A 71243-nucleotide genomic window follows, 5' to 3' on the forward strand; every position below is an offset into this window, starting at 1 on the left:
AATGGTTTTTCAAGCTCATGCCCGGGTCGAGAGATATGAAGTCTCCGACAAATTCTTCAGCTGTAAGATGGAGGAAAATAGTTCTGTCAGTGAGCACATACTCACTATGTCTGGGTCACATAACCGCTTGACTCAGCTGGGAGTTAATCTCCCGGATGACGCGGTCATTGACAGAATCCTTCAGTCGCTTCCACCGAGCTACAAGAGCTTTGTGATGAACTTCAATATGCAGGGGATGGAAAAGACCATTCCTGAAGTATTTGCTATGCTGAAATCAGCAGAGGTAGAAGTCAAGAAGGAACATCAAGTGTTGATGGTCAATAAAACCACTAAGTTCAAGAAGGGCAAGGGTAAAAAGAACTTCAAGAAGGACGGCAAGGGAGTTGCCGCGCCCGGTAAGCAAGCTGCCGGGAAGAAGCCTAAGAATGGACCCAAGCCCGAGACTGAGTGCTTTTATTGCAAGGAAAGTGGTCACTGGAAGCGGAACTGCCCCAAATACTTAGCGGACAAGAAGGCCGGCAAAACAAAAGGTATATGTGATATACATGTGATTGATGTGTACCTTACCAGTACTCGTAGTAGCTCCTGGGTATTTGATACCGGTGCAGTTGCTCACATTTATAACTCAAAGCAGGAGCTGCGGAATAAGCGGAGACTGGCGAAGGACGAGGTGACGATGCGCGTCGGGAATGGTTCCAAGGTCGATGTGATCGCCGTCGGCACGCTACCTCTACATTTACCTACAGGATTAGTTTTGAACCTCAATAATTGTTATTTAGTGCCAAGTTTGAGCATGAACATTGTGTCAGGATCTCGTTTAATACAAGATGGCTACTCATTTAAATCCGAGAATAATGGTTGTTCTATTTATATGAGAGATATGTTTTATGGTCATGCTCCGATGGTGAATGGTTTATTCTTAATGAATCTCGAGCGTAATGCTACACATATTCATAGTGTGAGTACCAAAAGATGTAAGGTTGATAATGATAGTCCCACATACTTGTGGCACTGCCGCCTTGGTCACATAGGTGTCAAACGCATGAAGAAGCTCCATGTTGATGGACTTTTAGAGTCTCTTGATTACGAATCATTTGACACGTGCGAACCATGCCTCATGGGTAAAATGACCAAGACTCCGTTCTCAGGAACAATGGAGCGAGCAACCAACTTATTGGAAATCATACATACTGATGTGTGCGGTCCAATGAGTGTTGAGGCTCGCGGTGGCTATCGTTATGTTCTCACCCTCACTGATGACTTGAGTAGATATGGGTATGTCTACTTAATGAAACACAAGTCTGAGACCTTTGAAAAGTTCAAGGAATTTCAGAGTGAGGTTGAGAATCAATGTGACAGAAAAATCAAGTTTCTACGATCAGATCGTGGAGGAGAATACTTGAGTCACGAGTTTGGCACACACTTAAGAAAATGTGGAATAGTTTCACAACTCACGCCGCCTGGAACACCTCAGCGTAATGGTGTGGCCGAACATCGTAATCGCACTCTATTGGATATGGTGCGATCTATGATGTCTCTTGCCGATTTACCGCTATCTTTTTGGGGCTATGCTTTAGAGACTGCCGCATTCACTTTAAATAGGGCTCCGTCGAAATCCGTTGAGATGACACCGTTTGAATTATGGTTTGGGAAGAAACCTAAGCTGTCGTTTCTAAAAGTTTGGGGATGCGATGCTTATGTCAGGAAACTTCAACCTGAAAAGCTCGAACCCAAGTTGGAAAAATGCGTCTTCATAGGATACCCAAAAGAAACTGTTGGGTATACCTTCTACCTCAGATCCGAAGGCAAGATCTTTGTTGCCAAGAATGGGTCCTTTCTAGAGAAAGAGTTTCTCTCGAAAGAAGTAAGTGGGAGGAAAGTAGAACTTGATGAAGTATTACCTCTTGAACCGGAAAATGGCGCAACTCAAGAAAATGTTCCTGAGGCACCTGCACCAACTAGAGAGGAAGATAATGATGATGATCAAGATACTTCTGATCAAGCTCCTACTGAAATTCGAAGGTCCACAAGGACACGTTCCGCACTAGAGTGGTACGGCAACCCTGTCTTGGAAATCATGTTGTTAGACAACGGTGAACCTTCGAACTATGAAGAAGCGATGGCGGGCCCGGATTCCGACAAATGGCTAGAAGCCATGAAATCCGAGATAGGATCCATGTATGAAAACGAAGTATGGACTTTGACTGACTTGCCCGTTGAGTAGCGAGCCATAGAAAATAAATGGATCTTTAAGAAGAAGACAGACGCGGATGGTAATGTGACCATCTATAAAGCTCGGCTTGTCGCTAAGGGTTATCGACAAGTTCAAGGGGTTGACTACGATGAGCTTTCTCACCGGTAGCGAAGCTGAAGTCCGTCCGAATCATGTTAGCAATTGCCGCATTCTATGATTATGAAATATGGCAAATGGACGTCAAAACGGCATTCCTTAATGGTTTCCTTAAGGAAGAATTGTATATGATGCAGCCGGAAGGTTTTGTCGATCCTAAGAATGCTGACAAGGTGTGCAAGCTCCAACGCTCGATTTATGGGCTGGTGCAAGCATCTCGGAGTTGGAACATTCGCTTTGATGAGATGATCAAAGCGTTTGGGTTTACGCAGACTTATGGAGAAGCCTGCGTTTACAAGAAAGTGAGTGGGAGCTCTGTAGCATTTCTCATATTATATGTAGATGACATACTTTTGATGGGAAATGATATAGAACTCTTGGACAGCATAAAGGCCTAATTGAATAAGAGTTTTTCAATGAAGGACCTTGGAGAAGCTGCTTATATATTAGGCATCAAGATCTACAGAGGTAGATCAAGACGCCTCATAGGTCTTTCACAAAGCACATACCTTGATAAGATATTGAAGAAGTTCAATATGGATCAGTCTAAGAAGGGGTTCTTGCCTGTGTTGCAAGGTGTGAAATTGAGCTCAGCTCAATGTCCGACCACGGCAGAAGATATAGAAGAGATGAGTGTCATCCCCTATGCCTCAGCCATAGGTTCTATTATGTATGCCATGCTGTGTACCAGACCTGATGTAAACCTTGCCGTAAGTTTGGTAGGAAGGTACCAAAGTAATCCCGGCAAGGAACACTGGACAGCGGTCAAGAATATCCTGAAGTACCTGAAAAGGACTAAGGAAATGTTTCTCGTTTATGGAGGTGACGAAGAGCTCGTCGTAAAGGGTTACGTCGATGCTAGCTTCGACACAGATCTGGATGACTCTAAGTCACAAACCGGATACGTGTATATTTTGAATGGTGGGGCAGTAAGCTGGTGCAGTTGCAAGCAGAGCGTCGTGGCGGGATCTACATGTGAAGCGGAGTACATGGCAGCCTCGAAGGCAGCGCATGAAGCAATTTGGGTGAAGGAGTTCATCACCGACCTAGGAGTCATACCCAATGCGTCGGGGTCGATCAAGCTCTTCTGTGACAACACTGGAGCTATTGCTCTTGCCAAGGAGCCCAGGTTTCACAAGAAGACAAGGCACATCAAGCGTCGCTTCAACTCCATTTGTGAAAATGTTCAAAATGGAGACATAGATATTTGTAAAGTACACACGGACCTGAATGTAGCAGATCCGTTGACTAAACCTCTCCCTAGAGCAAAACATGATCAACACCAGAATTCCATGGGTGTTCGATTCATCACAATGTAACTAGATTATTGACTCTAGTGCAAGTGGGAGACTGTTGGAAATATGCCCTAGAGGCAATAATAAAAGCATTATTATTATATTTCCTTGTTCATGATAATTGTCTTTATTCATGCTATAATTGTGTTATCCGAAAATCGTAATACATGTGTGAATAATAGACACCAACATGTCCCTAGTAAGCCTCTAGTTGACTAGCTCGTTGATCAACAGATAGTCATGGTTTCCTGACTATGGACATTGGATGTCATTGATAACGAGATCACATCATTAGGAGAATGATGTGATGGACAAGACCCAATCCTAAACATAGCACAAGATCGTATAGTTCGTTTGCTAGAGTTTTCCAATGTCAAGTATCCTTTCCTTAGACCATGAGATCGTGTAACTCCCGGATACCGTAGGAGTGCTTTGGGTGTGCCAAACGTCACAACGTAACTGGGTGACTATAAAGGTATACTACGGGTATCTCCGAAAGTGTCTGTTGGGTTGACACGGATCAAGACTGGGATTTGTCACTCCGTATGACGGAGAGGTATCACTGGGCCCACTCGGTAATGCATCATCATAATGAGCTCAAAGTGACCAAGTGTATGGTCACGGGATCATGCATTACGGTACGAGTAAAGTGACTTGCCGGTAACGAGATTGAACGAGGTATTGGGATACCGATAATCGAATCTCGGGCAAGTAGCATACCGATTGACAAAGGGAATTGTATACGGGGTTGCTTGAATCCTTGACATCGTGGTTCATCCGATGAGATCATCGAGGAGCATGTGGGAGCCAACATGGGTATCCAGATCCCGCTGTTGGTTATTGACCGGAGAGCGATCTCGGTCATGTCTACATGTCTCCCGAACCCGTAGGGTCTACACACTTAAGGTTCAGTGACGCTAGGGTTGTAGGGATATGTATATGCAGTAACCCGAATATTGTTCGGAGTCCCGGATGAGATCCCGGACGTCACGAGGAGTTCCGGAATGGTCCGGAGGTAAAGAATTATATATAGGAGGTGCTATTTCGGGCATCGGGACAAGTTTCGGGGTCACCGGCATTGTACCGGGACCACCGGAAGGGTCCCGGGGGTCCACCGGGTGGGGCCACCTGTCCCGGGGGGCCACATGGGCTGTAGGGGGTGCGCCTTGGCCTACATGGGCCAAGGGCACCAGCCCCAAGAGGCCCATGCGCCTAGGGTTTCAAGGAGGGAAGAGTCCTAGGAGGGGAAGGCACCTCCTAGGTGCCTTGGGGAGGAGGGATTCCTCCCCCTTGGCCGCACCCCCCTAGGAGATTAGATCTCCTAGGGCCGGCGCCCCCCCCCCTTGTCCCTCCTATATATAGTGGGGGAGATGGAGGACTTCTTACCTTTGCCTTTGGTGCCTCCCTCTCCCTCTCCAACACCTCCTCCTCCTCCATAGTGCTTGGCGAAGCCCTGCCGGAGTACTGCAGCTCCATCACCACCACGCCGCCGTGCTGCTGCTGGAGCCATCTCCCTCAACCTCTCCTTCCCCCTTGCTGGATCAAGAAGGAGGAGACGTGGCTGTTCCGTACGTGTGTTGAACGCGGAGGTGCCGTCCGTTCGGTGCTAGGATCTTCGGTGATTCGAATCACGTCGAGTACGACTCCCTCATCCCCGTTCTTTGAACGCTTCCGCTCGCGATCTACAAGGTACGTAGATGCATCTAATCACTCGTTGCTAGATGAACTCCTAGATGGATCTTGGTGAAACCGTAGGAAATTTTTTGTTTTCTGCAACGTTCCCCATCAGATTCGATCTCCCTCTTGGCACAACCCTACCTCTTTCCCTCCTCGTCTCTCGTAGTGCTTGGCGAAGCCCTGCTGCAGTTCCGCGCTCCTCCACCATCACCACGCCGTCGTGCTGCTGCTGGACGGAGTCTTCCCAACCTCTCCTTCTCCCCTTGCTGGATCAAGGCGTGGGAGGCGTCACCGGGCTGCACGTGTGTTGAACGCAGAGGCGCCGTGGTTCGGCGCTTAGATTGGAATCAACCGCGATCTGAATCGCTGCGAGTACGACTCCTTCATCCGCGTTCTTGCAACGCTTCCGCTTAGCGATCTACAAGGGTATGTAGATGCACTCTCCTTCCCCTCGTTGCTAGATTACTCCATAGATTAATCTTAGTGATGCGTAGAAAATTTTAAATTTCTGCTACGATCCCCAACAGTCGTCGTCATCGCCAACCCTTCTCCATCAACAATTCCATGATGCTCGCAATCATATGTGAGTAATTCCCTTGTAGGCATACTGGAGGTAGATTGAGATGGATGAGATTTCATATGTAATCGTGTCAATTTATTAGGGCTTGATCCCTAGTATCCACTATGTTCTGAGATTGATGTTGCTATGATTTTGCTATGCTTGATGCTTATCACTAGGACCCGAGTGTCATGATTTCAGATCTGAACATGTTGCTCGTATGCATATATTTACGTTCCTGATTTTACCTGCAAGTTGTATGCACCTGTTATTATTCTGAATCTTAGAACCCCAAGGTGACCATGACTCGGGATATCGACGGGGATGATTTTAACTTGAGGAGTTTATGTATTCACTATGTGTTAATGATTTGTTCCGGTTCTTTATTAAAATGAGCGTCTTAATTACCTTTAGTTTCCATTAGGACCCGTTTCCACGGGAGGGTAGGACAAAAAATGTTACGCAAATTCTTACTGCTTCCACTGAGACGATGACAATGATGTCGATGCCCCCAGCTATCCCCTGGCCTCGCCTTATAAAGGAGGACGAGGCCTATGATTACAAGAATACTAAACCGACCTAGGGTTCTCTTCGGTAGAAGAGTCCTTTGCTTGCGCGCCTAGACAGCAGACTTTGCTTGGGAGGCTTCCTACATTGGTCGGAGGCCCGTAGAATCCTCATGGCCCGCTAGCCCAGCGGCCGGCTTGCCTCCCGACGGACCACCCCTACCGGTATAGCACACCGTCATGTAACTTTCTTTGGGAGGTGCATGTTTTCCCTTTGTAATTCTCTTGTTAGTTGCAGTACCAGCAACAAAACTTTATGTTTCAGTTTACAACAGCTTTGTCATAGCCAATTGAAAGGACATACAGTTAGTTGGGTCACCATGACTTGCCTGTAATTTCATGGGCCAGAAATTTCCTGATTGTCAGATGTAGCTCCAAGTGTCTAGATTCTCCCGTAGGCTGCTCTTGAGCAAGCAACTCAGAAAAGCCAAAAAATTAGGCCTTCATAGGTCCAGTTTTGCCACAAAAGACTCCTAGTCCACCTTGTGATTTTGCTTTGCAAACTTTGGTTCATGCAATGAGAGATGGTCCTTTATCCCCCCTGGCATGCTTTCTCCATAAACAACCGGTGATGAATTTATTAATCTGATCAATGGCATCTGCTGGTGCACATGTAGAATGCTGGCATGGAAGAGAAAACTAAGCTAACTAGCTGCAACTTTGCCCCCACAGGATACAAGTGTGGAGCAACCAGTGAGTCTTCTCTCATTTCTTTGCACCAAAGGCAGGAAATCTGCCATTTTGTCACTAACACGGCGAGCTTAATAGAGGAACACACATAGTAAAATCTACTAACTCTCTATCACATCCTTTTGTATGCATTACAAATACAGAGCTAAACTAAACTACCTCACAAGAGTATCATCAACATCATTATGTCATATGTAACACCCCCCTTATATCACAACATACTACCACCTCACACCGGGAAAACGGCTGACACATCAACCCATTTTCACTACCGACTCCAGCTTATCTCCCACACGATCATCTGCAGCAACCTGTCGAAGCAGGTTTTGCACATCGCCGACCCAGTTCTGCTTACTCGTGCCGTCCTGACACTCGAATTCCACGATCCCTTGCGCCGTGCTCAGGCCGAAGCAGCATTTCTCATCCATGAAGGCCTTCCCCGGCTCGATCACCCACGTCGGAAGCTCACTGTATACGCCGTAAACCACGCCTGCAGACGATAATTACAGGCGGAACGCTCAGTGTTAAAATCTCACAAACTACACTGACAGAGGCAGAAATGGTAGCATATGATGTTTGTTTCGGCTGCTGCTGAACTTACTCTTGTTGTTTTTGGACAGTGCACCTCCAATGTGCTTGCTTTTCAGCTTCAGCATGACCTGTTACCATTGGCTATGCCGTCAGTAATTGAACACACATTTTATTTTATTTTTGGTAGGACAAATGGACAATAATTTGATATTGTGCAGTCAGAGTTTTTTTTTCTACCTGGGACTTCCTGTTGATGTAGACAGATACTTTTGTCCTGTGTAAATCCCCTGCATCAGGAAAAATAAAATAAAGATGTTGATCCATGACTGAATGTTCTGAATATTTCACGGCTGTGTAGTCTGTACCTTTTCTTGTGCGTTTCAGCAGCTCACCCTCCTTGCACCAGACATCAGGGCTCCACGAATGGCCCTTCTCGTAAGGAAGAACGCTCGCGTTGCTCCTCGCCGCCTCCCGCTGCACCCTCTGCTTCATCGTCGCAGCTCCTCGCAGCGCTGACACGAATTCCACACGAACTCAGCTTTGATTCTTGCACGAGATAACATACGGAAACGGGAGTGCACATTGTGATGGCAATGGCGGCACGGCCGTTCGCCGCGTCGAACCCTTACCGGTTGCCGCTGCGGCTGTGAGCGTCGTCAGATCGCCGGCGCTCCTTACGCCGACCGCGGACTGGACGGCGGAGGCCACCTGCTCATGTGTCGCCCCGGCAAGCCTTGCCGCCTCCACGCAGTGCGAGGCCAGGAGCTCCGTGGCCGGCGCCATGGCCGCGGCCATCTTGGAGGCCTGGGTGTCGGAGCTGGTGGACGCCGCCGCGACGGCGGCCACCGCGGCCGCGACGCGGACCACTGACACCATGGCGTGCACGTGGGCCCTGTCGGCGCGCAGCTTCTCCTTGCCGCTCTGCCTCGATCGGCTCGCGTCCTTGTGCTGGAACCATTTGCCGATGGACTGATGGTGGCCGGTGGCGCTGATGGAGCTCCTCCTTGCATCTGCCTGCTCGAAAATGGCCAGACAACATATGGAAACATTCAGAAACGAGAGAGCAGAGAAAGGATGGGAGTGAGTGGGTAGTGGACTGCTCGCTTACGTGGTGTCGATAGCTCGGGACGATGGCCGTGACGGCGAGCACGGCGGAGGCCTCCGGTATGCCCATCTCCTGCAGCGGCAGCCTGTTGAAGGAGCTCTTCTTGCCTCCGACGAGGATCTTGGATATCTCCGACGCGGACACGCTCCAGGACCTCGAGAGGTACTCCATGGGCTCGAGCGGCGTCTGCGGCGGCGGTATCGCCGCCGCCGCCGCATCCTCCTCCTCGACCACATCAAACCGAAACGCGCTGCCGGCCTTCCAGCCCATCTCCATGGCCATCAGTCCCACACAATCACTCTCCGCACTCGGCACCAGTGCACTATCCCCCTTGGCTCTTCTCAGTGGTTGGTTGCAGGCAGCAGGAGGCGACGGTCGCCTACTTATAGCAGAGGAGGCACGCACGGAGCACGAGGAGGGGGGCGTGGAGCCGCCATGGCCGTGGCAGAAAGAACAAGGGGGACACGAGGCTGGCTGGCGAACAGGCCCCTGGCTTTCTCTGCTACTCCTGTCTGTCTCTAACAAGTCTCCCTCCACTACCTGGGACTGAATATTTCTACTACCACTGCTGCAATATACTAGTGCCGCCGTCGCTGTTCTCTAGCCATTTGTTCCCGGCAGCTGAGCTATCCGGGACCTCGGAGGGTCTCACGACATGCCTTCAGAGGAACCAAGCCAACCATGGATTGCTACGGCGGCATTGGCTTCTGGACGTACCTACGGTTGTTGGCAACGTTTAGTCAATTGCACGAAGACTTGTTTGAACTTGCAGCAACGTTCTGTGAGGCGATGCGATGCTTCCAAGAGGAACCCCCTGTTTTCCCGGCGTATCAGCTACCGACGATGCCGGCGTTCCCGCTAATTAACACGAAGGGATAGATGTATGCGACGGCTGCGCTTGGAGGAGCTTGACGACAGGAGACCCGTCACCCGGTAAGCTGGACGCCGGTCGGTCTGCTTCATCGGTCTTGGCTGCGTGCGCCGTATCCATCCAGTGCATCAACCTTGTTTGAATTCTACTCAGGCTTGTGCGTCTCTGGCTCTCTGTTTCTGCTTCTTTTTCAATTTTCAGGTGCGGTGGGGCTTGATGCCTGGCCTATGTCTCCGTTTCCACGTACATCTGTAGGGTACGTGAGGGCGATCGATCGATCTCCTTTGTTTCGATCTTCAAACTCGGTGGAACGGTCAAGCCGCTTGATCGACCGCCAAGGCGCCAAGGCAGGAGCAGCAGCATTAGTTTTTTCGAGCAGTATAAAGCTCCCCAGGTGCTGGTGGGAGTGGGCAGTGCAGAAATGAAAACAATACTCGTACGCACCATACGTGCTGTGCTGCTACGTGTCGTGCCGTGAGGTGGTCGCCCCTGCCACCGTCGCAGGAGATGCGAGATGTTTGTCCCCTCCCTCAGCTGCTGAGCATGTCGAGCGTGCGCGCGCGAGGTGACGAGTGGCGCGCCCAATGATCAGGGCCACCGCCACCCCCACCGGACGCGCGCCTGCGTTATCGCCATCATCGGTCGATGGCCATGCCCTCTTCTACCCTCCACTAACAACGTGCCCAAAGCCCGGCCGGCCCCATGATTGGGCAGCACTTGCCTGCTGACCCAAATCATCGTGTTGCCTGCTTGATTAACAAGAGTCTGAGACTGAGACTGAGCAGGGAATCGGTCGCCGTAACCTGTTCGCAACGGCATCGACGTTTGGGTTTGTTTGGTCAGTTTAGGGAACACCCATGATGCAACTTTTCCCGCCAAAACAAGTGTGCTACCACATGCGTGAGAGGTATGCTAGTGTTGTATGGTACTATTACTAGTTAGTAGCTGATGAGCGTCTCGTCCCTTTTTCGGCTTGCGTCCGGTGGAAGCGACGGATCGGTCATGTCCCAACAAAACACTGTGTACAGTAGTACACTATGTACGTATCAACTAGTAGGAGTTTCAAGGAACGGCACGCGTTTCCTCGTCATGCGAGTATGAATGTATGATCAGCATCAGTCGCCCGGGATTTTTAACCGGCGAGGGGAGCTACTGCAGGCAGGCGACGAAAATGATGGTGTTTGCCTCGCGCCTGTTTCATGAGTGAGCGAGGCAAACAAGGCCTTCATGATGGATACAGATAGATACAGGAGGGTGGGACGGCCAGAATCGCTCGCTGGCTGCCTCTTTTCACTCGGCCGCACTTTTGCCATCACCAAAGGAGCAGATAGATAAAGAGCACCGGCGCCTGCGACGGGAGAGGGCCTCACCTCCCTCCCTCGTCCATCGGAGGCGTGGGAAAAGTGGGCAGAGACCACCAGCGCGTCTCCTCAGCCGTTGCGCACGCCGGGAATCCGTCGCGGGCGCTGCACCAGCCCACACCAAACCCAGGCTTCCATTTCGGCTGTAGAAAACCATATCATCACCATCTTAACAACAGAAATGGTACTCCTACTAGTAGAAAACAAGGCACCAAAATGTCAAGTGTGGTTGACATCTTCACACGGAGAAGAGCTACCCTGGTAAAGCCGTGAAAAGTCTGCGAAATTTCTTGCAACAGACATTGGACATCCGCAAAAGTCACAGCGCATTCAACCAAGCCAACACTCTTCTTCAGCAGCAGGCGTAGAAAGCAGAGCGGCAACAGACACACACCAGCAAAAAAAGAGAAAGGATCAGTCGAGGTAGAGCTTGACGTGGATGCCGTTGTCGATGAGCGACTGCACGACGGCCCTGATCTTGCCCTCGAACCGGTCCCGCTCCCGGGGCGTGTAGGTGCACGCGTACACGTCCGCCTCCTTGGCCCGCTCCGCCAGGAACCGCCCCACCGACAGGCACGCCGGCACGTCCGACCGCGACGTCAGCGCCGCCTTCACGTCCTTGGAGTTGGTGCCCGCCACCGCCACCTGCCGGCACGTCGACCGGTGGGTCAGCGACGCCGACACGAACCGCTTCGAGATGAACACGTCCAGGGTGAAGGGCTCCATGTGCGCGATCGTCCGCTGCTTGAACGAGATGTGCTTGTGCGGGTTCTTGGACCGCTTCTCCTTCTTGTACGTGTAGGGCTTGCTGTTGTCCTCGTCCATGAAGTCCTCCACGCCAAAGAAGCTCCTCGCCGACCTCAACACCTGAATCAATGAATGAATCAAGAGGTCAGAGCGGCGACTCAGCTACTTCTATCTACTTTAGATTTTTAGTGAGTGGAGCTGAAAGCGAAACATAGATCAACAGACTGAAGCGTCCGTTGCACTGAGTTTGAATTTGAATTGAAGGTGGAACATAGATCAACAGACTGAAGTGTCTGAAGCAGGGTCAGAATTTGAATAGATTGTGGGTGAGGTTGCATCTCAGGTAAACAAACTTTTGAAGAGCTAAACGCTTGGTCTAAAAAGGTAAGCTAAATGAATTGTTCAACTAATTTCAGGGTTTATAAATGTACAAGACCTATACATGTTTGTAAACTGACTGCATAAGTCCAGCCAAAGAATCCAGAGGCAACTTCAAGACTTGAGCTCTTGAGGCAGCACCAAACTTTTATAAACAGTTGCATACCCAGGTGATTACAACAAGTTATACAAAGAAATTCCTTCAATGCACTGCCAAGTGTCTCTACAATGAGATGTAGATGAAAGTGACTGAATTGTCCAGTGTATTCAGTGTAACTAATTGATGAAATGAATTGTGGATGCCGCTGTAATCTAAAAAAAAGGTAATCCGTAAACAGAATCAGGTAGAGTTGCAATAGATTGTTAAACTTAAAGCCATTATTTAGCCAGTATATACATCAGACGACATGCATACGGTAGTAAGAATGACTGGAAATGCTTTACTAGACCTGTTTGACATAACTTTGAGCCAAGGTTCGAAATTTTGAACGAATCTTTGGTGGGATGTGTCTCAAGTAAGTGAATTTCTCAGCTCATTAATTAATATCTAAATTGTGCTGGAAATATAAATGATTGTAGAAGGACAACAAATGTTTGGCTCATGCAGCCACAGGAAACTTGTAGCCTTCAGACAGTATCACATACTGTATGCAGGTATGCAGTCACTGCAAGTAGTCTAGATTTCAGACAGGATTACACTAGTTTATTCATAAGCATTACCAAGCTATCTTGTCATTACAAGCATTTCTAAGTTATCACAACAAAAATTCTAGTAGCTAATGCCAACTAATTTTCATCAACATATCCAAGTTGCTAAAATTCAAGCACTATAACAACATAGATGCTTCAAGGGTTGATTATCACCAGATAACAGGCAGAGAATAAAAATGTGTTTTATTACCTGCCCGCTGTGAAATTGACTTGAACAAGCATACATTGCTTCAGCTGGATGCCCTTCCCGTAGGACATGCGCTCCCCTCCTCCATGACTGACTCAAGATGTTCTTCAGCATCTTTATCTCAAGCACCCTCAATGCTCAACAAATACTAAGCATGGATTACTTGTAGCATAAGCTCCAGGTCACTGTGCAAGAAAGGAAGTTATTTTAGAGCTCAAAATTCTTCAGCTAATTTTCTTCACAGTGGCAGTCCCACACAACAAAGCCACACATTTGTAGTTCCTACAAGATGACGACTCATCAGACACCAGGGGCAGATCTTAAGTGGGGATACTAGTGATCTGAATCAGATTGGGACAAATTTGAAGCAATATTTGAGATAAACTGCAACAATTACTTGGGTGAGTACTACTCAGGATGTAATGTGGCAATGGGGCAATAGCCGCGTCGGCCGCATGGCAGTTATGTGGGTTTTGCGCCAGCCACTTAATATGCTTAGCAGTTAAACGACGCCTGATGCCCGCAACGGCTCTCATCAGCCACTTGATGCTCATGCTCAGCTGTGATTCTCCTCGAAACAGCGTCAGCTTCATGCCTTCATGGTCACAGGCACACACACTAATTGACACTAGCCTACTAAACAGAATTTGTATAGTAATAACTAGTTTCTCTACAACAGAAATTTTCCAAAAAAAGGCATGACCATTACAATAATCACTTTCATTGTTAAAATAAGATATTAATGATATCTTCCATACACTGCATGCAAACCACAGTAGAAAACTAGAAGATCCATGACCCCAGATGAGCAAGCTAACTGAAATTACTCAATAACATCTGCAGTACTAGCAAGGTTTTCAGCAGTGCAGGAGCTGGTTATTACACTAAATGACCATTAGAGTACAATTTTCATGATATTCTCATCACTTGCGAAGAAGGCGGGCGCGGGGAGAACACATTAGTGGATAATGTAATCAGTAGTGGAGACAAAAGAATTCAGAGGGTGGAGGGCGGGGGAATCTTTGCTTACCTAGGGGCTGGGGGAAGAAGAGGAGAAGGAGCACGGAGAGGATTGAGAGGGCAGGGGGAAGCGGTGCAGGTGGAGACGGCTGCGGCGGCGCCTAGGGCATGTGAGCGTCAAGTGTTTTGGTGCGTTGGTGGGCTGTCCATTTGCGGCACATATTTTTACTGGATGTCCATTTGCACCATTTTAGGCTCTTTTTGATGGGTGCCACTTGTGGGACAAGTGGGATCCAACGCCACTTATATACTGAAGTACTAGTTCTAAGAAAAAACATCCTGAAGTACTAGTGCCATGAATTGACAAAAGAAAGCAGCCTAGTCCTCATCAAATATTTTGGATATCGGTAACTGGTAGCTGCTCAATCGGTTGGGGAATAGGGATTAATCGGCGAATCTGCTGATTAACTGAATTAATCAGTCGACCATTAATCGGCTGGTTAACTGTGGCCATCAATGCATATAGCTATATTTTACACAACATATCAGTTCATGAGCAGAGGCCTGAAACAGAGGAGTGGCTCGTTCTCGTACCTTGCCTTGTGCCCACGGAGGGAGCAGCAGTGTGCGCGTGTAGGCTAATCGATTTGGGCGGGTAGCGGCATGGAGGGGGGCCGGGCTCGAAACTTTGCCCTCTGATATACCCCAGTGCAGTAGTTAATCGGTGGAAGGGGTCCGGGAGGCGAGTACGACAGAGAGAGCTCGATGACCAGAAACTAACGGGGAGACCAATCGTCTGCCCTGCTGTAGAAAAAACAAAGATGGGAAAAACCGATGGGCAAGTACCTATCAGATGCCGTTGATGGGGGTGTGGTTACAACACACGGCACTGTGCGGCTTCGTCCCTGCAGAACGGTCAGCGGCGACTGCGAGGGGCGGCGGCGGCGGCAGTGGTGGAGCTTTAACTGCGCTCTGAAACACACCAAGCCAGTTCTTTTCGGCTCATGATTCTCCAGAATATGATTCTGGGAAACTGCCCACAGGATCAGCCGCCAGTTCTACTCTGAGATCGTTGTATGTATTGTGTGGTGAAATGTCTGTAGTGCCCCTAGGCTGGAACTATGTACTGAATTGCTAATGCTTTTGTTTTGCAAAGTTTCATGTCGAACACAAACACGAAAGTGATTTGCAAATATCCCAAATTGCTCTCGGTGCCTTCACTTTCTCCATCCATCGGCAACATCCATGTGCGAACATTTAAATCTACACGAAAATTCTTACTACTAAGCAGGCATTCAATCTACACCACCACAAAAGTCATACTACTAAGCAATCAATCATGCAATTTTTTTTCACTAGATGTCATCAATCATACAGCTTGTACGCCATACAAAATTGCCATCCAAGTATTTCACTAGCAGCCATCAAATTAGCATACAACTACGAACCATTAATCATCACCAGCCATCAAACATACAGTAAGAAAGAACAGAGAGACGGAGGGGAGAGAGGGAGGGGGGGAGAGGAGGAGACACAGAGAGGGAGGCAGAGGCGAGCTCACCTGCGGCCGGCGAGGCAGGATGACGCGGGGGCCGGCGAGCCAGACGGGATGGGGCGGCGGAGTGGGCGGGGTGGGCGGCCGGCGGCGCGAACCCTGGCTCCCCGGGGGTCGGGCAGGTCGAGGTCGATGGAGAGAGAGAGAGAGAGAGAGAGAGAGAGAGAGAGAGAGAGGACCGTGCGTGTGTTGAGCGAGCTGGAGGCCCTAATCCCCTCTTGGCTAGTTGGGCCCTAAGAGCCGGGCAGCGCGGCCCATGAAGGAGTATGACGGCGCAGCGCTCTACTACATTGCCGCCAGCTGAACCTGGACAAGGAAGAGAGGACGATACGTTACTGCTCGCCACCGGCGAATGAACGCGAGGATCATCGGTGAATGAACGCGACAACCCAAGCCCTGCCCGCCATGTAATCCAACACCCCAAGAATCAATCAAAATCAATGCATGACCTCACTCCACTGTGCCACTCGTACGCGCGTGCCCTCTGAATTAGTAAGCCCCAACCCTGACGACGCTGCCGGCGATCGGCCATTACTCCTCCTCCCCCTCCAACCACATGGCCGGGCCTTCTCCTCCCACTACCACTAGCTCGCTCTCCCTGGCTCTGGCCGCGTAGAGTAGAGTACATTGTACATGCGGTTGGTCTCGGTTTCAGATGGCTGGTGGATCATTACGCCGGGGTGTCGTAAGTCGTACACCCGGCTCGTCGTCGGGTTCCCTTGTCGACGGAAGCTAGCTTTTCCCACTGCGCTGCTAGCGCTAGACGCTGGTACAGGGGCCATTGAACGCCCGCATTCATGCCTGTCGCCTGCCTACCTCGTGACATGCTGCATGCATGCGATCGCCGGTAGGTAGCTCAGGTCAATGCCGTGGGGGAGGAGAGAACACGCATACCGGTAGGGGCACGTAGTACTAGGCCAGCAGCCAGGGAAGGAATCACATATCTCGTAGCCGTAGCCATGAAGGTCGATCCGCTGCCGAGGTTCGTCTACAACTGTAGCACCGGCAACAGTTTCTCTGACGGGTCGTCATGCAACAGTTTCTCACGTAAGCACTCCTGTGCTGCGCCCTGTTGATCGTCGGAGACTTGGAGTAGTCGTGGCGGCGTTTCTCTGACTTGGAGCTGCAGCGTGCAGCTTCTTCTACAATTCTACTCTTTTTTCTTCCTTGGAGTAGAATATCACGAGCATGTTAGGAGCAGAGCCACTCGCTCGGAAAGTTTATACAGTAAAAACTTTGGAGCGGGTGGCCAGCGGTACGACTTACTGCGACTTCGGCAATCACGTAGGGCCGGCGAGAGACATCGCGGAGTCGAAGCCATGTCACGGCATGGCGAGTTCTTGCATGCTCGTGCCATTTACTCCGCCGCAGTGCGCGCGTCAGTGCATTAACGCGGCTCACCAACTCATTCGCTTCCGCGCAGTTACTCCTCCTCCCACTTCCCCCCGCCATCCGTCTCCGGTCTCCAACTCTCCCTGTCGCTCTCCGTCGCCGACCCGCTCTTCCTCTTCCTCTGCGACTTCGCTGCCGCGGCAGCAGCGGTTTACTACCGCGTGCCACGCCGTATTAAACCGCCGGCGTCGCAGCGCGGCCCAGGGAGTGGGCACGGCCCTGTGCGCGGGATGCTCTTTGCTCCCTGCGCCACGAGATCAATCCGCCCGCCCGGACCCTGCTCATATAATGCTCATGCGGCACCCTTCTGGACTGTTGCCATGTAGCAGCTAGGTTGGTGGCGCTGGCATGGCGGCAGCCCAACAAGGGAACGTGGAGCAGGCCGTGAACGGAGCGCAAGGACCGGGCAAGGTCGGCGGCGAGGCTCCCGAGGCGGCGTCGGCGCCCAAGGCCGCGGCCGCCGCCACCGCTGCTGCGCCGCATCACCGGCGATCCAAGAGGTCTCTGCCGCGCCTTTGCCGGGTTTTTCTCCGCCTTGGTTTTGCTTGCCGCTCATCTCAAACCTGGTTCTCTTTTTCTGTCTGTGTCCATTGTCCAGTGCTTCTTCGGGCAGGAACCTGGAGACTTGCAAGCATGCCACCATGGAGCAACGCTTCAACCAAGCACAGGTGATGCTTTCATGAGCGGAGATTACTGATCAAGCAAGCACATGTGCAAATTACTGATCGGATTCTGTGAAAATTCCATGGCAGAACCCGCCGGACCCGAGGAAGTCTTCTTGCTCAACGGATGGTTCTTCGGTTCTCCGGGCACCGCCGAGGGATCAACGGACGAGCGCGGCCACGGCGTCGCCGAACCACCGCGTCTCGCTGGAGAATGACGTGAGTACAAAAAGAACAATTAGCCACTGTTCTCCTGACGCTATGGTGCACCATGGCTTCTTTTTTGCGTCTGAGTAATTGGTGTTGGCAATTGCTGGATCGTGGCAGGTCTCGCAGCTGCAGCTGCATCTGCATCAGGAGAGGTCCATCCGGATCATGCTTGACCGGGCGATCGGCCGGGCTTCCAGCACCCTGTCTCCTGGTCATCGGCACTTTCCAGCTCAGGTACCGTTCATCTCCTACAGTTTCTACTGCACAATGACAACGACAAAATTCCTCCAAAAAACTGTTTACATTTCCATCCATGATTTTTATTTTACTTCCAATCGTCAGGCTAGTGTAATTTTAGTATTTTAGTGAATAGAAGCGGTGCAATTGCCGGGTGAAGATAGCACACAGGGGAAAGTGTCACCTCACACTCCATGCTGTTCCAAGCACAGTTTTCAGATATTCGCAGAAAAAAAGTGCAATTTCAGATGGCTGGCACAAAATGAGTACAATTTCAATTGTGCGCTGATGAGTGTGACTCTTGTTGCTATTCCTGCAGACAAAGGAACTGATAGCAGAGATTGAATTGCTCGAAGAGGAAATCGCGAACCGCGAGCAGCACGTCCTCTCACTCTACAGAAGTATATTTGATCAGTGCGTATCTGGGCCATCATCAGGGCAGAGTTCCGGTATTTCATCCCCGGCTCATGCCAAGAGCATAAGTTCAAGGACGAGACGACGACAATCGAGCATAATATCAAGTGCATTTTGCTCATCTAAGAAGCTGCCTCTCCAACCTTTCCATATCATGACATCAGTGTCGGAGTCGGGTAGGACGAAGAACATGCTCAAGACCAAGATCAAGCATGAATCTTTCTCGAGCGAAACGTTGGATGTCCGTCCTACCTCCCTTGCATCAGATCCAAGGAAGGTAAAACATACAAAAGAAAATATAGTTTCTTTAAATACATACAAAAATTAAATGTACTGTATTCTACTCTATTAAATTTTTGTATGTATTACTCCCTTTGCTAATATTTACAAACAGATGTATGCCCTTTTTATACTCGAATGCAAATTCTCTGCATTGTTGTACTTTCAGGAGCATGCATTTTGTCCCAATTTTGTACGTCTGAACCCGCTGAATTTAAATCAGGAGATGCTGTGATTAATGCAGTACTTTCAAGCAGAAAATGCACATATTGAACTTATTTTAACTGCTGTTTTTTCCTTTGTTTTGCCTTTTTTTTTCTTTACAAATAGCTGCCTTATTCAGGGAGTAGTTCTTTGGCACGTACTCTGAAAGATCATCTCTACCAATGTCCAAGCAAGATATCTGAAGAAATGGTTAGATGCATGGCCTCCATATACTGTCTTCTGCGCACGGAGTCACCAGAAAAGCCTGAAAAGGTTCGCTCGCCGTTCTTGTCAAGATCATCAACAAGTGTCATTCTTCCTCGGAGGGGTAACGGCGAGGAGACTAATCCATCAAGTAACAAAAGCATTGTCGAAGTATGTTCAATCACAGTCGAAAAGAATCAGACGCCAGATGTCTCCTGTGCAATTACCCACTACAGGTTTGTTGGAAAAATGATGATAATCGTGCTTTACATCCTGGAGAGTAATTTATTTTCCAATAATTGTATAACAAAAATTCCGTGGCGTTGCTTTGAGCTTAGGTTGCTTGTGGAGCAGCTTGAAAGGGTTGATCTGAGTATGTCAGAAACCAGTATCAAACTGGCCTTTTGGATCAACGTGTACAATTCTCTTGTCATGCATGTAATTGCCGAAAACTCTACACTGGTTTCTCTGTTTTCTTGTTCTTTAATTTTTTGTGATTTTGCCAGTGTGTCATCCCACGTGTAATTGCTTTGCAGGCATATCTAGCATATGGAATTCCAAACAGCTCTCTGAAAAGAATGGCTCTATTTCACAAGGTGAAAAGGATATTTTAGTTACAGTTGTCCCTGTGCTGGAGTTCATAATGATGTGGCTAATAAATAACTCACATATTGCAGGCTGCCTACAATGTTGGTGGATATGCCGTGACAGCCAACTCCATTGAACACTCCTTGCTGTGCTGCAGATCCCCGCGGATTGGTCGTGTACGTATGATTTGTGATCTCATGCCAAATCCTGAATTTAAATTCAGATTGTTCATGTAAAGCTGACAGCTTCAAATAAAATTTAAGACCCTAAAATTCAGTTTGGTAAACTATTCATCAAATTCGCTGAAACAAACCAAAGAAGTATAACACCCTATAGTAATCAAATTAGCACGCTGAGGGCTGCTCTAACTGGTCTAAGTACGACATTCCATCTCATGCCTAAGTTTGAATATAAATTCAGATAATTCATGTAATGTAGACGGCTTCAGATAGAACATCAAAAATCAATTTTTAAATTCTACATTTAGGATCCTTTCTAGGAAGCAAACTGTTTATGCTTGAAGAACTCAGTACTTCTGAACCAAGGCCCTAAATTTAGTTCCGTAACTGTTCATGAATTGAGAAAAAAAAAAACTAACCAAGAACACTGGATAACACTCTAGGAGTAGTCAAATTAGCACAGGGAGGGAAACCTGATTTCTGGAGAAGTGATGTCTGATCAAATTTTACCCGCAGTGGTTTGAATCAATACTGTCGACGGCGATGCGGAAGAGATGCGCGGACGAGAAGCAGCTGGTCCAGCTCAAGTTCGGCCTGCCGGACTGCCAGCCTCAGGCCCTGTTCGCGCTGTGCACCGGTGCCTCCTCCGACCCCACGGTACGTACGTACGCCCTGACGCCGCCATCATACTTAGACTGATCTCCTCGAGGCCTGGGCTGAGCTGAGCTCCGGCGTTGCGTTGCGCTGCAGCTCAAGGTGTACACGGCGAAGAACGTGACGGAGGAGCTGGAGCGGGCGAAGCGGGAGTTCCTGCAGGCCGGCGTGGTGGTGCGCAAGTCGAGGAAGGTGTTCCTGCCGCGCCTCGTGGAGCGGTACGCCAAGGAGGCCGGCCTCCCCGCCGGCGACGGCGTCCTCGCGTGGGCGCGCGACAACTTGGACGGCCGGGCCGCGCAGGAGGCCATCCAGCGGTGCGCCGCCGCAGCAGCAGGAGCCGGCGGCCGGCGCAGGGCGTCGCAGGCCTTCGAGTGGCTCCCGTACAACCCCAGGTTCCGCTACGCCTTCGCCAGGAGCATGGTCGACAAGCAAGCCGCCGCGGTGCTCGCCTAGGTTGTTCTCGCCTTCGTAGCTGCTGGCTGCTACTGGTATATGTATATACATATGGTTTTGGGATTGAGATGATGATGTGAAACTCAAACTAGCAATCAAAGCATGGATGAAGTTTACTGGGTCTCATCTGTAACTCAAACTGAAGATTTTGTGCTGCGTACGTTGCAGCGTTTTTGTTCTTTCTTCTCCTCTTTTTTCTGTTGGAAGAAAACGTGCCGTGCATCGCGCCCCACTACTGACCGCGTCATCCCACGATCGAGCTTGTGCAGGACTTTATTTGGCTGCGTGCCGTGGCAGGGTTGAACACGACCGAGGGCCTTTGTCAGGATGTTCGCCCTCCGCTCGCCTGTTTTGATGAAACACGGCCACCGTGCCCTTCTCAACGCTTGTGGATGAAGTGGCAGCGCTTGTTGGTGTGTTCGATGCGGTCATGGAGCACTAGGTTCTTGCAGAGCGAGATGGTGGACTTGTTTTTTAAACACGGGTACAGATGTAAGCGCTCATATAAACGTGCATGCACTCACCCATATGAATGCACACAAGCACACCATCTCTATGAGCACCTTCGAGAAACTGAGCCGGCATATCATCTCGAGATTTTACGAAGTCATCGTAGGTGCCTCGTAGTCGACGGGAACGTCCCCTCCCACTGAACGCGCATCGTCGAAAATCCTGAAATAAATCCAGGGTAAATGCGGACTTGTTGTCGATGGAGAGTGTCATCGGGGAGGCGTCTCGATTCAGTAGATCATTGAGAGATGAGCCAACCAGATACCCTAGCATGCTGCCATGGCCGCCGCAATATACTACACCTCGCATCATCTAAGGTAATTTCCTCCCTAGGATATTTAGCTGCCCACTCATCATAAGAGGAGCCATTAACTTTTCTTCATCATCAAATTCAACATCTTCATCACTTGAATCATAAAGTTTACCATGTCTAGTCCAATCATACTTAGCATTTAAAGAGTATTCAACCATAAAAGTATTGCCAACAAATTTTATTTTCTTAATGCCAGACTTCGTCAAAGTGTGCGGCAGTGGGGCGTATGGACAATCGGGAATTTGAATTCATATTCCTTTAGAAACCACTGAATACGCTTAATAAACTTAATTTCATGGCCAATGTCTTTCTAGGTTCCTGTTGTGCCATATGTAGTATCAATGCTCCTCATAATATGTCTTTGTTTTTTATTTAGTTGAATATAAGCTATGACATGTATATAAGAAAGGTTAGTAAGATAGTAAGGTGAAACTTCAAGCGAAAGAATGTACAAGTACAAGTACTCCCTCCAGTCCTTTTTACTTTGCATATTAGGTTTGTCTGAAGTCAAACTCTTCAAAGTTTGACCAAGTATATACAAAAAATTATTAACATTCACATAACAACACGAAAATCATTAGATCCATCTTGGAATATATTTTCATATTATATTTTATTAGGTATTATAGATGTTAATATTTTCTAACATAAATTTGGTCAAATTTAGCAAAGTTTGGCTTCGGACAAATCTAAAACACAGAGTAAAAAGGACCGGAGGGAGTAGTAACTAATGATAATACTATAAAAATATGGAGGTAGAAGAGAAGGGAATTTGGATAGAACTATGTAGTAAAGAACGTTGTATCAGTACAAGTAGTAACTAATGATAATACTACAAAAATGTGGAGGTACAAGAGAAGGGAATTTGGATAGAACTATGTAGTAAAGAACGTTGTATCAGTACAAGTAGTAACTAATGATAATCTAACATATAAAGCCTCCTAGAGTACCCGCTGATCCAGCGCCATCCCTCGCGCGCAACGATCTGCCTCGTTCGTTTTACCTACGTGTAAAGTTTTTGGTCCTTTTCAACTGGCTGTCAAACATCCAACCGTCTGTTTTGCTTCACATCGTGTCTTTCCAGTTCGGTGAATGACGGCTGGGCCAGCCATCTAGGTGGGACCACGTTGCAGTGTGCTTTGCTGACTGAGTTTGGGTGAAAAAAGGGGTGGACCGTGTGCTGTGCACGGTGAAAAGCCCGATCCCTCGTCCCTCCTCTCCTCGAGCCCCACGTTGCGCGGTGAAAACCCTAGCCCAATCTCTCGTCCCTCCTCTCCTCGCCCCGCGTCCCCTTCTTCGTGCTCGCCACCACCACCGTGCCGCCCCTCCCCTTCGCGTTTCTTCTCCTCCTGCGTAGGATCCATGGCTCCATGGCGGCTGCTGGCTCGAGGTAGGGGAGCGGAAGATGCGGGGTCGGTTGGATCGAGGCGGGGAGCGGCGGATGCGGCGTTGGCGGGCGGTGGCAGGAGAAGAGAAGCGGTGGTGGCGTCGACCTGCAAAGAGGCGAAAAGGAGCAGTAGCGGCGGCGTCGAGCTGCGAAGAGGCGCCGCTCAGGCGCGAGACCGTGGAGGCGGGAGTGGCTGCTTCGGGCCCTGATCTGGGAGGGTACGAGGCATGGAAGGGCGACATCGCCGGCGTCACAGCGCGCGGAGCCCGAGCCCCTGATGATGGGCAACGCCAAGGCCCCGCGACCGCGACAGGGAGCTCCTCATCTGCCGTCTCCGGCGGCAGCGGCGGCGGCTCGGTCCCCGGCGCCGAGGACGACGGCGACGGCTTGGACAGGTACGTCGCCTCCCCCTCCGCCTCTACCGCACTCTGCTCCTCCAGCCGCGAGGTTCGCCCCTCTCGTCCCCCTCCATTCACGCCTCGTTCATTCCCCTACGGTTTACCCTTTCATCCACCTACAACGTCGGGTCTATAGCCTTGCTGTTGAAATTTGTCCATGGTTCCGTGTTGGTAATCCTGTGGCAGTTCACAGCTTATTGTCAGATTTCTTGATTGTGCAAAAAGTAGGTTCGAAATGACTATTTATTTTAATGCTGCAAGTTCATAGGAGTAGGGATGTTGACCCTTGGCGAGTGTTTGTTGTGCTGAGGCTTACTATTGGATTGAGTGGTCAAATTGGTGATGAGCTTGATCACTTTTTTGGTGTAATTTGAGGGTAATATTTATATATCCTTAGCAATGGATTTGAGAAGAAATTGCTTTATCTGACTCCCTTGGAGGAACATATTATGATCTTATAATGTTATAATCCCCAAACAGAAGGCAGCCATACAGTGTATAAATGCTTTCTTGTGTTAGAACCCTGAGTGGTTGTTAATTTGCCTAGGGTGCTTGCCATGCTGACAGAAAATTCAGACCGGCGCTGAGATTTCTTGTCGCGAGGAAATCACGGGAGGACGAGATGAACCCGGACGAGGTCGCTGTAGTCATTGGCGCCTCCTCCGCCGCGGGAGGCCAAGGGTGAGAGGAAGGAGGCGTCGTCAGCTCCAGAAGGACCGGCAGCCCTCCTCGTCAACTGCATATGCCGAGGTCGCTGCTGGTGCCGCCGACTCCACACCAGCCTCCATCTCCCAACCAAGGCCAGCTCAACCCCTCAAGAAGAGCAGGGATGCTCTCTTTCTACATCCAGCATCCACACAACCAGATCGACAAGGTTGAGCTCCTCCATGAACAAATTTCTTACCTTGCTGGTTGTGTCATATGGCAGTCAGCATTTGCTTGATGAATGTTTCAGTTTTACTACCGCTGCACCTCCGCACCATGAGCTCAGCCTTCAGCCGTCACCGACACTGAGTGTGTATTCTTATTCCTTTCTCTAATTCATTCATATATTTCATGGGTAGGGTTTGGATGGCCTGATGAGAGCAGCCCAGTAGTTGTACCTCTGCAACTTCGGCAATGTATACAGTCATCAGTACCATCTCTTTACATTTCATTTTTTGAGTTGTTTGATTCATTTTATTTTCCAACTGAATCAACTCTCGAGGTGGACACATAGCTCTCTATAAGAAGATCAATCATCGATGACTTACCGATTTACAAGGCACGTAAAAAATATATACTTTCTATGTGTTCTTTGGATCAACTAATGTGAGGTCATTTTCTCTTATTTCATTGTTCTTGCCGCTGCATATATGCCTTCATGCATCTGAACCACTAAAAATTGCAGGAGAAAATATATTGTGGGGATAAGAGGCTATCAGTGTTTATTCCCCCTCCGCTCCCTCTCCTTCGACCATGGGCAGCAGCAGTCAGAGAACCAGGTATGGGTCCTCCTCCCCTTTCCTTTTTCCTTGCTTCTCACTTGTGCCTCAAACCCACCCCATTCTAATCTATCTACACTTTCTCTCCTAGGGGCAGCTGGTTTCAACGGGAAGCTACGTACTTATATGCCCCCACCAATTTCAACGGAGAAATATGACTAGCGACAACTACTAATATCAGGTGGATCCAAGGTGCATCCATTCCCCCCCCCCAAGCAGCTAACTTTTGTTATGTACACTGTAGCTATGGTTGTAGAACGCTCCCATTTCTTTTCTTACTATCAAATTTCCTTGATTCAGCTATTTGACTACATGTTATTATATGCCCAGGGTTAATTAGTACCTACAATGCTACCTTCAGTTTGTGTAAAAGGTCCAAAGTGGTTTCTGCAATTCTTATTATGCTTCCTGTTGTTCGATAGTTTCAATGGATTTTGGTGTTTCTTTAAAATTGATATTCCCTTGTTAATTCTTTGTTCTGTGGAGAGTATATTTCTTTTGTTGTGACTTGGTGTTATAAAGACTGTCCTTTTTTGTCTGATAAGCTATATGCTAATCCTTTGTGATTGTTGTGTTAGTGCACACATATTTATTCATATCAAAATTGTGTGTGTTTGTGTGGTTAATACTCACTTCGTTTTGATATATTTGTCTTCTAATAACCCATTGTGCACAGGACATACCATGGAAGCATCAACTTATCAAGAAATGACTTATTAACGTATTAAAAGACCATACCTGAACCACCTATGACATAACCTCTTCAAAACATTTAAGTAGGGGTGGGCAATAGAAGCGTTGTAGTAACTGCGCGCTTGCTGAACGGACAAACATTTTGACGATGACTCTTGATTTCATGGATATACAGAGATAAATGGATGGATGTTGCAAATACAATAGAAATCATGGGTGCAACAATTTTTATGTCCATGTTTTTCTTTTTGTCTGAATGTGTGTGTATACTGGTTACAGGGCACTATTTGCATAGAATTTATTTGACCTCTAGGAACTGGCTGTACCATCTAGCTTTTAAATGTAATAAATCTAGAAGGCAATGGAGCATTACTGTCTTTACCTCTTTCTACATAAGCAAGAAAGCTGTGACTTGGATTCTGGACATGAATCTTGTTAACCTGTTGAAGCAGAAAACTATAGATGCAGAGTCCAATTAGTTGTCCTTTGTGCATACACAAGAAAGTGGAATTTGGAGTCTGGACATGAATCCTTGAGACTGATGGCCAGAAACAGAACACAACATGATGACCTCCTACTTGAGTGAGACTCTTCTCCACATGTGACTGCTCTCTTTTGGAATACCAGCCATGCGTGACATATTTAGTAGAACAGAGTGTGTCGTACATCTGGTAGTTGTTGTTGCCTATACAGAGTGTGATGATCTGAGGGTTTGAACTATTTTTTTGCAAATTACTTGTTATATAAACTATATGGATGGAGTTACGGGACATTAAGAAAAGATATGGGAAAGAATAGAGTGTGAAATTTGCTATATAAATTGCTTGTTATATAAAAGTTGAATCTCATGATCCAACTTTTTAGAACTGTTGGGGATATTACTACTGGAGGTAAACCGGCCTTATGTAGCCGGGTTGACTCCTTAAAGATTAGAAGCCCATGAAGATGCAAGGATGATGGCGTGTCACGGAGGCCCAAGGCCCAAAGGCGGGTTAATGCCTGTAAATGTAAACCGACCTAGTCATGTAACTTGTATTGTAAGATAGGAAGGATAGAGACCGAACCGGATACGTTTATGATCCGGCTTCGGGACTCTGTAGCCCGGCGGGCGTCAACCTATGTATATAAAGGGACGACCCGGCAGCGGTTTAGGGACAGACAACAACTCAAGAGCCAGACAAAGTGGATTCACTCCCTGGCCTTCGAAACCCTAGCAATACCAATCACAACTAGATGTAGGCTTTTACCTTCTTTGAAGGGGCCGAACTAGTATAAAACTCTCCGTGTCCCCTTGTCTGGTTTAAAGCTAACCCGTAGCGATGGCTCCACGACTAAGTCCTTTCACAAGGACATCTGCCGTGACAAACCCACGACAGTTGGCGCCCACCGTGGGGCTATCGCACGATGGTTTTGAGTTCTTGAAGGGCAGCTTTGATAGACTTAAGGGATACGCTGTGGGCCGGATGATGAAGAGTCGTCGCGGCAAGCTCTACATCGACAACGCAGGATGGGGTCCCGAGGCCGATTCAATCGAATACGGGTACCGGGTCCCCTTTGGTGGGATTCACGTCTTCATCGGCAAGATCGGCGAACCGGCCCCTGAGCCGGGCATCTGCACCGACATCATCGAAACAGCTCGGCGTGCAAGTTCTTCGCCGGTTCAGCCTGTGGCAAAGCGTGTTTTCATAGGTGTCGTCCATGGGGCGAGATACGAGGATGGACCGGTGTCCGATGGAGAGACCATGGTCTGTTCTGATGATGAGTCTTTGGGAGAGACTGAATCGCTTTACCAGTTGCAGGACGGCCGGATTGATGGAGGATCCAAGGGCGACAGTATTCCGGATTCCCTTGATCTGCCAAACCGAGCCGCCATCTTCATGGCCGGCACGCAATCAGCGCCTCATTTCATCCGCCACTGCAACAATACTCTCCGGTTCAACAACGGCCACACCAACAGGGGCAGGAAGCTCGGCGCTGCCTCCAGCCCAAGTCCTGTCCGATTTGTTCGACGCTTTGGCAACGTTGATGGCCGCGGAGGTGGATGCAGCGGCCAGGGATCAGCACAATGTGGAGATGTTGGAAATATGCCCTAGAGGCAATAATAAATTAGTTATTGTTATATTTCATTGTTCACGATAATCGCTTATTATCCATGCTAGAATTGTATTGATAGGAAACTCAGATACATGTGTGGATACATAGACAACACCATGTCCCTAGTAAGCCTCTAGTTGACTAGCTCGTTAATCAATAGATGGTTACGGTTTCCTGACCATGGACATTGGATGTCATTGATAACGGGATCACATCATTAGGAGAATGATGTGATGGACAAGACCCAATCCTAAGCCTAGCACAAGATCGTGTAGTTCGTATGCTAAAGCTTTTCTAATGTCAAGTATCATTTCCTTAGACCATGAGATTGTGTAACTCCCGGATACCGTAGGAGTGCTTTGGGTGTACCAAACGTCACAACGTAACTGGGTGGCTATAAAGGTGCACTACGGGTATCTCCGAAAGTGTCTGTTGGGTTGGCACGAATCGAGACTGGGATTTGTCACTCCGTGTAACAGAGAGGTATCTCTGGGCCCACTCGGTAGGACATCATCATAATGTGCACAATGTGACCAAGGAGTTGATCACGGGATGATGTGTTACGGAACGAGTAAAGAGACTTGTCGGTAACGAGATTGAACAAGGTATCGGGATACCGACGATCGAATCTCGAGCAAGTATTGTACTGATAGACAAAGGGAATTGTATACGGGATTGATTGAATCCTTGACATCGTGGTTCATCCGATGAGATCATCGTGGAGCATGTGGGAGCCAACATGGGTATCCAGATCCCGCTATTGGTTATTGACCGGAGAGTTGTCTCGGCCATGTCTGCATGACTCCCGAGCCCGTAGGGTCTACACACTTAAGGTTCGATGACGCTAGGGTTATAGGGAATAGATGTACGTGGTTACTGAATGTTGTTCGGAGTCCCGGATGAGATCCCGGACGTCACGAGGAGTTCCGGAATGGTCCGGAGGTAAATATTTATATATGGGAAGTCATCATACGGTCACCGGAATAATTCGGGGGGTTACCGGTATTGTACCGGGACCACCGAAGGGGTTCCGGGGGTCCACCGGGAGGTTCCACCTGCCCCGGAGGGCCCTATGGGTTGTGTGTGGAGAGGGACCATCCCCTTAGTGGGCTGGGCGCCTCCCCCCTTAGGGCCCATGCGCCTAGGGTTTGGGGGAACCCTAAAGGGGGGGCGCCCCCCCTCCTTGCCTTGGGGGGCAAGGCAACCCCCATGGCCGCCGCCCCCTCCTCAGATTGGATCTGAGGGGGCCGGGGCCCCTCTCCCTTGCCCATATATATATATGTGGGGGGTGGGAGGACAGCCGCACCCAAGTTCTGGCGCAGCCCTCCCCTCTCCCAAGTCCTCCTCTCCCGCGGTGCTTGGCGAAGCCCTGCAGGATTGCCACGCTCCTCCTTCACCACCACGCCGTCGTGCTGCTGCTGGATGGAGTCTTCCCCAACCTCTCCTTCTCCCCTTGCTGGATCAAGGCATGGGAGACGTCACCGGGCTGCACGTGTGTTGAACGCCGAGGCGCCGTTGTTCGACGCTTAGATCGGAATCAACCGCGATCTGAATCGCTGCGAGTACGACTCCTTCATCGGCGTTCTTGCAACGCTTCCGCTTAGCGATCTACAAGGGTATGTAGATGCACTCCCCTTCCCTCGTTGCTAGATTACTCCATAGATTGATCTTGGTGATGCATAGAAAATTTTAAATTTCTGCTACGATCCCCAACAGCGGTATTAGAGTTAGGTCTATATGTAGATTCTATGCATGAGTAGAACACAAAGTAGTTGTGGGCGATGATTTTGTCAATTTACTTACCGTTACTTGTCTTATCTTGATTCGGCGGCATCGTCGAATGAAGCGGCTCGGACCGACCTTACACGTACTCTTATGTGAGACTGGTTCCATCCCGATAGACATGCACTAGTTGCATAAGGTGGCTAGCGGGTGTCTGTCTCTCCCACTTTAGTCGGATCGGATTCGATGAAAAGGGTCCTTATGAAGGGTAAATAGAAATTGGCATATCACGTTGTGGTTTTGGCGTAGGTAAGAAATGTTCTTGCTAGAAACCTATAGCAGCCACGTAAAAATTTGCAACAACAATTAGAGGACGTCTAACCTGTTTTTGCAGCATATGCCTTGTGATGTGATATGGCCAAAAGGATGTGATGAATGATATATGTGATGTATGAGATTGATCATGTTCTTGTAATAGGAATCACAACTTGCATGTCGATGAGTATGATAACCGGCAGGAGCCATAGGAGTTGTCTTAATTTATTGATGACCTGCGTGTCAACTTAAACATCATGTAATTACTTTACTTTATTGCTAAACCATTAGCCATAGTAGTAGAAGTAATAGTTGATGAGACGACTTCATGAAGACACGATGATGGAGATCATGATGATGGAGATCATGGTGTCATGCCGGTGATGATGATGATCATGGCGCCCCGAAGATGGAGATCAAAAGGAGCAAAATGATATTGGCCATATCATGTCACTATTTGATTGCATGTGATGTTTATCATGTTTTACATCTTATTTGCTTAGAACGACGGTAGCTTAAATAAGATGATCCCTCACAATAATTTCAAGAAAGTGTTCCCCCTAACTGTGCACCGTTGCGAAGGTTCGTTGTTTCGAAGCATCACGTGATGATCGGGTGTGATAGATTCTAACGTTCGAATACAACGGGTGTAAGCCAGATTTACACACGCAATACACTTAGGTTGACTTGACGAGCCTAGCATGTACAGACATGGCCTCGGAACACGGAAGACCGAAAGGTCGAACATGAGTCGTATAGAAGATACGATCAACATGAAGATGTTCACCGATGATGACTAGTCCGTCTCACATGATGATCGGACACGGCCTAGTTGACTCGGATCATGTATCACTTAGATGACTAGAGGGATGTCTATCTAAGTGGGAGTTCATTAAATAATTTGATTAGATGAACTTAATTATCATGAACATAGTCTAAATTGTCTTTGCAAATATGTTGTAGATAAATAGCTCACGTTGTAGTTACCTGTTTCAATACGCTCCTAGAGAAAGACTAAGTTGAAAGATATGGTAAGCAATGATGCGGACAGGGTCCGTAGTCCGAGGAGTGTCCTCACTGCTACACAGAAGGCTTACGTCTTTGATGCACCGCTCAATGTGCAAACCCCTACAACGTCGTCTGTGGATGTTGTGAACACCTGACAAACACATCCTGATGACTACTTGATAGTTTAGTGCACCATACTTTGCGGCTTAGAATCGGGACTCCAATGACGTTTTGAACGCCATAAGACATATGAGATGTTCCAAGAGCTGAAATTGGGATTTCAGGATCATGCCCGTGTTGAGAGGTATGAGACCTCTGACAAGTTCTTTTGCCAACAAGATGGAGGAGAATAGCTCAGCTAGTGAGCATGTGCTCAGAATGTCTGGGTGCTACAATCACTTAAATCAAGTGGGAGTTAAACTTCCAGATAAGATAGTAATTGATAGAGTTCTCTAGCCACTATCACTAAGCTACTAGATCTTCGTGATGAACTATGACATGCAAGGGATGGAGTTGATCCCGGAGCTGTTCGCGGTGCTTAAGAACGCAAAAGGCAGAAATCAAGAGGAGCATCAAGTGTTGATGGTTTAACAAGACCACTGGTTTCAAGAAGGGCAAGGGCTAGAAGGGAAACTTCATGGATGGCAAACCAGTTGCCGCTCCAGTGAAGGAACCCAAGGTTGAACCCAAACCCGAGACTAAGTGCTTATATTGTAAGGGCAACGGTCACTGGTAGCGGAATTACCCCAAATGCATGGTAGATAAGAAGGCTGGCAACTTCAACAAAGTATATACGTGTTATTAATGTGTACCTCACTAGTACTCCTGGTAGCACCTGGGTATTGGATACCGGTTCAGTTGCTATTATTGGTGACTTGAAGCAAAAGCTACGGACTAAACGGAGACTAGCTAAGGGCGAGGTGACGATGTGTGTTGGAAGTGTTTCCAAAGTTGATGAGATCACTATCGCACGCTCCATCTGCCTTCGGGATTAGTATTGAACCTAGATAAATGTTATCAGGTGTCTACGTTGAGCATCAATATGATTAGATCATGTTCATTGCAATACGGTTATTCATTTAAGTTAGAGAATAATGGTTATTCTGTTTACATGAATAATACCTTTCATGGTCATGCACCCTATGTGAATGGTTCAGTGAATCTCGGTCGTGGTAATACACATGTTCACGCCAAAAGATGTAGATAGTACCACTTTCTTGTGGCACTGCCGCTTAGGTCATATTGGCGTAAGATGCATGAAGAAACTCCGTGTCAATGGATGTTTGGAGTCACTTGATTTTGAATCGCTTGACACATTCGAGCCATGCCTCATGGGCAGGATGACTAAGACCCCGTTTTCAGGTACAATGAAACGAGCAAGTGACTTGTTGGAAATCATACATGCTGATGCGTGTGATCCAATGAGAATTGAAGCATGCGGTGGATATCGCTATTTTCTCATCTTCACTGACAATTTGAGTAGATATAGGTATATTTACTTAATAAAGCACAAGTCTGGAACATTTGAAAAGTTCAAGTGATTTCAAAGTGAAGTTAAGAACCATCATAACAAGAAGATCAAATTCCTACGATCTGATCGATGAGAATTTCTGAGTTATGAGTTTGGCAATCACTTAAGACATTGTGGAATTGTTTCACAGTTGAAGCCACCTGGAACACCACAGGGTAATGGTGTGTCCGGACATCGTAATCGAACCTTATGAGATATGGTGCGATCTATGATGTCTCTTACCGATCTACCGTTTTCATTTTGAGGATATGCGTTAGAGACAGGTGCATTCACTTTAGAGAGGACACCATCTAAGTCCGTTGAGACGACGTCGTATGAATATGGTTTTGCAAGAAACCAAAGTTGTCATTTCTTAATGTTTGGGGATGCGATGCTTAAGGCTTCAGCCGGAGAAGCTCGAACCCAAAAGAGGACAAACACATCTTCATAGGATACCCAAAGGTGACAGTTGGGTGTACCTTCTATCTCAGATCCGAGGGCAAATTGTTTATCGCTAAGAACGGGTCCTTTCTCGAGAAGGAGTTTCTCTCGAAAGAATTGAGTGGCAGGAAGATAGAACTTGATGAGATTGTCGAACCTTTACTTCAACCAGAGAGTGATGCAACACAGAAAGATGTTTTCTGTGGCGCCTACGTCTGTTGAATAGGAAGTTAATGATAGTGATCATGAAGCTTCGGATCAAGTTGCTATTGAACCTCGTAGGTCGACAAGGATATGTACTACTCCTGAGTGGTACGGTAATCCTGTCTTAGATATCATGTTGTTAGACAACAATGAACCTACGAGCTATGGAGAAGCGATGGTGGGCCCGTATTCCGACAAATGGTTAGAAGCCATGAAATCCGAGATAGGATCCATGTATCAGAACAAAGTATGGACTTTGGTGGACTTGCCCGATGATCGGCAGGCCATTGAGATAAATGGATCTTTAAGAAGAAGACGGACGTGGGCGGTAATGTTACCGTCTATGAAGCTCGACTTGTGGGAAAGAGTCTTTTCACAAGTTCAAGGAGTTGACTACGATGAGAATTTCTCACCCGTAGCGATGCTTTAGTCCGCCGGTATCATGTTAGCATTAGCTGTATTTTTTGATTATGAAATCTGACAGATGGATGTCAAAAACAAGTTTTCTTACCAGTTTTCGTAAGAAAGAGTTGTATGTGATACAATCAAATTTTTGTCGATCCTGAGGATGCTAAAAGGTATGTTGGCTCCAGCGATCCTTCTATGGACTAGAGCAAGCATCTCGGAGTCAGAATATATGCTTTGATGGAGTGATCAAAGCTTTTAGGTTTATACAATGTTTGCTAGAAACTTGTATTTACAAGAAAGTTAGTGGGAGCACTACAACATTTCTGATAAGTATATGTGGATGACATATTGTTGATCTGAAATAATGTAGAATTTTTGGAAAGCATAAACGGTTGTTTGAAGAGTGTTTTTCAAAGGAAGACCTGGATAAAGCTGCTTACATATTGGGCATCAAGATCTATAGAGATAGATCAAAACGCCTGATGATACTTTCAAAGAATGCACACCTTGACATGTTTTTGAAGGAGTTCAAAATAGAACAGTCAAAGAAGGGGTTCTTACCTGAGTTGTAAGGTGTGAAGTTGAGTAAGACTCAAAGCTTGACCACGACAGAAGAAAGAGGAAGGAAGAAGGTCGTCCCCTATGCTTTTGTCATAGGCTCTACACGGTATGCCATGCTGAAGTACCGCACCTGATGTGTGCCTTGCCACATGTCTGGTAAGAGGGTACAAAGGTCATCTAGGAGTGGATCACCAGATAGCGGTCGAAATTATCCTTAGAGGAATAAGGAAATGTTTCTCGGTTATGGAGGTGATAAAGAGTTCGACATAAAGAGTTACGTCGATGCAAGCTTAACACCTATCCGGATAGCTCTGAGTAGAGATACCGGATACGTATAATGGAGCAACAATTTGGAATAGCTCCAAGTGGAACGTGGTAGCAGCATCTATGATATGACATAAATTTTTGTGAAATACATAGGGATCTGAACATTGCAGACCCGTTGACTACAACCTCTCTCACAAGCATAACATGATCAAACCCAAAACTCATTGAGTGTTAATCACATAGTGATGTGAACTAGATTAGTGACTCTAGTAAACTCTTTGGATGTTGGTCACATGGCGATGTAACCTATGAGTGTTAATCACATGGCGATGTGAACTAGATTATTGACTCTAGTGCAAGTGGGAGACGGTTGGAAATATGCCCTAGAGGCAATAATAAATTAGTTATTGTTATATTTCATTGTTCATGATAATCGTTTATTATCCATGCTAGAATCGTATTGATAGGAAACTCAGATACATGTGTGGATACATAGACAACACCATGTCCCTAGTAAGCCTCTAGTTGACTAGCTCGTTGATCAATAGATGGTTACGGTTTCCTGACCATGGACATTGGATGTCGTTGATAACGGGATCACATCATTAGGAGAATGATGTGATGGACAAGACCCAATCCTAAGCCTAGCACAAGATCGTGTAGTTTGTATGCTAAAGCTTTTCTAATGTCAAGTATCATTTCCTTAGACCATGAGATTGTGCAACTCCCAGATACCGTAGGAGTGCTTTGGGTGTACCAAACGTCACAACGTAATTGGGTGGCTATAAAGGTGCACTACGGGTATCTCCGAAAGTGTCTGTTGGGTTGGCACGAATCGAGACTGGGATTTGTCACTCCGTGTAACGGAGAGGTATCTCTGGGCCCACTCGGTAGGACATCATCATAATGTGCACAATGTGACCAAGGAGTTGATCACGGGATGATGTGTTACGGAACGAGTAAAGAGACTTGCCGGTAACGAGATTGAACAAGGTATCGGGATACCGATGATCGAATCTCGGGCAAGTATCGTACCGATAGACAAAGGGAATTGTATACGGGATTGATTGAATCCTTGACATCGTGGTTCATCCGATGAGATCATCATGGAGCATGTGGGAGCCAACATGGGTATCCAGATCCCGCTGTTGGTTATTGACCGGAGAGTTGTCTCGGCCATGTCTGCATGACTCCCGAGCCCGTAGGGTCTACACACTTAAGGTTCGATGACGCTAGGGTTATAGGGAATAGATGTACGTGGTTACCGAATGTTGTTCGGAGTCCCGGATGAGATCCCGGACGTCACGAGGAGTTCCAGAATGGTCCGGAGGTAAAGATTTATATATGGGAAGTCATCATACGGTCACCGGAATAATTCGGGGTGTTAGCGGTATTGTAGCGGGACCACCGAAGGGGTTCCGGGGGTCCACCGGGAGGTTCCACCTGCCCCGAAGGGCCCTATGGGTTGTTTGTGGAGAGGGACCAGCTCCTTAGTGGGCTGGGTGCCTCCCCCCCTTAGGGCCCATGCGCCTAGGGTTTGGGGGAACCCTAAAGGGGGGGCACCCCCCTTGCCTTGGGGGGCAAGGCAACCCCCATGGCCGCCGCCCCCTCCTCAGATTGGATCTGAGGGGGCCGGCCCCCTCTCCCTTGCCCCTATATATATGTGGGGGTGGGAGGGCAGCCCCACCCAAGTTCTGGCGCAGCCCTCCCCCTCTCCCAAGTCCTCCTCCTCTCCCGCGGTGCTTGGCGAAGCCCTGCAGGATTGCCACGCTCCTCCTTCACCACCACGCCATCATGCTGCTGCTGGATGGAGTCTTCCCCAACCTCTCCTTCTCCCCTTGCTGGATCAAGGCATGCGAGATGTCACCGGGCTGCACGTGTGTTGAACGCGGAGGCGCCGTTGTTCGGCGCTTAGATCGGAATCAACCACGATCTGAATCGCTGCGATTACGACTCCATCCGCGTTCTTGCAATGCTTCCGCTTAGCGATCTACAAGGTGTTGGAAATATGCCCTAGAGGCAATAATAAAAGCATTATTATTATATTTCCTTGTTCATGATAATTGTCTTTATTCATGCTATAATTGTGTTATCCGGAAATCGTAATACATGTGTGAATAATAGACACCAACATGTCCCTAGTAAGCCTCTAGTTGACTAGCTCGTTGATCAACAGATAGTCATGGTTTCCTGACTATGGACATTGGATGTCATTGATAACGAGATCACATCATTAGGAGAATGATGTGATGGACAAGACCCAATCCTAAACATAGCATAAGATCGTATAGTTCGTTTGCTAGAGTTTTCCAATGTCAAGTATCTTTTCCTTAGACCATGAGATCGAGTAACTCCCGGATGCTGTAGGAGTGCTTTGGGTGTGCCAAACGTCACAACGTAACTGGGTGACTATAAAGGTATACTACGGGTATCTCCGAAAGTGTCTATTGGGTTGACACGGATCAAGACTGGGATTTGTCACTCCGTATGACGGAGAGGTATCACTGGGCCCACTCGGTAATGCATCATCATAATGAGCTCAAAGTGACCAAGTGTCTGGTCATGGTATCATGCATTACGGTACGAGTAAAGTGACTTGCCGGTAATGAGATTGAACGAGGTATTGGGATACCGACGATCGGATCTCGGGCAAGTAACATACCGATTGACGAAGGGAATTGTATGCGGGGTTGCTTGAATCCTCGACATCATGGTTCATCCAATGAGATCATCGAGGAGCATGTGGGAGCCAACATGGGTATCCAGATCCTGCTGTTGGTTATTGGCCGGAGAGTCGTCTCGGTCATGTCTACATGTCTCCCGAACCCGTAGGGTCTACACACTTAAGGTTCGGTGACGCTAGGGTTGTAGGGATATGTATATGCAGTAACCCGAATGTTGTTCAGAGTCCCGGATGAGATCTCGGACGTCACGAGGAGTTCCGGAATGGTCCGGAGGTAAAGAATTATATATAGGAAGTGCTATTTCGGGCATCGGGACAAGTTTCGGGGTCACCGGTATTGTACCAGGACCACCGGAAGGGTCCCGAGGGTCCACCAGGTGGGGCCACCTGCCCCGGGGGCCACATGGGCTGTAGGGGGTGTGCCTTGGCCTATATGGGCCAAGGGCACCCGCCCCAAGAGGCCCATGCGCCTAGGGTTCAAGGAAGGGAAGAGTCCCAAAGGGGGAAGGCACCTCCTAGGTGCCTTGGGGAGGAGGGATTCCTCCCTTGGCCGCACCCCCCCTAGGAGATTGGATCTCCTAGGACCGGCGCCCCCCCTTGGACTCCCTATATATAGTGGGGAAAGGAGGGCCTCTCACAACACGCCTTTGGTGCCTCCCTCTCCCTCTCCAACACATCCTCCTCCTCCATAGTGCTTAGCGAAGCCCTGCCGGAGTACTGCAGCTCCATCACCACCACGCCGTCGTGCTGCTGCTGGAGCCATCTCCCTCAACCTCTCCTTCCCCCTTGCTGGATCAAGAAGAAGGAGACGTTACGCTGACCGTACGTGTGTTGAACGCGGAGGTGCCGTCCGTTCGGCGCTAGGATCTCCGGTGATTTGGATCATGTCGAGTACGACTTCCTCATCCCCGTTCTTTGAACGCTTCCGCGCGTGATCTACAAAGGTATGTAGATGCAATCCGATCACTCGTTGCTAGATGAACTCATAGATGGATCTTGGTGAAACCGTAGGAAATTTTTTTGTTTTCTGCAACGTTCCCCAACAGTGGCATCATGAGCTAGGTCTATGCGTAGTTCTCTTGCACGAGTAAAACACAATTTGTTGTGGGCGTTGATGTTGTCAACTTTCTTGCCGCTACTAGTCTTATATTACTTCAACGGTATTGTGGGATGAAGCGGCCCGGACCAACCTTACACGTACGCTTACGTGAGACCAGTTCCACCGACTAACATGCACAAGTTGCATAAGGTGGCTGGCGGGTGTCTGTCTCTCCCACTTTAGTTGGAGCGGATTCGATGAAAAGGGTCCTTATGAAGGGTAAATAGAAGTTGACAAATCACGTTGTGGCTTTCACGTAGGTAAGAAAATGTTCTTGCTAGAACCCTATTTCAGCCACGTAAAACTTGCAACAACAATTAGAGGACGTCTAACTTGTTTTTCAGCAAGTGTTCTGTGATGTGATATGGCCAAAGTTGTGATGAATGATGAATGATATATATATGTGATGTATGAGATGTTCATGCTATTGTAATAGGAATCACGACTTGCATGTCGATGAGTATGACAACTGGCAGGAGCCATAGGAGTTGTCTTTATTTTTTGTATGACCTGCGTGTCATTGAGAAACGCCATGTAAATTACTTTACTTTATTGCTAAACGCGTTAGCCATAGTAGTAGAAGTAATAGCTGGCAAGCAACTTCATGGAGACACGATGATGGAGATCATGGTGTCATTCCGGTGACAAGATGATCATGGAGCTCCAAGATGGAGATCAAAGGAGCTATGTGATATTGGCCATATCATGTCACTATTATTATTTGATTGCATGTGATGTTTATCATGTTTTTGCATCTTGTTTGCTTAGAACAACGGTAGTAAATAAGATGATCCCTCATAATAATTTCAATAAAGTGTCCCCCCTAACTGTGCACCGTTGCGACAGTTCGTTGTTTCGAAGCACCACGTGATGATCGGGTGTGATAGATTCCAACGTTCACATACAACGGGTGTAAGACAGATTTACACATGCAAACACTTAGGTTGACTTGACGAGCCTAGCATGTACAGACATGGCCTCGAAACACAGAAGACCGAAAGGTCGAGCATGAGTCGTATAGAAGATACGATCAACATGAAGATGTTCACCGACGTTGACTAGTCCGTCTCACGTGATGATCGGACACGGCCTAGTTAACTCGGATCATGTTATACTTAGATTACAGGAGGGATGTCTATCTAAGTGGGAGTTCATTGAATAATTTGATTAGATGAACTTAATTATCATGAACTTAGTCTAAAATATTTACAATATGTCTTGTAGATCAAATGGCCAACGTAGTTCTCAACTTCAACGCGTTCCTAGAGAAAACCAAGCTGAAAGACGATGGCAGCAACTACATGGACTGGGTCCGGAACCTGAGGATCATCCTCATAGCTGCCAAGAAAGATTATGTCCTACAAGCACCGCTGGGTGACGCACCTGTTCTCCCTGCAGAACAAGAAGTTATGAACGCTTGGCAGGCACGTACCGATGACTACTCCCTCGTTCAGTACGGCATGCTTTACAGCTTAGAGCCGGGGCTCCAAAAGCGTTTTGAGAGACACAGAGCATATGAGATGTTCGAAGAGCTGAAAATGGTTTTCCAAGCTCATGCCCGGGTCGAGAGATATGAAGTCTCCGACAAGTTCTTCAGCTGTAAGATGGAGGAAAACAGTTCTGTCAGTGAGCACATACTCACTATGTCTGGGTTGCATAACCGCTTGACTCAGCTGGGAGTTAATCTCCCGGATGATGCGGTCATTGACAGAATCCTTCAGTCGCTTCCACCGAGCTACAAGAGCTTTGTGATGAACTTCAATATGCAGGGGATGGAAAAGACCATTCCTGAAGTATTTGCAATGTTGAAATCAGCAGAGGTAGAAGTCAAAAAGGAACATCAAGTGTTGATGGTGAATAAAACCACTAAGTTCAAGAAGGGCAATGGTAAGAAAGCCTTCAAGAAGGACGGCAAGGGAGTTGCCGCGCCTGGCAAGCAAGCTGCCGGGAAGAAGCCAAAGAATGGACCCAAGCCCGAGACTGAGTGCTTTTATTGCAAGGAAAGTGGTCACTGGAAGCGGAACTGCCCCAAATACTTAGCGGACAAGAAGGCCGGCAAAACGAAAGGTATATGTGATATACATGTAATTGATGTGTACCTTACCAGTACTCGTAGTAGCTCCTGGGTATTTGATACCGGTGCAGTTGCTCACATTTGTAACTCAAAGCAAGAGCTGCGGAATAAGCGGAGACTGGCGAAGGACGAGGTGATGATGCGCGTCGGGAATGGTTCCAAGGTCGATGTGATCGCCGTCGGCACGCTACCTCTACATTTACCTACGGGATTAGTTTTGAACCTCAATAATTGTTATTTAGTGCCAAGTTTGAGCATGAACATTGTATCAGGATCTCGTTTAATACGAGATGGCTACTCATTTAAATCTGAGAATAATGGTTGTTCTATTTATATGAGAGATATGTTTTATGGTCATGCTCGATGGTGAATGGTTTATTCTTAATGAATCTCGAGCGTAATGCTACACATATTCATAGTGTGAATACCAAAAGATGTAAGATTGATAATGATAGTCCCACATACTTGTGGCACTGCCGCCTTGGTCACATAGGTGTCAAACGCATGAAGAAGCTCCATGCAGATGGACTTTTAGAGTCTCTTGATTACGAATCATTTGACACGTGCGAACCATGCCTCATGGGTAAAATGACCAAGACTCCGTTCTCAGGAACAATGGAGCGAGCAACCAACTTATTGGAAATCATACATACTGATGTGTGCGGTCCAATGAGCGTTGAGGCTCGCGGTGGCTATCGTTATGTTCTCACCCTCACTGATGACTTGAGTAGATATGGGTATGTCTACTTAATGAAACACAAGTCTGAGACCTTTGAAAAGTTCAAGGAATTTTAGAATGAGGTTGAGAATCAACGTGACAGGAAAATCAAGTTCCTGCGATCAGATCGTGGAGGAGAATACTTGAGTCACGAGTTTGGCACACACTTAAGAAAATGTGGAATAGTTTCACAACTCACGCCGCCTGGAACACCTCAGCGTAATGGTGTGTCCGAACGTCGTAATCGCACTCTATTAGATATGGTGCGATCTATGATGTCTCTTGCCGACTTACCGCTATCTTTTTGGGGCTATGCTTTAGAGACTGCCACATTCACTTTAAATAGGGCTCCGTCAAAATCCGTTGAGACGACACCGTATGAATTATGGTTTGGGAAGAAACCTAAGCTGCCGTTTCTAAAAGTTTGGGGATGCGATGCTTATGTCAAGAAACTTCAACCTGAAAAGCTCGAACCCAAATCGGAAAAATGCGTCTTCATAGGATACCCTAAAGAAACTATTGGGTATACCTTCTACCTCAGATCCGAAGGCAAGATCTTTGTTGCCAAGAATGGGTCCTTTCTAGAGAAAGAGTTTCTCTCGAAAGAAGTAAGTGGGAGGAAAGTAGACCTTGATGAAGTATTACCTCTTGAACCGGAAAATGGCGCAGCTCAAGAAAATGTTTCTGAGGTGCCTGCACCGACAAGAGAGGAAGTTAATGATGATGATCAAGATACTTCTGATCAAGCTCCTACTGAAATTCGAAGGTCCACAAGGACACGTTCCGCACCAGAGTGGTACGGCAACCCTGTCTTGGAAATCATGTTGTTAGACAACGGAGAACCTTCGAACTATGAAGAAGCGATGGCGGGCCCGGATTCCGACAAATGGCTAGAAGCCATGAAATCCGAGATAGGATCCATGTATGAAAATGATGTATGGACTTTGACTGACTTGCCTGTTGAGCGGCGAGCCATAGAAAATAAATGGATCTTTAAGAAGAAGACAGACGCGGATGGTAATGTGACCATCTATAAAGCTCAGCTTGTCGCTAAGGGTTATCGACAAGTTCAAGGGGTTGACTACGATGAGACTTTCTCACCGGTAGCGAAGCTAAAGTCCGTCCGAATCATGTTAGCAATTGCCGCATTCTATGATTATGAAATATGGCAAATGGACGTCAAAACGGCATTCCTTAATGGTTTCCTTAAGGAAGAATTATATATGATGCAGCCGGAAGGTTTTGTCGATCCTAAGAATGCTGACAAGGTGTGCAAGCTCCAACGCTCGATTTATGGGCTGGTGCAAGCATCTCGGAGTTGGAACATTCACTTTGATGAGATGATCAAAGCGTTTGGGTTTACGCAGACTTATGGAGAAGCCTGCGTTTACAAGAAAGTGAGTGGGAGCTCTGTAGCATTTCTCATATTATATGTAGATGACATACTTTTGATGGGAAATGATATAGAACTCTTGGACAGCATTAAGGCCTACTTGAATAAAAGTTTTTCAATGAAGGACCTTGGAGAAGCTGCTTATATATTAGGCATCAAGATCTACAAAGATAGATCAAGACGCCTCATAGGTCTTTCACAAAGCACATACCTTGATAAGATATTGAAGAAGTTCAATATGGATCAGTCTAAGAAGGGGTTCTTGCCTGTGTTGCAAGGTGTGAAATTGAGCTCAGCTCAATGTCCGACCACGACAGAAGATATAGAAGAGATGAGTGTCATCACCTATGCCTCAGCCATAGGTTCTATTATGTATGCCATGCTGTGTACCAGACCTGATGTAAACCTTGCCGTAAGTTTGGTAGGTAGGTACCAAAGTAATCCCGGCAAGGAACACTGGACAGCGGTCAAGAATATCCTGAAGTACCTGAAAAGGACTAAGGAAATGTTTCTCGTTTATGGAGGTGACGAAGATCTCGTCGTAAAAGGTTACGTCGACGCTAGCTTCGACACAGATCTGGATGACTCTAAGTCACAAACCGGATACATGTATATTTTGAATGGTGGGGCAGTAAGCTGGTGCAGTTGCAAGCAGAGCGTCGTGGCGGGATCTACATGTGAAGCGGAGTACATGGCAGCCTCGGAGGCAGCACATGAAGCAATTTGGGTGAAGGAGTTCATCACCGACCTAGGAGTCATACCCAATGCGTCGGGGCCAATCAAACTCTTCTGTGACAACACTGGAGCTATTGCACTTGCCAAGGAGCCCAGGTTTCACAAGAAGACGAGGCACATCAAGCGTCGCTTCAACTCCATTCGTGAAAATGTTCAAGATGGAGACATAGGTATTTGTAAAGTACATACGGACCTGAATATAGCAGATCCGTTGACTAAACCTCTCCCTAGAGCAAAACATGATCAACACCAGAATTCCATGGGTGTTCGATTCATCACATGTAACTAGATTATTGACTCTAGTGCAAGTGGGAGACAGTTGGAAATATGCCCTAGAGGCAATAATAAAAGCATTATTATTATATTTCCTTGTTCATGATAATTGTCTTTATTCATGCTATAATTGTGTTATCCGGAAATCGTAATACATGTGTGAATAATAGACACCAACATGTCCCTAGTAAGCCTCTAGTTGACTAGCTCGTTGATCAACAGATAGTCATGGTTTCCTGACTATGGACATTGGATGTCATTGATAACGAGATCACATCATTAGGAGAATGATGTGATGGACAAGACCCAATCCTAAACATAGCATAAGATCGTATAGTTCGTTTGCTAGAGTTTTCCAATGTCAAGTAACTTTTCCTTAGACCATGAGATCGAGTAACTCCCGGATGCTGTAGGAGTGCTTTGGGTGTGCCAAACATCACAACGTAACTGGGTGACTATAAAGGTATACTACGGGTATCTCCAAAAGTGTCTGTTGGGTTGACACGGATCAAGACTGGGATTTGTCACTCTGTATGACGGAGAGGTATCACTGGGCCCACTCGGTAATGCATCATCATAATGAGCTCAAAGTGACCAAGTGTCTGGTCACAGGATCATGCATTACGGTACGAGTAAAGTGATTTGCCGGTAACGAGATTGAACGAGGTATTGGGATACCGACGATCGGATCTCGGGCAAGTAACATACCGATTGACGAAGGGAATTGTATGCGGGGTTTCTTGAATCCTCGACATTGTGGTTCATCCGATGAGATCATCGAGGAGCATGTGGGAGCCAACATGGGTATCCAGATCCCGCTGTTGGTTATTGGCCGGAGAGTCATCTCGGTCATGTCTACATGTCTCCCGAACCCGTAGGGTCTACACACTTAAGGTTCGGTGATGCTAGGGTTGTAGGGATATGTATATGCAGTAACCCGAATGTTGTTCGGAGTCCCGGATGAGATCCCGGACATCACGAGGAGTTCCGGAATGGTCTGGAGGTAAAGAATTATATATAGGAAGTGCTATTTCGGGCAGCGGGACAAGTTTCGGGGTCACCGGTATTGTACCGGGACCACCGGAAGGGTCCCGGGGGTCCACCGGGTGGGGCCACCTGCCCCGGGGGCCACATGGGCTGTAGGGGGTGCGCCTTGGCCTATATGGGCCAAGGGCACCAGCCCCAAGAGGCCCATGCGCCTAGGGTTCAAGGAAGGGAAGAGTCCCAAAGGGGGAAGGCACCTCCTAGGTGCCTTGGGGAGGAGGGATTCCTCCCTTGGCCGCACCCCCCCTAGGAGATTGGATCTCCTAGGGCCGGTGCCCCCCCTTGGACTCCCTATATATAATAGTGGGGAAAGGAGGGCCTCTCACAACACGCCTTTGGTGCCTCCCTCTCCCTCTCCAACACATCCTCCTCCTCCATAGTGCTTAGCGAAGCCCTGCCGGAGTACTGCAGCTCCATCACCACCACGCCATCGTGCTGCTGCTGGAGCCATCTCCCTCAACCTCTCCTTCCCCCTTGCTGGATCAAGAAGAAGGAGACGTTACGCTAACCGTACGTGTGTTGAACGCGGAGGTGCCGTCCGTTCGGCGCTAGGATCTCCGGTGATTTGGATCACGTCGAGTACGACTTCCTCATCCCCGTTCTTTGAACGCTTCCACGCGTGATCTACAAAGGTATGTAGATGCAATCCAATCACTCGTTGCTAGATGAACTCATAGATGGATCTTGGTGAAACCGTAGGAAATTTTTTGTTTTCTGCAACGTTCCCCAACACAAGGGTATGTAGATGCACTCCCCTTCCCTCGTTGCTAGATTACTCCATAGATTGATCTTGGTGATGTGTAGAAAATTTTAAATTTCTGCTACGATCCCCAACAGGAGATTGCAAAGGTGAAAGATCAGATAGCTCAAGCTAAAGCGGACCTGGTGACAGAGCTAGGATGGCTACAGAGCGGGCTGAATTGGAAGCACAGGCATACCGGATTAGGCTGGATCAGAATGCTTTAGAGGAAGTCATGAGAAGAAGGTACCGATCGCGTCTCCCATCGGTTTATGAGCCGCAGAATCTCTTCAATACACCAGGAGCAGGAGCTGGTAACCAACCCGTACTAAACTGGGAGGAGGCACCAGGGACAGGAGCGCCGGTTCAACCGCTCATGATGGACCCACCTCGCCAGAACAATGTGATACCACAGTATGTACCAACACCTCCCGGGCATTATTCCAACCCATTGGACAATATTGTGGCCGCCGCTTCACGCCTGGCAGCCCTCCCAACCGATGGCGAGTCACCAGTTGCGGTTGAAGCACGTCGGGTTAGGGAACTCCTTCAGACAGCGCTAAATCAACAGCAGGCATATTCACATAGTCGTGAGAGGATTCATTCCACTCCCCGTCCAAGCCGGAGCTATAGCAGACACGTTGAGGACGAACCGGCCGTGTCCAGTAGTGCACGTCGCCGAAATTCACCACGAGGAAACAAGCCGGCAGGGGGAGGCGCTAATGCGTAGGATGTTGTGGACCATGGCCGCGCACATCGGGAGGCCGAGTTAGCAGCTCGGCACGGAGCACGACAACATACTCCGGTTCACCCTACCGCTTCAGAAGAGCCAGGTGTGGTGTTCAGTTCCTTAGGGGTGCCATGTCTCACCCCCGCTTTGCGTAATATAAGACTGCCCAAGGACTTCAAGGGACCTCGCAAGGTGCCAAATTACACCGCTGATTTGCAACCAGAGGCGTGGGTGGAAAGCTATGAGATGGCGATGGAGATGTTGGATGTGGATGAGGCAGTGTGTGCTAAATATTTCACCATGATGTTGGAAGGAACAGCTCGCACTTGGTTGAAGAGCTTACCGACCAACTCTGTCGGGTCATGGGCTGAATTAAAGCACCGGTTTATCCAAAACTTCAAAGATACTTGTAAGCATCCGATGCCAATCGTGGATCTGGCCGCTTGTGTCCAAGTGGAAGGGGAGTCCACGACCCATTGGGTCAAACGGGTCTCAGCGATTTTGCATTCATCAGATCGTATCAATGCAGACAGCGCAGTGTTAACATTAGAGGGCAATTGCCGTTTCTTACCACTCAAACAGAAGTTGGGAAGGCTCAAACGTCACTGCAATGATATGTCAAAGCTCATGGCCGCTTTGGTTAAATACGTCGATTCAGATAATACTAAGGACCCGGATTCAGAGGAGGACAAACCGGGGAAAGGTAAGAAGAACGACAACGCCAAGGGTCAGCAGCATAATCCGGCAAGCCATGGAAACGGCGGTAAGCGCAAGGCCGACAGCAGCTTGGACTTTGTTGCTAACACCAATGCACAGGAGAATGGCCAGCGCCGCAAGGGCAAGAAACCCTAGAGGGGCGGAGGTTCAGGCCCCAATTTAGAGCGCCTGTTAAATCAGCCATGTCCAAAGCATGGATCAAAGGAGAAGCCGACATCACATCTTTGGAAGGACTGTTATATCATGCGGGATTTCAAGAATTCCAGTATGTTCCAGTATGATAACGGCCCGCCCGACAGTTTAGGAGGAGGTTTCCATGGGCCGAGTTACGGAGGTGGTGGTTCCGGTTTAGGGTTTCAAGGCAACCAAACCGGGCACATCAATCAAGGGCACTAAGGCAACCAGGGAGGTTACAACCATCAGGGGAATCAGCAGCAGCAGCAGCAGTCGGGTTATCAGAGCAATCCCAAGCAGCTAAATAGCGGGCAATATCATGTCTTCACTACTAGTTTGTGTAAGCGTGATCAGAAGCTTCACAAGAGGGCAGTAAACACTGTTGAACCGGTAGTACCTCAGTATTTACGCTGGTCTGAGCAACCTATTTTGTGGAGTAGAGAGGATCACCCACCCCGGGTTGATAATCCAGGTCACTTGGCCCTGGTGGTAGCCCCTCAAGTTGGGGGATACAAGTTTACTAAGGTGCTCATGGATGGGGGAAGTAGTATCAACATTTTATATTATGATACATTCCGTCGTATGGGGTTAACAGATAAGAATCTTAAACCATCAAATACGGTCTTTCATGGTGTGGTGCCTGGTAAGTCTGCATATCCTGTTGGCAAGATAGCCTTAGAGGTAGCTTTTGGTGATGACTACGATTCAAGGTCAGAAACATTGACATTTGAGGTGGTAAAGATCAAAAGTCCGTATCACGCCTTGTTTGGGCGGCCGGCTTATGCTAAATTCATGGCGAGGCCATGTTATGTTTATCTACAGCTTAAAATGCTAGGTCATAAGGGGACTATCACAGTACATGGAAGCAGAAAGACTGCTTTGGAGTGTGAGGAAGGTGATGCGGCTTATGCTGAGTCGGTTTGTGCCACGGAAGAGTTGAAATTCTATAAGGAGCAAGTTGATCTGGCAGATATGACCTCTTTGAAAAAGCCGACTACAGAACATGATCCGGCATTGAAGTTCAAATTGGCTGCAGATACTAAGATGGTTGACTTTGTTCCTGGCGATTCATCCAAACAGTTCAGCATCAGCGCCAACCTGGATCCCAAATAGGAAAGCGCGCTCATCGAGTTCATCCATGAGAATCGGGACATCTTTGCATGGAAACCTTCTGACATGCCAGGTGTACTGAGGGAACTCGCTGAGCACACACTCAACATTGATCCTAAGTTTAAACCGGTCCGGCAGTTCCTCCGCCGCTTCAATGAAGAAAGACGTAAGGCTATCGGTGAAGAGGTAGCCCGTCTGTTGGTCGCAGGGTTTATTGTAGAGGTCTTTCACCCAGAGTGGTTAGCTAATCCGGTGCTGGTTCTTAAGAAAAACGACACTTGGCGTATGTGTGTGGATTACATAGATTTAAACAAGGCTTGCCCTGCATACCCCTTTGCTCTCCCTCGCATTGATCAGATAATTGATGCTACGGCAGGTTGTGACCGTTTGTGTTTTCTGATGCTTACTCTGGTTATCATCATATCAAAATGGTGGTTAAGGACCAGGAGAAGACAGCTTTCATAACTCCCTTTGGAGCCTTCTGCTATGTTTCCATGCCTTTTGGACTCAAGAGTGCCTAGGCAACTTACCAGCGATGTGTTCAGAATTGCCTTCATAAGCAAATTGGGCGCAATGTTCATGCATATGTAGATGATATTGTGGTAAAGTCCAGAAAGGAGGAGACATTGATAGATGATTTGAGAGAAACCTTTGACAATCTCCGGGTTTACAAGATGATGCTCAATCCAGAGAAGTGTGTCTTTGGTGTCCCGGCAGGCAAGCTCTTGGGTTTTCTGGTATCAAACAGAGGTATTGAGGCTAATCCGGAAAAGATTGCAGCAATTACATCTTTGGCTAAACCGGCGTGTATCAATGATGTTCAACGTCTGGCTGGCCGGATTACAGCCTTGAGCCAGTTTATTAGTCGCCTTGGAGAGAAGGCCACCCCTTTATATCAGATGCTCAAGAAAACAGATAACTTTGTCTGGAGCGAGGCAGCTGATAAAGCGTTCGAGGATCTGAAGAGGCAGCTAGTTGAACCGCCCGTGCTTGCAGCGTCGATTGATAAGGAGCCGTTATTACTGTATGTGGCTGCTAATACCCGGGCTGTTAGCGTAGCTATTATGGTAGAGCGCAAGGAGCTTGGCAAGGAATATCCGGTTCAACGGCCGGTTTATTATATCAGCAAGGTGCTCATTGAGTCAAAGCAGAGGTATCCACATTGCCAGAAGCTGGTGTACGGAGTGTTTATGGCAAGCCGGAAGCTTAAACATTATTTTCAGGGCCATCCCATCACAGTGGTCAGTTCAGCCCCTCTAGGCGATATCATTCAAAACAGAGAAGCAACTGGCCGGATTGCCAAGTGGGCTATTGAGCTTGGACCCCATGGGCTCAAATATATACCCCGCACAGCTAACAAATCCCAGGCACTCATAGACTTCATCAATGATTGGACGGAGTTACAGGCACCTGAAGAGAAACCAGATAATACATATTGGACTATTCATTTTGATGGATCCAGATAGTTGGAGGGCTCGGGGCTGAAGTCATACTAACTTCCCCACGAGGTGACAAGTTTTGTTATGTCCTCCATTTAATATTCCCTTGTACTAACAATGCAGCTGAATATGAGGCTTTGCTCCACGGTCTTCGGATGGCTAAGGAGATGAATTTGAGCCGGGTTAAGTGCTTCGGCGATTCAGATCTAGTGGCTCAGCAGGTGTCTGGCACTTGGGATTCTAAGGACCCACTCATGGCTGCATATCGGCGAGAGGTGGATAAAGTGGCTGGTCACTTTAAGGGTTATCAGGTGGACCATATAGACCGGCGGAAGAATGAAGCGGTAGATGCTTTAAGTCGTCTTGGTTCCCAGCGTAAACCGGTCCCGCCCAATGTCTTTCTTGATGTGTTGCATAATCCATCAGTCAAGGTGCCAACTGAAGAAGATTTGGCTATTCCTGATCCGGAGACTCAGCTGGTGGCAGCTCTGCATGCCATACCAGATTGGACAATCCCATATCTGGCTCACATGAACCGGGGCGAGTTACCAGACGATGAAACATTGGCCCGACAGATAATCCGGCGTTCCAAGTCCATGACCATACTCAACGGGGAGTTACATCGCTACAGTGTTTCAAGAGCAATTCAACGTTGTGTTTCTCCTCAAGAAGGTTGTGAGATTTTGTGAGAAATCCATGAAGGGGACTGCGGTCACCACGCCGGTTCAAAGTCTTTGGTTGCTAAAGCTTTTCGCCACGGTTTTTACTGGTTGACGGCGCATGCTGATGCGGAAGATTTAGTCAAGAGATGTGACGGGTGTCAAAAATTCGCCTGCCGTGCACACGTTCCGGCTCAAGAGTTGCGGATGATTCCAATTACGTGGCCGTTTGCAACTTGGGGGCTTGATATGGTTGGACCCTTCAAGCGATCTAAGGACAAAAAGACCCACCTGTTAGTAGCAGTTGATAAATTCACTAAACGGGTGGAGGCAGAGCCAGCCAACAAGTGTGATGCAGCCATGGCGGTTCAATTCATCAAAAAGGTGATCTTCCGGTTTGGTTTTCCACACATCATTATAATAGATAATGGTACTAACCTGTCAAAGGGGGGAGATGGAATAATTTTGTCAACATGAGCACATTCGGCTCGATCTAGCGTCGGTGGCTCATCCCCAGTCTAATGGTCAAGCAGAGAGGGCAAATCAAGAAATTCTACGGGGCATCAAACCCAGGCTTATGGCTCCCTTAAAGCGGACACCGAGTTTTTGGGTTGAGGAGCTACCTTCTGTGTTGTGGAGCATCAACACCACACTCAATAGATCTACGGATTACACACCTTTCTTCATGGTCTATGGAGCGGAGGCTGTCCTTCCTAGTGGCATCCGTCACGATTCGCCCCGTGTGACAACTTATGTTGAAGCTGATAATGAGAAGGCACGTCAGGATTCCCTGGACCTGTTGGATGAAGAGCGTGATCTTGCAGCAACACGATCGGCGATTTATCAACAAGATCTCTGATGTTACCACAGCAGTCGGGTTAAAACCAGAACCTTTCAAGAAAGCGATTTGGTGCTCCGGCTCATCCAGGATCAGGCTGATATGCACAAGTTATCCCCATCTTGGGAAGGATCCTTTGTGGTCAGCAAAAATCTGCACAACGGATCTTACTACCTCATTGATGTTCGAGAGCATAAAGACTCACGTCAATCGGAGGAGGAGACCAAGCGGCCATGGAACATAGCTCTCCTTCGACCTTACTATACTTGAAGTCATAGGCTCTGCATATGTACATATTTATGACAGTGTATATATCATATAATAAATCGGAGCCTCCGTTATAAGTGAGGTATCTGTTCTTTTTACATCCTGTGTGTGTTATACAAGTTAAACTGACAAAGCGGAGTTTTTATCAATCCGGTCTTAGCAGTTGCACAGATATAAAGAAAATCACTAGGGGGCTTGGTCATATTTGAACTATAGCTACACCTCTTGATTGGTTTTGAAACCACGAAGGGATATCACTAGGGGGCTTGGTTGTTATCACACCATAGCTACACCTCTTGATAGGCATTTAGGCCACAAAAGAAAAATATGTGGAGCCAAAGAGAGTGTTGCACAAAGCACAGACTCAAACATGGGCACACATTGAGCACAGCTCACAAAGTTACTTGGGGGCTCTTTTTTGCAAAGCAACAAAGAGTTTGAAAGGACCCTTGTAATTGGCTATCAAGCCACGGCTTGGAAGCCTAGCGTATTCACCTAAAAACCCGGGTTAACCTGCCTTCATCAAGTAAGCCACTCCTGTCCAGGTAATCCTGGTATGACCCACCGAACGTTTGACATGTCAATCTTTTATAGACCCTGAACTTGTCAAAGTTAAAACGATGATTGGTTAATTGGAGGCCCATCTTAAAAGGCTTTGTTAAATGGTTTAACTTAGAGGCCTGGCGGCCCATGAAAAGCCTTGATTTGGAGCCTGGTAGCTCATAAAAAGCCTTGCATATTTTCCTTTTTGAGTTTTATTTGTTGAAATTCATTTGTATCTTTTGATAATCCGGCGTCCTTGACCCGGCTTGCTTTTCAACTATAAGTTGTCGGCACATGATCAGTTATACACCGGTGTTTCTTGACCCGGTCTGGTTTGACTATATCGCCAGTGTTATAAAGAAAACCCGGTAGTTATCTCGGTTCGGTTTACTATGTATACCGGCATATTAAATATGGGGTTATCAACGTTCCAAATTGGTATTAACACCTTTGCCGTATACACTGATTGATCAACCAATGAGGTATGTTATGTATATTGCTTTGTATACAAACACTTCGATAATTCGTCTATGTATTGTATACTTCTTGGACGTCATGACCCGTCTAGCGGTAAACCGCCAGACACTTTTAAGTTGTTGTACCCAGGAGCACAATTCATCATGGGTTATGCATAAATATATCCCAAAAAGTGGCACAAGATTGTCACGACGTATTATGAAACATGCTCGATGGCATGGCAGATAACGGAGTTTTTTGCTATCCTATTACAAGAAGCTTTCAAAGCAGCTCCAATGGTATCATTGTTTTTCACAGAAGCCATGTAAACCGGCGACCGGATTAGGAATCTTCATATGGACGGTTTGACGGTTGCGGGTCAGTTGGTGTGGGCACTTCTTCATCCCTACCCAGACGCTGGAAATCAACCGTTGACCAATCGATTCCAGTTAAAGCTTGAAACACTGCTTCTTCATGGATAAGATTGGAGGGGTTAATATCAGGAGCATAAGTGTGCTTACGAATCGGAGGCACAAGTTCTTCAACTTCATGGATGTCGGCCGGCTGCCTCTTTCCCTCCACATCGTAAAACGGTTGAAAATGGGACAAATCTGTATCATCGGCCAACTTGCTGGCTGCTGGCCGCATCTGTTTGATCAGCCGCCAGAGGTCATCATTGTCAAAGTTGGAACCGTCTTCTTTAACACCTGGGTATCCTTTAATGATATCCTCCGCTTCAAGGTTTGGAATCTAGGCTTTGGCTCGAATAAGTGTGGTTAAAGCTCCTGCTCTAGCAGCTGCTTTCTTCAACTCAGCAATACGGGCTGGTAACATGGCCAGTTTCTCAAGTGTTTCTTTAATCAAAGTTGGAGCCGGTTTGTTGTAAGCTGCTGTGCAAATTGCCCGCTGAGACCCAGAGTACAGCTGTTCAACCAATGTATATGCCGCTTTGAGCTTCATGCGCATATCTATACCAAGATGAGCAATCTGGGTGCCTGTCACGGTTTAACATCAGCATTCTGGTCAAAGATAAGGTTCCACAAGTTATGCCAAATACATAAAGGACATACTTACCAAAAATTGCAGAAGTCATGGCATTAATTTTCCGTTTTAAGCCAGCCAGTTCCTCCGCAACCGGTTTCAAGGCAGCCTTGGCGTCTTCAGCACTCTTTATTAAACCGGATTTCTCGATCTCCCATTCAGCACGGTCTTTGTTGAAAGATTCTTTGAGTTTTTCCATGGTGGCTAGGGCTTTCGTCAGCTCCTCTTTGGGTTTGGTGGCTTCTTCTTGTTGGGACTTCACATTGTTTTGCAAATCAATGTTTCGGGCCTCTTTATTCCTCAGATCAGACTGCAAACATTGAAGATATATCAAATGACAGGATACGTACATATCCTAAGTACAAGTCGCATAACAGGTTATGCACTTCGTACTTGGGGACTAATGCATATTTGCTCTAAATTGCTGCAGTGTATACAAGTCTCCAGAACAATGTAAACATTATCATTGACACTTGGGGGCTAATGTATGTTGATTCAAAAACGGATGCATGGATTAAAACCCGGATTAACTTGTTAGAGTTAAACCGGACTTTGGGGGATACGCGGCAGAAAGCTATCTACTTGTTAAAGGGTAAATCTGGTTCTTATCAGTGGCTTAAAGTGCTACGAAGACCCGGGTTATGATTCACATTATAACCCGGCCCTTGGGGGCTATTTAGGCTAGCATTTTAAGATTATGAATCAAGATACAAAGGAGGAAGAAAATACCTCATATCGCTCCTTCATCAAATTTACCAAACCGGCTTCATAATCCCGGTTTGCGTGCAAGCGATTCAAGAAGCCAGAGTGATGCTCCTCTGTGTTGAGATGAGCATAACTTGCCAAATCACTGCTCCATTTGCCTTTTGCTCTAGCAGCCTGTTCTTCTTTGGCACTATGTTGAGCCAAAACTACGGGATGGCCAGGAGAGCTATGGCCTATTCCAGTAATAATAACGTCATCACCTTGGCCTTCAGGATTTTTGGTTGGTGATATTGGAATTTCAGCATCTTTCACTGGACTAGCCCGGTTTGGTTCTGCCGGTTCAGCATCGGGCGCAGCGGGCTCAGCGTCTGTGGGCTCATCAGTATTTTGTCCTTCAAGGGGCGGGTCATCAGAAGTAGCTTTAGGATGAGGACCTTCCGGTTCACCAGTTTGTTCCGGTTCACCTCTTGGTTCTTCTTCTTCGGCGACCGGGTCTTCGGGCGGATTGGCGACCCGAGCTTTCTTGTTGGGTCTGGCTTTGGCCCTGTAAACAGGATAAAAAAGGATTAACATCCTATTCAAAGGATTTTTGACGCATTGAAAGGAAAGGTTTTTACAACTTACCCGGCCACAGTTTTCAAAGGGGGGAGTTGAGTTGCTGTCGATTCACCAGAAGATGAAGGAGGTGTCACCTGATAATTTGAATCGGACGGATTAAGAGGTTGTCTGAAATAACCTGCCTTGGGGTAAGAATGGTCAGAAGTAGGAGAGACCTCAGATCGGCGCTTCCGAACCGGGGTATCAGGTAAACCGGCTGAAGTGACCTGTTGGCCACTGTGCCGGGTTGTCCGGCGAGCTTCATGCTGCTGAGTCTTCAAAATAAATGTTGGATCCAAGTGAGCAAGAGGATGAGAAAAGCTTACTTTCCGGACTGCTTGGCGGGTTTTTTGTGTTGGCATAGAGTCTAAACCGGAGGAAAGGGTAATTACCTCTGCATCATCAGCTTGACTAGCTTCTGCGTCCTCCTGAGGAAGATCATTGTTAATGAGATGCATGAAAAGAGAGCCAAGTGAGTCAAGTTCTACATCAACTTCTGGATCATCAGTGTCATCATCAAGCTCCATGTTGATCCGGTCAGCTGTTTTCCGTTTTGACGTCCGTTTTACGGCTTTGGTTTTTGGGCGGGATGGCTTGACTACTTTATCCCCAGTCGGCTTTGCCGCTTTCTGTACGGTTTTCCGTTTCCAGAAGGGGTCATCGCCCTACATACAAAGAAGAAGGATTGCAGGTTGCATAAGCTAAAAATATTAGAGATGAAAAGGAAGTATAATGCTTACAGCAGGCGGTTTGTTCTTGGCATGGAAGGGACTCAGACCGGTTTGACTACAGACCAGTTCCGATTCATTTAGAATATTCTTTACACCTTCAGTGACTTCTTCCTCAGATAATTAAAGGTTGCAATGGAGTTGAGGGTCGTCAACCTCACCGGTATACTCACACATTAAACCGGGACGCCGGCTTAGCGGCAAGATGCTCCAGGATATCGAACAGCGCACAAAGTCCACGCCTGTTAAACCGTTCGCCATAAAGGCCCGGAGTTTGGCGAGTTGAGGGGCATATTTCGCCCTTTCTGAAGAGCTCAGGCGTTGTGGCATTGGATGGGTGTTGGATAGCCTGTGATCACGAAAGCCGGGGAGGGGATTTTCATCTTCAGGGGATGTATCTCTGTAGTAAAACCAAGTTTGGTTCCATTCCTTTGGATGGCTGTGCAGTTTGGCATGAGGAAATTCAACCTCTTTCCTCTTTTGAATTGAGACACCCCCAAGTTCAGTGTTAGGGCCATTTACAAATTCTGTGCGCCGGTTTAAATGAAAGAAGTCCCGGAACAGCTCGGCAGTTGGTTCTTCTTGTAAATATACTTCACAGAAGACCTGGAAGTTGCATAAATTGGAGACCGAGTTGGGACCAATATCTTGAGGATGAAGTTGGAAGCAGGCAAGCACATCTCGGTAAAACTTTGACCCTGGCGGTTTGAAGCCACGGCTTATGTGGTTAACAAAGACCACCACCTCGCCCTGCCTTGGGGTCGGAGGATTTTCTGTTCCTGGAACTCGCCATTTAATTTCAGTCTTCTTAGGCAAAGAGCCGATGCTGACCATATCGTTCAATTGATCCTCGATGACCCGGGAACGAGCCCAGTTGCAGGCAGTGAATTGTTTGGCCATAGCGAAACAAACAAGCTGAAAAATAAAAGGCCAGTTTATAAATCATTCATGATGATATACAAGATACAATGGAGTAATAAACATATTGATATGCGAAATGGCATAAACAGGAGACCAATGTGATAAGGGATAAAAGGTAATACCAGGACAGGAGTACTCAGACACTATTAAACTGGAGTATAACTATGAAGGTAAAAGGCTCCTCCAGTTTATCAGAGGGCTAATGGTACAGATTGTCTATACAAAGTTAAACCACTTATGTTGGCATGAGGAGAAACAGATTTCACAGAGACATATGACAATTTCAGATCTAAGATAAGACAGAAAAGTAAAAATAATTGGATCTACAAAGGGTGAAGAACCGAAGCAACTTATGAAGGAATAGATCAGTTCTTTGCGCATAAGGGTTTGTGGTGATAGCAGAAAATTAGCTACGGCAAGGAGTACGTCAGGTACGAAGTGTTCACTTAAAGGCCAAGGAAGAACAGCACCGAAAGCTCTGATGAACCTCAAGAATAGCGAAGAGCAAGGAAACCCTAATGGATATAGTAAAGAAGGGGGAAAGGACTTACTGCGACTGCGGAAGCAGCGGAAGGGCGCTGTGGAACTCTGGTGCGAACAGGTTGATGCAGCGGCCGACGGCGAAGCAGAGGCGAGGTTCGAAGATGACGGCGGCGCTTGGGTGCGGGGTCGTCGAGAGGAAGAAGAAAAGATGAATGGGTAGCGGAAAGAAAAGGAAGGAGTCCTCTGCCCCTATTTATAAGGCGAAGCGATAAAACGGCAAGTGCGGGAATCGAGGAGCCCAAAAATGGATAAATTAATAAAAGTGTCACCTCGGTGACTGAATACGCATTAAATGAAGGTAATCGTCGACATCAACAGATAGATGACGTCAGGGCGGTTTATCATAATATGGAAGTATGACGTCACGGCGGTTTACAAGATCAAGATGAAGATATGAGGGAAGATTTTTTCTAAGTGTAGAAGATTGACATGAACAAGTTCAAACCAATCCGGGGCCTAATGTTGGGGATATTACTACTGGAGGTAAACCGGCCTTATGTAGCCGGGTTGACTCCTTGAAGATTAGAAGCCCATGAAGATGCAAGGATGATGGCGCTTCACGGAGGCCCAAGGCCCAAAGGCGGGTTAAAGCCTGTAAATGTAAACCAACCTAGTCATGTAACTTGTATTGTAAGATAGGAAGGATAGAGACCGAACCGGATACGTTTATGATCTGGCTTCGGGATTCTGTAGCCCGGCGGGCGTCAACCTATGTATATAAAGGGATGACCCGGCAGCGGTTTAGGGATAGACAACAACTCAAGAGCCAGACAAAGCGGATTCGCTCCCTGGCCTTCGAAACCCTAGCAATACCAATCACAACTAGACGTAGGCTTTTACCTTCTTTGAAGGGGCCCAACTAGTATAAAACTCTCCGTGTCCCCTTGTCTGGTTTAAAGCTAACCCGTAGCGATGGATCCACGACTAAGTCCTTTCACAAGGACATCTGCCGTGACAAACCCACGACAAGAACTATGCCACAACTTTTATGAGGCCATAAGTTTTTCTTTCGAAATCTGCAGGTTATATGATTTGTACATGGCGGTGTTACTGAACAGAAGGAGGTAATTTATTCGCTCTTTCTATTGATTAATATTGTTCTTCACTCTTTCTAAACTATTGAATTTATTAATATTATTCTTGCACAAATTAATTAATGATTATATCATCTTTTGGTCACTTGAGTAAGATATAACATGATGATCCTCTCTTAATTTGGTTTCTCCTCCGCTGAAGAATATAGGAATCACCAGCAGCCCTTCTGGTGAGCACCATGTCTATGAACTCATCTCCATGCTTACTATCCTTATATAAACTGGGGGTATCCATGTGTTGCTAATAAGGCATTTTCCATTCTTTCTTTTTCAATTCTGTATTAGTAGTTCCAAGGAAGTGCTCAACCTAGATGTTGTTGGCCGAAGGAGGGGTAGAGCAGGTGCCAGTCAGGTAGGCGGCTCAATGGGTGGGAGATGGCAGCTGCCGATCTCACACAGCTCCTGCGCCCCGCTACCCTCCCCTCCCCGGCTAAGTAGGAGGTTCGAGGGCAACGACTAAGGAAGGAGCACATCAGCGATGAGGCTAGCAACAGCAAGACGCAACTGTTAGGTGCGGTCGATATGCCACCACATCGGCCCCTTCACGTGCGACCGCCAGGGTCGGGGCCTTTTTCTGAGCAATGCGTAGTGTTTCCTTTATTGTTGTTGTTTGTGTTGTCCTAGATATTCCTTTGCCATATGATTTTTGATCATTTTCTCGCTCATTCATAGAGGAGCGCTATGGATAATATGATTGAGATGACTAAGATGCATGCTTTTTGTTTACTTGGCATCTGCTTCTCTTAATTTTTCTGCAATCCTTCCTTTACACGCTGGTATGTTTTGTTGCCAGGCTCAGATCGGTGAGACCCGTGCCAATGCATGAGGTACAATATTTTTCTTATTTATTCCTTTCATACATATTGAGTTCATTCACCCTATTATATATACCGATTAAACAATCATGCTCATTTCTCATGTTTATGTTCAGGCCTAACCTCACAAAACTTTGGTATGCACTCACGTATAATCAGGGCTTGCTTATTTTAATTGTGAATTCATTTTATAAATATTATATCATTATTATTTGTAATCAATTTTTTTATTTATGATTTCCAATTGGGTAATATCCCATCATACTACTAGGCATTGGCCAGGTACTGGACTTTGGCTGGTTGTCAATATAAGCTTTGTGTTTTCCTTTGTTTTTACCTCATTTATAAAGTCCATGATTGGGCATGCATTTGATTTCTATGCCAACATAGATCTTATTGCTCATCAAAGGTATCTAAAAGTTGTGTGCTCTGCAACAGATGGGTTGTGTTAGTCAATAGAAATACCTAATATGTCAGTTTTGTTGCCAAATATTTTAAACACACACACACATATATATACAGAGTTCTAGAACAGAAGATGATCTGGTGGTTACCTTTCTGTTATTTACTCGAATGACTGTACGTATATCTTACCTTAGACTTTATCCGATCTTGGTTAGTTTTCCATCTCCAATCAGATTAATGGTTTGCATGCAGACCAAGCCCAGTGTTTTATGGTGTTCTTATTCCTGATTTAGTTGTACATTTGACTTTTAGTTTGTTCATGGATAATAAAGTAGTGGCAGATGAACCAGTAAGTTATCTGTGCCCATGCTTTGCTGTAAGCATTAAATTTTCTCTCTGCTTTTACTTTCGATGTGTTATCCGTACCCCTGCTTTTTGTGGCTAATTATTATGTCCTATCAACATATGTAGAGTCCATGGTATCATACGATTTGAAGTTGAAAAATTCATGCTATGGGTGATACGGAAAAGTCATTGCCTTCTTTGCTGGAACATTTCCTAAGATGATCTAAGGTAATTATTTTAGTCACCATGTCATTTATATGCTAAATTCAGTGCGTTGACAACTGGAGATCGCTTCCTTTTTGTGTATTGATCATTTCAGTATGATTGTTTGATACACTGCCGACATCATTTTGCTTCTTCTTGCTTGTTATTTCATTTATTTCCTCCAGCAAGTGGATGTCTATTTCCACTGCTTCAGGTTTTGTTTTGGCTCTAATTGTGTGTATGGCATCTTGGCCTTCTTAGGTGAAGCAGCTATGAATATCCTCGCTGATCTATGGATCTATCATTGTAAGAGTCGATGATATATGGTGAGATGCCTCACACCATCATTTGGTCTTTGTAGCATTTGAGTTGGCAAATTTGTTGGATTCATGCGATTAGGCATGGTAAGTGCTCAGAGACCCATAGCTCTATAATTGTTTGCTTCCAAAAGTTCAGAATCTTTTCTGCACTTGGTCCTCTCATTGGTGAGAGTAGCCATGTAAATCAATCTGCTATGGGAAATGGGAGTTTGCAAACTACCAGAGTCTAATTGCCGAGGGACGAGGTCCGTAACTGAGGGTCATGTGCAGAGCTGGAGGAAGAAGTTGTGAGGCTTGGAACTCTCCTTGTGAAGGTCTCAGGGACAGCAATGAGTACAATGCCTCTTTAGTTGTAATTGTGATACTCCTGATGTGCAAGTAATCACTCCTGTGATACTCCTTATGCTAAAATGTTGGTTGTTAGTACAGAGGTGGTGACATTATTTGGTTCTCTGGTATTGATTTCATGATTTGTGGTTAATACATGATGTAATACAATCCACATTGCATTATATTTCCAGTTACATCTCCTACTTACTCACTAATAACATTCTTTCTAATTCGGTTCTTGCGCCATTGGCGCAACCGGGTCATCTAGTATTATAAAAGTGTGGAGGTACAAGAGAAGGGAATTTGGACAAAACTATGGTAGTAAGATACATACATGGATGAATAGCTGTACAGATATGGAGCGATCTGGGTTGGAACATAAAGTGAGGTGCATCTCCTTATCAACTACCAGGTGCGGTGGTACACATATAGAACTGTGTCCAAGAGTTACCAGTGAAATATGTTTTTGCTTGATAACTGGTGGCATCCACAACAAAAGTGAACCCTTCTTTTGTCTCAAGCAGAGCTGCAACATATATTGCAATACCCATGTGTTTAAGGTAATCATTTCTTGCAAAGCAGGGGATGCCAAAATGGAAGTAAATAAAGACTTATAGAGAACTATGAACTGAATATTCTTACAAAAATAAAATTGTATGTTGGTGAGATTATTTTCTGTAAAGACTATATTTCATAAAATGATGTGTAGGCTTAATATTGAAATGTAAGAATTGCGATGTTACAAAAACATGAAAATTATAGATAGGTAGACATGAATATGAAATTGGTATCCAAACAGAACTGATGTATCCTTACATATCGATCCAACAGTATGCAAAATGTCGGTACGAGTTCTAGGTTGGACTAATAGGCAAAATTTTGGAAAGATGATGAAATAATCACATGCAATTGAATGAATGTTGGATCTACATCTTATTTAGTCAATAAAGGAGCACATAGTTATGGAAAAAGCTATAATGAACAAACAAACAAATCAAACATCTGATGAACAAGATTCGAATAAGCATTGGAAACTTATCGTTCTTTCTTTATAGTTTGGTGTAAAAAGGAGGAAGAAGCAGTTGTTATTCGGAATGTTGTCCTCGTCGCACAAGCATCTGAGGTCATAACAAATTGGGCACTAGAATAGTACCAACAGAGAGTTTAGTAGAAAAAAAGTAGTCGAACCTGATTTGGACAAGATTAATAAGGATATGTAGTGACTTGCATCCATTTCATGAACTGCATTTAGGTCCATTGGGATTTTATTTTGTACCATGAGTTGCAAGGGCAATGTAGACGTCCACCGGTAGTATCTGTAGTCCTTGTTCACGATTATGTTCTTCGAGTTCCAACAAGTGGTGGAAGCAATGTTTGGTAGGAGTCTAAAGAGAGTAGATCTACATGATGACAGTTGAAAGGAACAGGACAAGGGAGAAAGAGGAGTGTTAGAGAATTTGAGGCGTCTACGGAGTGCACACCATAGAAAAAATGTTAGGTAACTCGGCGACACAACTTGTTGGGTGCGCACAATAATAAATCATTAGAAATTTAAGCAACGGAATGGGCACAAGTTCGCATGTTCAAAACTGAAGCTACTAAGTAAGTTTGCTAAAAACAAAGTCAGATTCGGAGAATGTAACTTGGTAGAACAAGAACCAAAATGTTAGGACTGAAATTGAAATGAAATCATACAAAAAGCTGTTGAAGAATGAAATTGAAATGGTATCTGGTAGGGGGAAATTCATAAGGAAGGCATTGAAGTCTTTCAACAAAATAATATTTCACAGTACAAGTATGCAACTGTTGAAGAATAGAAGGATGAATATTTGACGGAAGAGAAAATCAAATATTAAAAAAAAGGTGTAGCAATTTTTGATGGGAAGGAAGATGGCATGAATTTGCAAGTACTGGAGAATAGAAGGATGAATATTTGAGGAAAAAGAAAATGAAAAGTTGCGAAAAAAAAGTGTACCAATTTTTCATGGGAGGAACGATGGCATGAATTAGCGAAGGCGCGAGACCGAACGAACTGATGAGTCCACATCATGTAAAGGTAAGTAATTGTAGAGAAATAAAACAAATATAGAAAGGAGAGGAGGAAATAGTACTGGAACCGAAGAGCGGAACATGACAAGAACGAAAGAACAATATGTTGAACAGTGTAGGGAACTTGTTGAACGGTGTGTGTAACAGAAGGTGATGTGCATAGGTAGAAAGACATACTCCCTCCTTTCTGGATTATAGGTCTCAAATATGAAATCTCATCAACCAATGCATTTTGTTAGTGGAGGAATGTATCTCGTACTTTACAAAACTACTCAAATTAAATATGCATTAATTTGGATTAATTGCAGTGCATGCATGCTTGGCCACTAGATGAGTAGGAACATTAGATGCATTGGTGTGTTACTTTTCAATTCTTGCATGAAAAGATTTAATGTGCCTCAAAAACAAAAAATGAGATGGAGATGAGCCCTTTAAATTGGAAAAACAAAAAAATGAAATAAACCCTATAAACCGAAAAGGAGGGAGTATAAGAATAGCCCACATAAGTATTAGTATAAAATAAGAGCGTATAATGTCTCGTATTCAGAGGGTTAAGAATTTTCATCCATTTTCAACCAATTTTGGTGAGAACATATGTTCGGATCATATCGTAGATCAATGACTGCGAACATTTTTGTAGGTGCGTGTCCCTGCGAATTTACGTCTGCTAAAAAGATGCAAAGAGATACTTTTGTTCATATTTTACACCATATGCATATGGAAGTAGCCTGACAATTCCTATGAAAGAGATGAGTGGAATCAAATTCTCCTCCTTCTATCGCTGGAACTAAACGCGGGAACAGAACCAACCCATGCCATTTTGTTGAAGGAAATATGCCCTAGAGGCAATAATAAAGTTATTATTTATTTCCTTATATCATGATAAAAGTTTATTATTCATGCTAGAATTGTATTAACCGGAAACATAATACATGTGTGAATACATAGACAAACAGAGTGTCACTAGTATGCCTCTACTTGACTAGCTCGTTAATCAAAGATGGTTATGTTTCGTAACCATGGACAAAGAGTTGTCATTTGATTAACGGGATCACATCATTAGTTGAATGATCTGATTGACATGACCCATTCCATTAGCTTAGCACCCGATCGTTTAGTATGTTGCTATTGCTTTCTTCATGACTTATACATGTTCCTATGACTATGAGATTATGCAACTCTCGTTTGCCGGAGGAACACTTTGTGTGCTACCAAACGTCACAACGTAACTGGGTGATTATAAAGGTGCTCTACAGGTGTCTCCAAAGGTACATGTTGGGTTGGCGTATTTCGAGATTAGGATTTGTCACTCCGATTGTCGGAGAGGTATCTCTGGGCCCTCTCGGTAATGCACATCACTGAAGCCTTGCAAGCATTGCAACTAATGAGTTAGTTACGGGATGATGTATTACGGAACGAGTAAAGAGACTTGCCGGTAACGAGATTGAACTAGGTATGGGATACCGACGATCGAATCTCGGGCAAGTAACATACCCGTGACAAAGGGAACAACGTACGTTGTTATGCGGTCTGACCGATAAAAGATCTTCGTAGAATATGTAGGAGCCAATATGAGCATCCAGGTTCCGCTATTGGTTATTGACCGGAGACGTGTCTCGGTCATGTCTACATTGTTCTCGAACCCGAAGGGTCCGCACGCTTAAGGTTACGATGACAGTTATATTATGAGTTTATACATTTTGATGTACCGAAGTTTGTCCGGAGTCCCGGATTGGATCACGGACATGACGAGGAGTCTCGAAATGGTCGAGACATAAAGATTGATATATTGGAAGCCTATGTTTGGATATCGGAAGTGTTCCGGGTGAAATCAGGATTTTACCGGAGTACCGGGAGGTTACCTGAACCCCCCGGGAGGTATATGGGCCTTAGTGGGCCTTAGTGGAAGAGAGGAGAGGTGGCCATAGATGGGCCGCGCGCCCCTCCCCCGCTTGGTCCAAATAGGACAAGGAGAGGGGGCCGGCCGCCCTTCCTCCTCTCTCTCCTCTTTTCCCCCCTCCGCGAATCCTATTCCAACTAGGAAAGGGGGGAGTCCTACTCCCGGAGGGAGTAGGACTCGTCCTGGCGCGCCTCCTCTTGGCCGGCCAGCCCCCCTTTGAGCCTTTATATACGGAGGCAAGGGGCACCCCTAGAGACAAAAGTTGATCCACGTGATCATATTCTTAGCCGTGTGCGGTGCCCCCTTCCACCATAGTCCTCGATAATATTGTAGCGGTGCTTAGGCGAAGCCCTGCGATGGTAGAACATCAAGATCGTCACCACGCCGTCGTGCTGACGGAACTCTTCCCCGACACTTTGCTGGATCGGAGTCCGGGGATCGTCATCGAGCTGAACGTGTGCTAGAACTCGGAGGTGCCGTAGTTTCGGTGCTTGATCGGTCGGGCCGTGAAGACGTACGACTACATCAACCAAGTTAACGCTTCCGTTGTCGATCTACAAGGGTACGTAGATCACACTCTCCCCCTCTCGTTGCTATGCATCACCATGATCTTGCATGTGCGTAGGAATTTTTTTGAAATTACTACGAAACCCAACAGTGGCATCCGAGCCTAGGTTTTATGTGTTGATGTTATATGCACGAGTATAACACAAGTGAGTTGTGGGCGATATAAGTCATACTGCTTACCAGCATGTCATACTTTGGTTCGGCGGTATTTTTGGACGAAGCGGCCCGGACCGACATTACGCGTACGCTTGCGCGAGACCGGTTCTCCCGACGTGCTTTGCACAAAGGTGGCTAGCGAGTGACAGTTTCTCCCACTTTAGTTGAACCGAGTGTGGCTACGCCCGGTCCTTGCGAAGGTTAAAACATCACCAACTTGACAAACTATCATTGTGGTTTTGATGCGTAGGTAAGATTGGTTCTTGCTTAAGCCCGTAGCAGCCACGTAAAACTTGCAACAACAAAGTAGAGGACGTCTAACTTGTTTTTGCAGGGCATGTTGTGATGTGATATGGTCAAGACATGATGCTAAATTTTATTGTATGAGATGATCATGTTTTGTAACCTAGTTATTGGCAACTGGCAGGAGCCATATGGTTGTCGCTTTATTGTATGCAATGCAATCGCGCTGTAATGCTTTACTTTATCACTAAGCGGTAGCGATAGTCGTGGAAGCATGAGATTGGCGAGACGACAACGATGCTACAATGAAGATCAAGGTGTCGCGCCGGTGACGATGGTGATCATGACGGTGCTTCGAGGATGGAGATCACAAGCACAAGATGATGATGGCCATATCATATCACTTATATTGATTGCATGTGATGTTTATCTTTTATGCATCTTATCTTGCTTTGATTGACGGTAGCATTATAAGATGATCTCTCACTAATTATCAAGAAGTGTTCTCCCTGAGTATGCACTGTTGTGAAAGTTCTTCGTGCTGAGACACCACGTGATGATCGGGTGTGATAGGCTCTACGTTCAAATACAACGGGTGCAAAACAGTTGCACACGCAGAATACTCAGGTTATACTTGACGAGCCAAGCATATACAGATATGGCCTCGGAACACGGAGATCGAAAGGTCGAGCGTGAATCATATGGTAGATATGATCAACATAGTGATGTTCACCAATGAAACTACTCCATATCACGTGATGATCGGACATGGTTTAGTTGACTTGGATCACGTAATCACTTAGAGGATTAGAGGGATGTCTATCTAAGTGGGAGTTCTTTAAGTAATATGATTAATTGAACCTAAATTTATCATGAACTTAGTACCTGATAGTATCTTGCTTATGTATGTTTGATTGTAGATAGATGGCCCGTGCTGTTGTTCCGTTGAATTTTAATGCGTTCCTTGAGAAAGCAAAGTTGAAAGATGATGGTAGCAATTACACGAACTGGGTCCGTAACTTGAGGATTATCCTCATTGCTGCACAGAAGAATTACGTCCTGGAAGCACCGTTGGGTGCCAGGCCTGCTGCTGGAGCAACACCAGATGTTATGAACGTCTGGCAGAGCAAAGCTGATGACTACTCGATAGTTCAATGTGCCATGCTTTACGGCTTAGAATCGGGACTTCAACGACATTTTGAATGTCATGGGGCATATGAGATGTTCCAGGAGTTGAAGTTAATATTTCAAGCAAATGCCCGGATTGAGAGATATGAAGTCTCCAATAAGTTCTATAGCTGCAAGATGGAGGAGAACAGTTCTGTCAGTGAGCATATACTCAAGATGTCTAGGTATAATAATCACTTGATTCAATTGGGAGTTAATCTTCCAGATGATTGCGTCATTGACAGAATTCTCCAATCACTGCCACCAAGCTACAAGAGCTTCGTGATGAACTATAATATGCAAGGGATGAATAAGACTATTCCCGAGCTCTTCGCAATGCTGAAAGCTGCAGAGGTAGAAATCAAGAAGGAGCATCAAGTGTTGATGGTCAACAAGACCACTAGTTTCAAGAAAAAGGGCAAAGGGAAAAAGAAGGGGAACTTCAAGAAGAACAGCAAGCAAGTTGCTGCTCAAGAGAAGAAACCCAAGTCTGGACCTAAGCCTGAAACCGAGAGCTTCTACTGCAAGCAGACTGGTCACTGGAAGCGGAACTGCCCCAAGTATTTGGCAGATAAGAAGGATGGCAAGGTGAACAAAGGTATATGTGATATACATGTTATTGATGTGTACCTTACTAATGCTCGCAGTAGCACCTGGGTATTTGATACTGGTTCTGTTGCTAATATTTGCAACTCGAAACAGGGACTACGGATTAAGCGAAGATTAGCTAAGGACGAGGTGACGATGCGCGTGGGAAACAGTTCCAAAGTCGATGTGATCGCGGTCGGCGCGCTACCTCTACATCTACCTTCGGGATTAATATTAGACCTAAATAATTGTTATTTGGTGCCAGCGTTAAGCATGAACATTATATCTGGATCTTGTTTGATGCGAGACGGTTATTCATTTAAATCAGAGAATAATGGTTGTTCTATTTATATGAGTAATATCTTTTATGGTCATGCACCCTTGAAGAGTGGTCTATTCTTATTGAATCTCGATAGTAGTAACACACATATTCATAATGTTGAAGCCAAAAGATGCAGAGTTGATAATGATAGTGCAACTATTTTGTGGCACTGCCGTTTAGGTCATATCGGTGTAAAGCGCATGAAGAAACTCCATACTGATGGACTTTTGGAACCACTTGATTATGAATCACTTGGTACTTGCGAACCATGCCTCATGGGCAAGATGACTAAAACGCCGTTCTCCGGTACTATGGAGAGAGCAACAGATTTGTTGGAAATCATACATACAGATGTATGTGGTCCGATGAATATTGAGGCTCATGGCGGATATCGTTATTTTCTCACCTTCACAGATGACTTAAGCAGATATGGGTATATCTACTTAATGAAACATAAGTCTGAAACATTTGGAAAGTTCAAAGAATTTCAGAGTGAAGTTGAAAATCATCGTAACAAGAAAATAAAGTTTCTACGATCTGATCGTGGAGGAGAATATTTGAGTTATGAGTTTGGTGTACATTTGAAACAATGCGGAATAGTTTCGCAACTCACGCCACCCGGAACACCACAGCGTAATGGTGTGTCCGAACGTCGTAATCGTACTTTACTATATGGTGCGATCTATGATGTCTCTTACTGATTTACCGCTATCGTTTTGGGGTTATGCTTTGGAGACGGCCACATTCACGTTAAATAAGGCACCATCAAAATCCGTTGAGACGATGCCTTATGAACTATGGTTTGGCAAGAAACCAAAGTTGTCGTTTCTGAAAGTTTGGGGCTGCGATGCTTATGTGAAAAAGCTTCAACCTGATAAGCTCAAACCCAAATCGGAGAAATATGTCTTCATAGGATATCCAAAGGAGACTATTGGATACACCTTCTATCATAGATCCGAAGGCAAGACTTTTGTTGCTAAGTTCGGAAACTTTCTAGAGAAGGAGTTTCTCTCGAAAGAAGTGAGTGGGAGGAAAGTAGAACTTGACGAGGTAACTGTACCTGCTCCCTTATTGGAAAGTAGTGCATCACAGAAAACTGTTTCTGTGACACCTACACCAATTAGTGAGGAAGCTAATGATAATGATCATGAAACTTCAGGACAAGATACTACTGAACCTCGTAGATCAACCAGAGTGAGATCCGCGCCAGAGTGGTACAGTAATCCTGTTCTGGAAGTCATGCTGCTAGATCATGATGAACCTACGAACTATGAAGAAGCGATGGTGAGCCCAGATTCCGCAAAATGGCTTGAAGCCATGAAATCTGAGATGGGATCCATGTATGAGAACAAAGTGTGGACTTTGGTTGACTTGCCCAATGATCAGCAAGCAATTGAGAATAAATGGATCTTCAAGAAGAAGACTGACGCCGACGGTAATATTACTGTCTACAAAGCTCGACTTGTCACAAAAGGGTTTCGGCAAGTTCAAGGGATTGACTACGATGAGACCTTCTCACCCGTAGCGATGCTTAAGTCTGTCCTAATCATGTTAGCAATTGCCGCATTTTATGATTATGAAATTTGGCAGATGGATGTCAAAACTACATTCCTGAATGGATTTCTAGAAGAAGAGTTGTATATGATGCAACCAGAAGGTTTTGTCGATCCAAAGGGAGCTAACAAAGTGTGCAAGCTCCAGCGATCCATTTATGGACTGGTGCAAGCCTCTCGGAGTTGGAATAAACGCTTTGATAGTGTGATCAAAGCATTTGGTTTTATACAGACTTTCGGAGAAGCCCGTATTTATAAGAAAGTGAGTGGGAGCTCTGTAGCATTTCTGATATTATATGTGGATGACATATTACTGACTGGAAATGATATAGAATTTCTGGATATCATAAAGGGATACTTGAATAAGAGTTTTACAATGAAAGACCTCGGTGAAGCTGCTTACATATTAGGCATTAAGATCTATAGAGATAGATCAAGACGCTTAATTGGACTTTCACAAAGCACATATCTTGACAAAGTTTTGAAGAAGTTCAAAATGGATCAAGCAAAGAAAGGGTTCTTGCCTGTGTTACAAGGTGTGAAGTTGAGTTAGACTCAATGCCCGACCACTGCAGAAGATAGAGAGAAAATGAAAGATGTTCCCTATGCTTCAGCCATAGGCTCTATCATGTATGCAATGCTATGTACCAGACCTGATGTGTGCCTTGCTATAAGTCTAGCAGGGAGGTACCAAAGTAATCCAGGAGTGGATCACTGGATAGCGGTCAAGAACATCCTGAAGTACCTTAAAAGGACTAAGGATATGTTTCTCGTATATGGAGGTGACAAAGAGCTCATCGTAAACGGTTACATTGATGCAAGCTTTGACACTGATTCGGACGATTCTAAATCGCAAACCGGATACGTGTTTACATTAAACAGTGGAGCTGTCAGTTGGTGCAGTTCTAAACAAAGCGTCGTGGCGGGATCTACATGTGAAGCAGAGTACATAGCTGCTTTGGAAGCAGCAAACGAAGGAGTCTGGATGAAGGAGTTCATATCCGATCTAGGTGTCATACCTAGTGCATCGGGTCCAATGAAAATCTTTTGTGACAATACTGGTGCAATTGCCTTGGCGAAGGAATCCAGATTTCACAAAAGAACCAAGCACATCAAAAGACGCTTCAATTCCATCCGGGATCTAGTCCAGGTGGGAGACATAGAGATTTGCAAGATACATACGGATCTGAATGTAGCAGACCCGTTAACTAAGCCTCTTCCACGAGCAAAACATGATCAGCACCAAGGCTCCATGGGTGTTAGTATCATTACAGTATAATCTAGATTATTGACTCTAGTGCAAGTGGGAGACTGAAGGAAATATGCCCTAGAGGCAATAATAAAGTTATTATTTATTTCCTTATATCATGATAAAAGTTTATTATTCATGCTAGAATTGTATTAACCGGAAACATAATACATGTGTGAATATATAGACAAACAGAGTGTCACTAGTATGCCTCTACTTGACTAGCTCGTTAATCAAAGATGGTTATGTTTCCTAACCATGGACAAAGAGTTGTCATTTGATTAACGGGATCACATCATTAGTTGAATGATCTGATTGACATGACCCATTCCATTAGCTTAGCACCTGATCGTTTAGTATGTTGCTATTGCTTTCTTCATGACTTATACATGTTCCTATGACTATGAGATTATGCAACTCCCGTTTGCCGGAGGAACACTTTGTGTGCTACCAAACGTCACAATGTAACTGGGTGATTATAAAGGTGCTCTACAGGTGTCTCCAAAGGTACATGTTGGGTTGGCGTATTTCGATATTAGGATTTGTCACTCCGATTGTCGGAGAGGTATCTCTGGGCCCTCTCGGTAATGCACATCACTGAAGCCTTGCAAGCATTGCAACTAATGAGTTAGTTGCAGGATGATGTATTACGAAACGAGTAAAGAGACTTGCCGGTAATGAGATTGAACTAGGTATGGGATACCAACGATCGAATCTCGGGCAAGTAACATACTGGTGACAAAGGGAACAACGTATGTTGTTATGCGGTCTGACCGATAAAAGATCTTCATAGAATATGTAGGAGCCAATATGAGCATCCAGGTTCCGCTATTGGTTATTGACCGGAGACGTGTCTCGGTCATGTGTACATTGTTCTCGAACCCGTAGGGTCCGCACGCTTAAGGTTACGATGACAGTTATATTATGAGTTTATACATTTTGATGTAACGAAGTTTGTTCGGAGTCCCGGATGTGATCACGGACATGACGAGAAGTCTCGAAATGGTCGAGACATAAAGATTGATATATTGGAAGCCTATGTTTGGATATCGGAAGTGTTCCGGGTGAAATCGGGATTTTACCGGAGTACCGGGAGGTTACCAGAACCCCCCGGGAGGTATATGGGCCTTAGTGGGCCTTAGTGGAAGAGAGGAGAGGTGGTCATAGATGGGCCGCGCGCCCCTCCCCCCTTGGTCCGAATGGGGCAAGGAGAGGGGGCCGGCCCCCCTTCCTCCTCTCTCTCCTCTTTCCCCCCCTCCGCGAATCCTATTCCAACTAGGAAAGGGGGGGAGTCCTACTCCCGGAGGGAGTACGACTCCTCCTGGCGTGCCTCCTCTTGGCCGGCCAGCCCCCCCTTTGAGCCTTTATATACAGAG

At 46.4% G+C, this 71243-nt stretch overlaps 4 protein-coding genes across 10 annotated transcripts; 2 read left to right on the forward strand and 2 right to left on the reverse strand.

Annotated features, from left to right (window-relative positions):
- Positions 1-7186: 7186 nt before the first annotated feature.
- Positions 7187-9444, reverse strand: LOC125527890 (VAN3-binding protein-like). Its single transcript, XM_087522382.1, has 6 exons — positions 8777-9444; positions 8298-8682; positions 8034-8180; positions 7906-7955; positions 7739-7796; positions 7187-7627 (listed from the first exon to the last, which is right to left on the reverse strand). The coding sequence occupies exons 1-6, from the start codon at positions 9053-9055 to the stop codon at positions 7392-7394; spliced, it is 1155 nt and encodes a 384-aa protein (XP_087378508.1). The 5' UTR covers positions 9056-9444; the 3' UTR covers positions 7187-7391.
- Positions 9445-11174: 1730 nt separating this feature from the next.
- Positions 11175-15707, reverse strand: LOC147991379 (uncharacterized). The gene is made up of 3 exons (XM_087522385.1): positions 15550-15707; positions 13032-13213; positions 11175-11872 (listed from the first exon to the last, which is right to left on the reverse strand). Exons 2-3 carry the CDS (start codon positions 13140-13142, stop codon positions 11420-11422), a joined length of 564 nt encoding a protein of 187 aa, XP_087378511.1. The 5' UTR covers positions 13143-13213; positions 15550-15707; the 3' UTR covers positions 11175-11419.
- Positions 15708-16933: 1226 nt separating this feature from the next.
- LOC147991380 (uncharacterized) lies at positions 16934-21213 on the forward strand. Of its 3 annotated transcripts, XM_087522371.1 has the most exons (12): positions 16936-17435; positions 17534-17603; positions 17688-17816; positions 17925-18041; positions 18364-18735; positions 18907-18930; positions 19068-19381; positions 19484-19583; positions 19682-19741; positions 19823-19909; positions 20429-20569; positions 20663-21213. In XM_087522371.1, exons 1-12 carry the CDS (start codon positions 17284-17286, stop codon positions 21017-21019), a joined length of 1923 nt encoding a protein of 640 aa, XP_087378497.1. In that variant the 5' UTR covers positions 16936-17283; the 3' UTR covers positions 21020-21213. The 3 variants fall into 3 exon arrangements, with proteins under 3 accessions (XP_087378503.1, XP_087378497.1, XP_087378501.1); XM_087522377.1 differs by lacking the exon at positions 18907-18930 and having other exon boundaries at positions 16934-17435; positions 20429-20573; XM_087522375.1 differs by lacking the exon at positions 18907-18930 and having other exon boundaries at positions 16938-17435.
- A 1862-nt stretch (positions 21214-23075) lies between these two features.
- On the forward strand, positions 23076-25667 carry LOC125534182 (uncharacterized). Of its 5 annotated transcripts, none has more exons than XR_015603145.1 (4): positions 23076-23624; positions 24175-25111; positions 25203-25303; positions 25442-25667. XR_015603145.1 is itself a non-coding variant. In XM_087522394.1 (4 exons), the coding sequence occupies exons 1-2, from the start codon at positions 23248-23250 to the stop codon at positions 24310-24312; spliced, it is 495 nt and encodes a 164-aa protein (XP_087378520.1). In that variant the 5' UTR covers positions 23076-23247; the 3' UTR covers positions 24313-24501; positions 24692-25111; positions 25203-25667. The 5 variants fall into 5 exon arrangements, 3 of the variants coding, with proteins under 3 accessions (XP_087378520.1, XP_087378523.1, XP_087378517.1); XR_015603144.1 differs by having other exon boundaries at positions 24175-24938; positions 25018-25111; positions 25203-25667; XM_087522394.1 differs by having other exon boundaries at positions 24195-24501; positions 24692-25111; positions 25203-25667.
- Positions 25668-71243: the final 45576 nt, after the last annotated feature.

This window comes from Triticum urartu, chromosome 1A (assembly GCF_056163025.1).
Source record: "Triticum urartu cultivar PI428250 chromosome 1A, HENAU_Tu73, whole genome shotgun sequence".
Taxonomy (NCBI): Eukaryota; Viridiplantae; Streptophyta; class Magnoliopsida; order Poales; family Poaceae; genus Triticum; species Triticum urartu.

Bases quoted from the DNA above. Each gene is read 5' to 3' on its own strand.
- LOC147991379 (XM_087522385.1), bottom strand. From the start codon at position 13,142: ATGCTGAAGAACATCTTGAGTCAGTCATGGAGGAGGGGAGCGCATGTC. The intron at 11,873-13,031 runs GTAATAAAACAC...TCATTGATTCAG, and splicing joins GTCAATTTCACAGCGGGCAG to GTGTTGAGGTCGGCGAGGAG.
- LOC147991380 (XM_087522377.1), top strand. From the start codon at position 17,284: ATGGCGGCAGCCCAACAAGGGAACGTGGAGCAGGCCGTGAACGGAGCG. The intron at 17,436-17,533 runs GTCTCTGCCGCG...TCCATTGTCCAG, and splicing joins CATCACCGGCGATCCAAGAG to TGCTTCTTCGGGCAGGAACC. The intron at 17,604-17,687 runs GTGATGCTTTCA...ATTCCATGGCAG, and splicing joins AACGCTTCAACCAAGCACAG to AACCCGCCGGACCCGAGGAA.
- LOC125534182 (XM_087522391.1), top strand. From the start codon at position 23,248: ATGCGGGGTCGGTTGGATCGAGGCGGGGAGCGGCGGATGCGGCGTTGG. The intron at 23,625-24,194 runs GTACGTCGCCTC...CCATGCTGACAG, and splicing joins GACGGCGACGGCTTGGACAG to AAAATTCAGACCGGCGCTGA.
- LOC125527890 (XM_087522382.1), bottom strand. From the start codon at position 9,055: ATGGCCATGGAGATGGGCTGGAAGGCCGGCAGCGCGTTTCGGTTTGAT. The intron at 8,181-8,297 runs GTAAGGGTTCGA...AATTCGTGTCAG, and splicing joins CACAGCCGCAGCGGCAACCG to CGCTGCGAGGAGCTGCGACG. The intron at 7,956-8,033 runs GTACAGACTACA...TTCCTGATGCAG, and splicing joins GCTGAAACGCACAAGAAAAG to GGGATTTACACAGGACAAAA.